Source organism: Pan troglodytes, chromosome X (genome assembly GCF_028858775.2).
Source record: "Pan troglodytes isolate AG18354 chromosome X, NHGRI_mPanTro3-v2.0_pri, whole genome shotgun sequence".
Taxonomy (NCBI): Eukaryota; Metazoa; Chordata; class Mammalia; order Primates; family Hominidae; genus Pan; species Pan troglodytes.
The window spans coordinates 102,341,373-102,413,461 of NC_072421.2; positions in this window are offsets into that span (position 1 = coordinate 102,341,373).

Sequence of the window (72,089 nt, forward strand, 5' to 3'; positions counted from 1 at the left end):
TGAGAAGTGTCTGTTCATATCCTTTGCCCACTTTTTGATGGGGTTGTTTGTTTTTTTCTTGTAAACTTGTTTAAGTTTCTTATAGATTCTGGATATTAGACCTTTGTCCGATAGGTAGATTGCAAAAATTTTCTCCCATTCTGTAGGTTGCTTGTTCACCCTGATGCTAGTTTCTTTTGCTGTGCAGAAGCTCTTTAGTTTAATTAGATCCCATTTGTCAATTTTGGCTTTTGTTGCCATTGCTTTTGATGTTTTAGTTATGATGTCTTTGCCCATACCTATGTCCTGAATGGTATTGCCTAGGTTTTCTTCTAGGGTTTTTATGGTTTTGGGTTTTACATTCAAGTCCTTAACCCATCTTGAGTTAATTTTTGTATAAGGTGTAAGGAAGGGGTCCAGTTTTAGTTTTCTACATATGGCTAACCAGTTTTCCCAGGACCATTTATTAAATAGGCAGTCATTTAACCATTGCTTGTTTTTGTCAGGTTTGTTCAAGACCAGTTGGTTGTAAGTGTATCATGTTATTTCTGAGGTCTCTGTTCTGTTCCATTGGTCTAGATGTCTGTTTTGGTACCACTACTTGCTGTTTTGGTTACTGTAGCCTTGTAGTATAGCTTGAAGTCAGGTAGTGTGATGCCTCTGGCTTTGTTCTTTTTGCTTAGAATTTTCTTGGCTATACAAGCTCTTTTTTTGTTCCATATTAAATTTAAAGTAGTTTTTCTTATTCTGAGAAGAAAGTCAGTGGTAGTTTGATGGGAATAGCATTGAATCTATAAATTACTTTGGGCAGTATGGCCATTTTCACGATATTGATTTTTCCTATCCGTGAGCATGGAATGTTTTTCCATTTGTTTGTGTCCTCCTTTATTTCCTTGAGCAGCAGTTTGTAGTTCTTGATGAGGTCCTTCATTTCCCTTGTAAGCTGTATGCCTATGTATTTCATTCTCTTTGTAACAATTGTGAATGGGAGTTCATTCATGATTTGGCTCTCCGCTTGTTTATTGTTGGTGTGTAGGAATGCTTGTGATTTTTGCATATTGATTTTGTATCCTGAGACTTTGCTGAAGTTGCTTATCAGCTTATGGTGTTTTGGGGCTGAGACGATGGGGTTTTCTAAATATACAATCATGTCATCAGTAAACAGAGACAATTTGATTTCCCCTCTTCCTATTTGCATATCCTTTATTTCTTTCTGTTGCTTGATTGTCCTGGCCAGAACTTCCAATACTATGTTGAATAGGAGTAGTGAGAGAGGGCATCCTTGTCTTCTGCCTCTTTTCTCTTTTCTTTTCTTCTTTCTTTCTTTTTTTTTTGAGGCAGAGTCTCTCTCTGTGGCCCAGGCTGGAGTGCAGTGGCGTGATCTTGACTCACTGCAACCTCTGCCTCCTAGGTTCAAGTGATTCTCCTGCCTCTGCCTCCTGAGTGGCTGGAATTACAGGTGCCCACCACCACACCTGGCTCATTTTTAATTTTTATTAGAGATGGGCTTTCATCATGTTGGCCAGGCTAATCTCGAACTCCTGACCTCAGGTGATCCACCTGCCTCAGCCTCCCAAAGTGCTGGGATTACAAGCATGAGCCACTGTACCTGGCCCTCTTGTGCCTGTTTTGAAAGGGAATGCTACTAGATTTTGTTCATTCAGTATGATATTGGCTATGGATTTATCATAAATAGCTCTTATTATTTTGAGATATGTTCCATCAATACCTAGTTTATTGAGAGTTTTTAGTATGAAGGGATTTGAATTTGAATGGATTTTTATTGAAGGCCTTTTCTGCATCTATTGAGATAATCACGTGTTTTTGTCATTGGTTCTGTTTATATGATGGATTACGTTTATTGATTTGCATATATTGAACCAGCCTTGCATCCCAGGGATGAAGTTGACTTGATTGTGGTGGATAAGCTTTTTGATATGCTGCTGGACTCAGTTTGCCAGTATTTTTTATTGAGGATATTTGCATCAATGTTCATCACGGACATTTGCCTGAAATTTTCTTTTTTTGTTGTGTCTCTGCCAGGTTTTGGTATCAGGATGATGCTGGCCTCATAAAATGAGTTAGGGAGGAGTCCCTCTTTTTCAATTGTTTGGAGTAGTTTTAGAAGAAATGGCACTAGTTCGTCTTTGTACGTCTGGTAGAATTCGACTGTGAACCTATCTGGTCCTGGGCTTTTTTTGTTTCGTAGGCTACTAGTTACTACCTCAATTTCAGAACTTGTTATTGGTCTATTCAGGGATTTGACTTCTTCCTGGTTTAGTTTTGGGAGGGTGTATGTGTCTGGGAATTTATCCGTTTCTTCTGGATTTTCTATAGTATTCTCTGATGGTACTTTGTATTTCTGTGAGATCAGTGGTGATATGCCCTTTATCATTTTTTATTGTGTCTCTTGATTCTTCTCTCTTTTCTTCTTTATTAGTCTAGCTAGCAGTGTATCTATTTTGTTAATTTTTTCTAACAACCAGCTCCTGGATTCATTGATTTTTTGGAATACTTTTTGTGTCTCTGTCCCCTTCACTTCTGCTCTAATGTTAGTTATTTTTTGTTTTCTGCTAGCTTTTGAATTTGTTTGCTCTTGCTTCTCTAGTTCTTTTAATTGTGATGTTATGGTGTTGATTTGTGATCTTTTCAAGTTTCTGATGTGGGTATTTAGTGCTATAAATTTCCCTCTTAAAACTGCTTTAGCTGTGTCCCAGAGATTCTGCTATATTGTCTCTTTGTTCTCATTGGTTTCAAATTACTTCTTGATTTCTGCCTTAATTTTGTTATTTACCTCAGAGTCATTCAGGAGCAGGTTGTTCAATTTCCATGTAGTCGTATGGTTTTGGGTGAGTTTCTTAATCCTGTGTTCTAATTTGATTGCACTGTGGTCTGAGAGACTGTTTGTTATGATTTCAGTTCTTTTGCATTTGCTGAGGAGTGTTTTACTTCCAATAATGTGGTCAATTTTACAATAAGTGCCATGCAACACTGAGAAGAATGTGTATTCTGTCAATTTGGGGTGGGCAGTTGTGTAGATGTCTACTAGGCCCACTTGATCCACACCTGAGTTCAAGTACTGAATATCCTTGTTGATTATCTGTCTCATTGATCTAATATTGACAGTGGGATGTTAAAGTCTCTCACTTTTTTTTTTTTTTTGAGACAGAGTTTCACTCTTGTTGCCCAGGCTGGAGTGCAATGGTGTGATCTTGGCTCACTGCAACCTCCACCTCCTGGGTTCAAGCGATTTTCCTGCCTCAGCCTCCCAAGTAGCTGGGATTACTGGCACATGCTGCCACACCCAGTTATTATTATTATTATTATTATTTTTTGGATTTTTAGTAGAGATAGTGTTTTTCCATGTTGGTCAGGCTGGTCTTGAACTCCTGACCTCAGGTGATCTGCCCACCTCAGCCTCCCAAAGTGCTGGGATTACAGGCATGAGCCACCACGCCCAGCCTAAAGTCTCCCACTGTTATTGTGTGAGAGTCTAAGTCTCTTTGTAGGTCTCTAAGAACTTGTTTTATGAATCTGGGTGCTCCAGTATTGAGTGCATATATATTTAGGATAGTTAGCTCTTTTTGTTGCATTGATGCCTTTACAATTATGGAATGCCCTTCTTTGTCTTTTTTGATCTTTGTTGGTTTAAAGTCTGTTTTATCAGAGACGGAGATTGCAACCCCTGCTTCTTTTTGCTTTCCATTTGCTTGGTAAATATTCCCCCACCCCTTTATTTTGAGCCTATGTGTGTCTTTGCACGTGAGATGTGTCTCCTGAATACAGAACACTGATGGGTCTTGACTCTTTATATAATTTGCCAGTCTGTGCCTTTAATTGGGGCTTTTAGCCCATTTACATTTAAGGTTGATATTGTTATGTGTGAATTTGATCCTGTCATCATGATGCTAGCTGGTTATTTTGCACATTAGCTGATGCAGTTTCTTCGTAGTGTCATCGGTCTTTATATTTTGGTGTGTTTTTGCAGTGGCTGTTATTGGTTTTTTCCTGTCCATATTTAGTGCTTCCTTCAGGAGCTCTTGAAAGGCAGGCCTGGTGGTGACAAAATCCCTCAGCATTTGCTTGTCTGTAAAGGATTTTATTTCTCCTTCCCTTATGAAGCTTAGTTTGGCTGGATGTGAAATTCTGGGTTGAAAATTCTGTTATTTAAGTATGTTGAATATTGTCCCCCACTCTCTTCTGGCTTGTAGGTTTTCTGCTGAGAGACCCACCGTTAGTCTGATGGACTTGCCTTTGTGGGTGACCTGACCTTTCTCTCTGGTTGCCCTTAACATTTTTTCCTTCATTTCAAACTTGGAGAATCTAATGATTATGTGTCTTGGGGTTGATCTTCTCATGGGTATCTTGGTGGTGTTCTCTGTGTTTCCTGAATTTGAATGTTGGCCTGTCTTGCTAGGTTGGGGAAGGTCTCCTGGATAATATCCTGAAGCATGTTTTCCAACTTGCTTCAATTCCCCCCCTTAATTTCAGGTACATCTGTCAATCGCAGGTTTGGTCTTTTCACATAGTCCCATATTTGTTGGAGGCTTTGTTCATTCCTTTTCATTTTTTTTTCTTTAATCTTGTCTACATGCCTTATTTCAGCAAGGTGGTCTTCAATCTCTGATATCTTTTCTTCTGCTTGATTGATTCAGCTATTGATACTTGTGTATGCTTCACGAAGTTCTCGTGCTGTGTTTTACAGCTTCATCAGGTCATTTATGTTCCTCTCTAAACTGGTTATTCTAGCTAGTAGTTCCTATCACTTTTTATGAAGGTTCTTAGCTCCCTTGCATTGGGTTAGAACATGCTCCTTTAGCTCAGAGGAGTTTATTATTACCCACCATCTGAAGCCTACTTCTGTCAATTCGTCAATCTCATTCTCCTTCCAGTTTTGAGCTCTTGCTTGAGAGGTGTTGCAATCATTTGGAGGAGAAGCAGCATTCTCGCTTTTGGAATTTTCAGCATTTTTGCACTGTTTTTCCCTCATCTTCGTGGATTTATCTACATTTGATCTTGAGGCTGATGACCTTTGGATGCGGTATTTGTGGGAGGGTCTTTTCTTTTGATGTCGTTGTTGTTGTCATTGCTTTCTGTTTGTTTTTCTTCTAACAGTCAGGCCCCTCTTCTGTAGGTCTATTGCAGTGCTGGAGGTCCATTCCAGACCCTTTTCACCTGGATATCACCAGTGGAGGCTGTAGAACAGCAAAGATTGCTGCCTGCTCCTTCCCCTGGAAGCTCCCTCCCAGAGGGGCACTGGCCTGATGCCAGCTGGAGCTCTCCTGTATGAGGTGTCTGTCCACCCCTGTTGGGAGGTCTCTCCCAGTCAGGAGGCACAGGGGTCAGGTACACACTCAAGGAGGCAGTCTGTCCCTTAGCGGAGCTGGTGCACTGTGCTGGTAGAATCTCCTTGTCAGGATCAGCTGCTGTCTTCAGTGCTGGCAGGCAGAAACAATTAAATCCACTGAAGCTGCCACAGCAGTCGGCCTTCCCCCCTAGGTGCTCTGTCCCAGGGAGATGAGAGTTTTATCTATAAGCACCTGACTGGGGCTGCTGCATTTCCTGTAGAGATGCCCTGCCCAGTGAGGAGGAATCTAGAGAAGCAGTCTGGCCACAGCTGCTTTGCTGTGCTATGGTGAATTCTGCCCAGTCAAAACCTCCCAGTCTCCTTAGCACTGTCAGGGGAAAACCACTTACTAAAGTCTCAGTAATGGCGGATGCCCTTCACCCTACCAAACTCAATCATCCCAGGTCAACTCCAGACTTCTGCACTGGCTGTGAGAATTTCAAGCCAGTGGTTCTTAGCTTGCTGGGCTCTGTGGGAGTGGGACCCGCTGAGCAACACTGCTTGGCTGAATGGAAAAAGAGGAAGTAGCTATGATTAAATGATTTTTGAAAACTGATATTTTACTGCATTTTTCTCAGAGCCTTTAATATACTGATGTTTCATGTGAATTTCCAGGAAAGAAATATAGTAGGCAGTATTTACAGGGTTATCCAATTTTTTTGCTTCCCTGGACCACACTGGAAGAAGAAGGATTATCTTGGGCCACACATATAAGACACTAATAGGAACAATAGATCATGAGCTAAAACAAACAAACAAAAAAAACAGAAAACAAAAACACAAAAACATCTCATAATGTTTTAAGAGAGTTCATGAATTTGTGATGAGCTTCATTCAAAACCATCTTGGGCTGCATGTGGTCCACGGGTCGCAAGTTGGACAACCTTGATTTCAAACTTTTTCCAAATGAAATGTCTCAGAGAACTAGTGACAAGTATTCCACAGAGCATATTTTGTGAAATGCTACATTAGATGAATCCTGCACCAAGTGTGTGGAGACATGTGTCCTGATTCCTCTTCTGCCACAGAGTAGTTCTGTGACTTTGGAGAAGTTGCCTTTATGGCTTTTGCATTTCCTATTTGTAAAAAAATAGGAAGTTGAATTAGAACAGAGCTAGGGGTAGGGGATCACTTCTCAGAAAAAACTCTGAGACTTTTTCAGCCCTTCCAACAAAGTTTTGACATAATCTTCTAATCTCTTCAAACTTTAAAGCTACTGTTGCTTTGGGAGCACAGAGTGTCCCTTATCTGTGCTGAGATGGAGAGTAGAAGTTGAGAACCACTGGGCTGAAATCCTCTTTGAGCTCACTTCCATCTCATACTTATCATGTGTATTACAGATAGCCAGTCAACCCCAAAGTTTGTTTTGGCTGCCTGAAAAAATGTTAATGTTTTTGTTGATGTGATATTTCCTCATAACAGTTTGTCAAAAATATTCTGCTACTTAGAAGCAGTTATAACCATTCCCTTTCATCTGTTTCAGGAATACTTACGTCATCAGTGGTATCAAACTAAATAACAGAGAGAGAGGATCTCTAAGAAAAAATGTTTATTTGGGAATAGAAATTGCAGTGGGAATACAAGTGCCATAGTAAACTATTCAGGAAGGTAAAAGAAGATAAAGATTTTTAAAGAAAAAATGAGGATTACATAAATATTTTGAGATAATTATCTTGGCTACAAGGATCAATAACAAGGGTGGCACAATGTGTGAAGTTGGGACAGGCAGCTTCTGGGCAGATTGTCTCATGGAAGATTGAAATGGTCTTTGTGTAAGGTTGTGGCTTTCGCAGTCTTTTGTGATAATTCTTGTTATTGGGGATTTATTCCTGAGAACCCTCCCTTCATGGCCTTCCTTGACTCTATTTGTTATGGTTTTTAGCACAAATGACTCCATTTTGATTATGACAATTTTCACATTTTTCCCTTTTGATGAAGATATTTTTCTGAAAGACTTACTCATTGATTATCCTATAGTTAGGTTTTCATTGTCCCTCCATGCCAAGATGGATCTGTCCTGATTTCCTCTAGTCTGGTCTGGTCTCCAGTGTGAAGGAAGTGATTGATGACTAAGAGTCAGTGTCAAAACTCTTTTAGCCATATTTGAGCAACAAGGGAGACTGGGGTGAGTTGCTCCTGAGCTAAATCTACCTAGAGTCCATTATTAAGTTCAAATTTGTCTGTTTTGTAGATATTTGTTATTATCTCAAAGTATTGGGCCGATATCATTTTGTTAGGAGTTATACTTTTGTAGAAATGTAACAACTAGCTAGCTGGTACAAAGTTTAAGAAGGAAACTATGAAGTAAAATTAATAGTAATATAATAATCATAGTTTGTAGGATAGTTTTTTTTTAATTATCCTTTAAGTTCTAGGGTACATGTGCACAATGCACAGGTTTGTTACATATGTATACATGTGCCATGTTGGTGTGCCGCACCCATTAACTCATCATTTACATTAGGCATATCTCCTAATGCTATCCCTCCCCCCTCCCCCCACCCCACGACAGGCCCCGGTGTGTGATGTTCCCCTTCCTGTGTCCAGGTGTTTTCATTGTTCAATTCGCACCTATGAGTGAGAACATGGGGTGTTTGGTTTTTTGTCCTTGTGATAGTTTGCTGAGAATGATGGTTTCCAGCTTCATCCATGTCCCTACAAAGGACATGAACTCATCCTTTTTTATGGCTGCATAGTAATCCATGGTGTATATGTGCCACATTTTCTTAATCCAGTCTATCATTGATGGACATTCAGGTTGGTTCCAAGTCTTTGCTATTGTGAATGGTGCCTCAGTAAACATACGTGTGCATGTGTCTTTATAGCAGCATGATTTATAATCCTTTGGGTATATACCCAGTAATGGGATGGCTGGGTCAAATGGTATTTCTAGTTCTAGATCCTTGAGGATTCACCACACTGACTTCCACAATGGTTGAACTAGTTTACAGTCCCACCAACAGTGTAAAAGTGTTCCTATTTCTCCACATCCTCTCCAGCACCTGTTGTTTCCTGACTTTTTAATAGTTGCCATTCTAACTGGTGTGAGATGGTATCTCGTTGTGGTTTTGATTTGCATTTCTCTGATGGCCAGTGATGATGAGCATTTTTTCATGTGTCTGTTGGCTGCATAAATGTCTTCTTTTGAGAAGTGTCTGTTCATATCCTTTGCCCACTTTTTGATGGGGTTGTTTTTTTCTTGTAAATTTGTTTGAGTTCTTTGTAGATTCTGGATATTAGCCTTTTGTCAGATGAGTATATTGCAAAAATTTTCTCCCATTCTGTAGGTTGCCTGCTCACTCTGATGATAGTTCCTTTTGCTTTGCAGAAGCTCTTTAGTTTAATTAGATCCCATTTGTTAATTTTGGCTTTTGTTGCCATTGCTTTTGGTGTTTTAGACATGAAGTCCTTGCCCATGCCTATGTCCTGAATGGTAATGCCTAGGTTTTCTCTAGGGTTTTTATGGTTTTAGGTCTAACATTTAAGTCTTTAATCCATCTTGAATTAATTTTTGTATAAGGTGTAAGGAAGGGATCCAGTTTCAGCTTTCTACATATGACTAGCCAGTTTTCCCAGCACCATTTGTTAAATAGGGAATCCTTTCCCCATTTCTTGTTTTTGTCAGGTTTGTCAAAGATCAGGTGGTTGTAGATGTGTGGTATTATTTCTGAGGGGTCTGTTCTGTTCCAGTCATCTATATCTCTGTTTTGGTACCAGTATCATGCTGTTTTGGTTACTGTAGCCTTGTAGTATAGTTTGAAGTCAGGTAGCTTGACGCCTCCAGCTTTATTCTTTTGGCTTAGGATTGTCTTGGAAATGCGGGTTCTTTTTTGGTTTCATATGAACTTTAAAGTAGTTTTTTCCAATTCTGTGAAGAAAGTCATTGGTAGCTTGATGGGGATCGCATTGAATCTATAAATTAGCTTGGGCAGTATTGCCATTTTCACGATGTTGATTCTTCCTATCCATGAGCATGGAATGTTCTTCCATTTGTTTGTATCCTCTTTTATTTCATTGAGCAGTGGTTTGTAGTTCTCCTTGAAGAGGTCCTTCACATCCCTTGTAAGTTGGATTCCTAGGTATTTTATTCTCTTTTTAGCAATTGTGAATAGGAGTTCACTCATGATTTGGCTCTCTGTTTGTCTGTTATTGGTGTATAAGAATGCTTGTGATTTTTGCACATTGATTTTGTATCCTGAGACTTTGCTGAAGTTGCTTATCAGCTTAAGGAGATTTTGGGTTGAGGCGATGGGGTTTTCTAAATATACAATCATGTCATCCTGCAAGCAGGGACAATTTGACTTCCTCTTTTCCTAATTGAATAGCCTTTATTTCTTTCTCCTGCCTGATTGCCCTGGCCAGAACTTCCAACGCTATGTCGAATAGGAGTTTTTAAAATAAATTAATCCTTTATAAAACTCTTAAGACCATCACAGACATTTACAATATGTTTAAACTTTTAGTTTTGTCCTATATTTAAAAAATAGTCATCTTATTTTAGGACAAAAATTTAGCATATACGTTTTTTATACAAATTTTTAAAAAGATTTTTATCTGTATATATATATATATATAACTTAAACAATCTCTCTTTGGTTTCTTTAAATCTTGTTTTTATTGTTCTAAACCTATATTTAAAAACAAACTTTAAATAACCTGAATTTAGACAAAATTACTTTCTAAATAAATAACCCATTTTCAATGCACTTTTAATAATTGGTTTTGTTAGAAATACATCTTTTGTGGTTCACTTTGTATATAAAATTATACATATTAATTAGAATTTTTAACTTTTAGTAACCTTAATTTTTGGTGATAATCTAGGAAGAACTTTTGAGCTGTCTATCATATATCAGTATTTTATAGATGAGAACTATTTTATAATTTTTAAAAACATGTTTTCTCCTAATATAATTTTATGTATATTAATAGATGTAAATTATTTAGTTTTTAAAATAAAATTTAAGTATTCAAGAAGAAACTTATGGTTAGTAATTTATGTTTTAGTATTTTATCTTATTTGAAAATGAACCAGATAATTAATGAGTGTTTAATATTTAATTTAGGATAACTTTAGATTTTTCAATTATATGAAAAGTTTATTTATAAATGTTAATCCCATTTATATTTAACTGTTTTATTATTTATTTATTTGAGGCAGGGTCTCAGTCTGTTACCCAGGCTGGAGTGCAGTGGCACAATCACAGGGAATTTAACTGAGTAATTGTTTTGAGGTCAGCCTCCATCTCCTGGGCTCAGGTGATGCTCCCACCTCAGACTCCTGAGTAGCTAGAAGTACAGGTTCCCGCCACCACACCCAGTTAATTTTTGTATTTTTTGTAGAGATGGGATTTCTCTACATGTTGCCCAGGCTGGCCACGTTGCCCAGGCTGGTCTCAAACTCCCAGGCTCAAGTGATCTGCCTGCCTCAGCCTCCCAAAGTGCTGGTATTACAGGTGTGAGCCACCATGCTTGAACTATATTATATATATATATATATATATATGGATTACTTACGGAAACTAAGATATTAGACAAAGCTGGTTGTCATTTTGAGGTATTTTCTTGTTAACCACTTTTTTTCCTTATGAACTTCATTTGTAAATTGTTAATCATTTTTATAGCCTGTGAATATCTGGGTGTTTACCTAAGTAATAGCCTTAAATATATGAGCGTTTTGTCAATAACACAGAAGAGATAGCTGTTTTTACTAAAGTAGCAATATTAAATTAGTCTTATCAATGAGTTTTACAAACAAAGATTATTATGTTTTTAGGTTGGATTTATAGTTTTATTACCTCAAATCATCTAGTAGAGATAAGTATAATCTTGTCTAAAAAGTAAACCCAAAAATAATATGTTGACAATTTTGAATATATTTTAATTTTTATTGTATTAACAAATGTAAAACTGATTATTTATCAAAGATTTACTTAAGTCATGTGAACTAAAAAGCATTTGGGTTAATTACTATATTTTAACAATTTTTATGAGTGCTCATTTACCTAAGCCAATCTAAACAGAATTTTTAAAAGGGAATTCTGGTTAACTATGCCAGGTTTTTCCAACTAGATACAATACATGTACCTACATGTAAATATACCTAGACATGTGTGTATATATACACAAAAGATCCTATAGGTTTTATTTTAAAATTTTAATTATGAAACAGTAAAACATGATAATACAAACTTACCAGTTTATAAAATGATAGTTGCTTTTAAATTATGTTTTTGACAAAATGGGACTAGTTTACATGGGTAAATTTTATTTGTCCCAGTAGGTAATCTAATGAAGGCTATAGACCTAAATTTTGGATAAAGAATTTTTAATGTGGTAGTTCGATTTTTTTTTTAAAAAAACCTCTTTTTATTTTTATTTGTTTTAAGTGAGTTTAAGTATTTAAATGTTGACATTTTAACTAGGACTGGCTGAATTGTATAAGGAAAACAAAATTTCCAAATGACCTTGAATTTTAGTAACAAATTTATTTTTTGTTAGTCTGGTTTGACTAGTTAACGTGGGAAGGGAACATTTTAGAAAATGTTATTATTTCTTTTCAGCTCTTTTTCATCCCTTTTTGGCACAGAAAGCAATTTTTATGTCAGACAGAGATATATTATTGTTTTGAACTGAAGATTTTGATCTATTTGATCTGAGTCTTTCATAAACATTTATCTAGGTTTTAAGGCTATTAATCCTTTAATTAACTATTTCATTGCCCTTTGTAATTATTAGTTAGGCAAACCTAAGTTCACATTTTAAAAGTTGTCTAGGTTGTTTGTTGCCATGGAGCTGTTGTAATTTGTAGTATCATTAATTTGAAAGTCCTTTGAGACTCTTTTTAAAAAATCTTGGCTGAAATCTCATAAGAAATGAGTATATTTTAATACTAGCAGAAAAGTCAGCAGATTTAAAGTGGGTAGAAAAAATAGAGAGACAAAGAACTTAGAAGGCTCTACATGTTAACTCTATAGTTGGTTGTAGTTTTTTTTAATAAGCTTAGAGAGTTTGAATAATTGCCATTTAAGTTCTGAGTTTTTTATATGGTTTGCCTACCAGTTGAAAAATGTGTATGAGAATAGACTATAAATTTTGAATGTATAGTTGTCTAGAATTCCAGAGGGCTTGGCATGCTTTAGAATTTTGAGAATCCTGTTCTTTTTTTTCTTCAGACCAGAGAAAATCTTATCAGTACTGTCAGGGAATGTCAGGAGTTTGGACTGGTATTTTCGATGGCGTCGACTACCCTACTAGCTTTTAATTGGCCGTCTTGCACTCACCATTTAGAATGGTTATTTTTGCTCTTGGAAGATGTTTAGAAACAAATAAGGTAAAAAAGAGCCAAATCATTTACAGACACATGTAACCAAACCAAAATGACACCAAAATGAAACCAAAATCAGAATATTCACAGAAATTTTTAGCCAGGTTTATACATCAAACAAAATATTAAAACAGGCACAAAGAAACAAAATTGAATTTACCAGAAAATAAATGTCTCACAGACAGAATATAAACTAGAGTTCTTAAACCAGAAGGATCCTTGTCTTTATATCAGAAAGTGCTTGTCAAAAAAGACTTATGGTCCCAGAAGGGATGTAAAATTCTTTATTTAAAGTGGTCTTTTAACTAAATCAGATCTGGAATAAAGTTAAAAAGGACTCACCAAAGGGAGGGAGTCTGAGAATCTGAGAGAAGATTCGCCAGGGCAGAAAAGGAACTCACGAAAATAGAGAGTACAAAGGACTCAGTCATTGCTGCATTCAATTCCAGAGGCCAAGATTTGTCTGAGGTGAGTTCATTTTGAACTCATTTCTAACACTGTCTTGGTCTGTTGTGTTGCTGTAACAGAATACCTGAGACTGGGTAATTTACAAGAAAACAGGCTTATTTAGTTCACAGTTCTGCAGGCTGGCTTCTGTTGAGAGCTTTCATGTTGTATCACAACATGACAGAGAAGGTCAAACAGGATTCTGATGCATGCAAAGAAGGAACCAAACAGGAGGAACCTCACTTTATGACAACCTGCTCTCATGGGAATTAATCCAGTCTTTTGAGAATGAAAATTCTCTTAATACTCCAAGAATGGCACCAAGGTATTAATGAGGAATTTGCCCCCATGACCCAAACACCTCCCACTAGGCCCCACTTTCCAACACTGCCACATTGGGGATCAAATTTCAACCTGAGTTTTGGTGGAGAAAAATGGAACACATCCAAACCATAGCAACACCATTAAATAACAGAAAGGGAGACTCTCTAAAAAGAAAACCAAATAATGAACTGGGAGACTCTTCAAAATAAAATGATTTCATATTTAGGAATAGGCATTGTAATGAGAATAAGTGGGCCATAGTAAACAATATGCATATTCAGGAAGGTGTAAAGGAAGGCAAAGGTTTTAAAAGACAGAATGAGGAGGATTACATAATTGTCTTTGAGATAATTATCTTTGGCTACAAGGATCAATAACAAAGGTGGCACCAGTCTGAAGTTGGACAGGCAGTTTCTGGGCAGATGTCCTCACAGAAGTATTTTTTGTGTATGTAAGGTCTTTGTCCGAGGTTTTGGTTTTTGCAGTCTTTTGTAATAGTTCTCATTATCAGATGTTTTTGCATGAGAATCCTCCCTTTATAGCCTCCTCCAGTTCTATTTGTCATGGTTTTTAACACAAGAAACTCCATTTTGATTCTAACAACTTTCACAATAGTGTTTCCTACAAGCTATGCCTGAGATTAGGATGCTTGTGTAAATGGTTTATTAAGGGAGTGACCTGAAGAAAAACTTGTAATGAAGCAAAGGAAGCAGGAGAAGGCAAGATAAGAAGCTAAGTAAGGACATGGCATCGGGAGAAGCATAGCCTGATCCCGTGGGGGCCATTAAAACACGAATTACATCACTGATTGTCTTGCTCAGTGGTAAGGAGGATGGACTTTTGTGCTACTGCATCTGCCATTTATTGATGAATTGCTTCTGGGATGAGGGACATAACCTTCCTGACTTATGAAGGTGAGGCAGCTCCTATCAGCTTCTGAGAAGGGTGCAGCTGTGAATCATTAGAAGCCAACCCTCAGAAAACCTGAATGATGGGTGCATTGGCCCAGAAAAAGGGTTATGAGCAGGGTACAAACATCATCTGCTACAACCAACTTACTTGTGGGAAATCAAAATCCCCTTTGGTTTAAAGTCTGCATGTAAGCATTTAACAGATACATTCCTAAAGACAGTAGTTAAATGTAATTTAAGTCAAATATTAAAGTGCCTACTGTTAGCCAAGCTGCACAATGCTAGGTACTGTGGAGAATATTAAGGGAATTGATCATTATATTCACTCTTGAAAAGCTTAACGTTTGGTTGGTGTGAAGAATAATATGTACATAATATTGTGAAATATCAACGATAAGGATGTAATCATATGTTATAGAAATGGTACCCAATGGAATCAGTGGCAGCATGCTTAGGTGATCAGAGATGGACAACTTTGGGCTAGGATACAAGGATACAAAGCCCTAGGCAATCTTTAATATTAGTAAGGATGGTGAGTCTTTATGGTGGGCAAGTGTAAAGAAAAGCATCATGGAGGAAAGTGGGACTTGAGTTTAGCCGATAAGGAATGATGAAGGGGAATGTGGGAGGTTTACGGTGGGGCAGGAGGTTACAGGATGAAAAACCTGAGTAAACTTTGGAGCATTACACAATACATGTGTTGTGAGGGAGCAATGAAGAGCATGACTTAGTTTGTCCAGAGGATTTGTGTTGCAGGGTAGTGGAAAGAGTATAGCAGTATAGGATGGTACTGGAGTGTGTGAAAAAAGTATAGAACCAGGCAGAAGAATATGAATTCATGTCTTAGACAGTGACAAGCTCCTGAATGTTTTTGAGCATGAGAATGATCTGATGAAATGATGCTTTAGGAAGGGTTGTCTGGGCAAAACACAGAAGTTGTTGGAGCTGTCTTTATGCACAACTTTTAAAATGGATTAATTGACTTTAAGATGTCAGAAACTTGTTTATTTAAATCTTTCATGTTAGTGACTTGTATTTGGAATGCAGTTACTTAACTCAGGTCTTGTGCTTGACTACATTCAGCTTTTCAGAAACAGCTGTGTTAGGTCATCCAGCAACCCTGATTTTTTTTTTTAAAGGTATCATTAAGTGGTGAGAAAGAAAAGACTCATTCAAAACTTTCAATTTACCTTTCAAACCAAAGCCAAGGGATAATTATTCATAATCATTTCTAAGTCTGAAATGTGACATTGTTCCATGAGTCATCATCTAGGTTTTAACCACACATGCACAAAAAAGCACAACATAATACCACACAGGCTATTTGAGAAAGCATTCAAAGAAATGTTCTGCCTTTTTGTGTTGACTTCCTGTGTATAAATCTGGAATCATAAAAGTCCAAGGACACTCTTCAGTAGGAGTACATTCAGTAAACAGCATGTGTGGAGCAACCACTGTATGCAGAACTGGAGTAGAAGCTGGTTACAAGAGAAAGAATTTTTTTTTTTTTTGCCTTTGGAGATGCTATAGTAGAAATAGAACACAATGTTTGAAAAATAGAATGTTTGAAAAATGTATGAGAACATATGTAAAGCAATATCTAAAAGGGGACACATGAGATATAAACTGAGAATTACTGCCAAAGGGCTAGGAGAAGTCACAAAATAGGACTCAGACACGAGGGAGTCACAAAACTAATTTTCTGACCTGGGCCAATTTTTCCTTAAATTGGCGTGGTTTACCAGAAGAAGAGAACATTGTGTTTCCCTTCCTGGCAAGTACTTTCGGTTGCCGAAGGCTATATTATCAGATGGTGAAAATGTTCATTCCATTGATGTGGTTCCTCAGGGGAAAGTCATCACATCTTTCTACAAGAGCCAAAATCTTTTGTGAATGAGCTGTGTTTTATGGCAAGCTTTTATAAATGATTCTAGAATTACAGAGTTTCTCATGCCAGAATATCTATTTGCTCTGGGCTAGCTAGCTAAAGGACTGACCTCTGCCCTGGACTATATAGTAAATACCTATCTTCTTAACTCACAAATGAAGGTTCTTAGACTAAAGTTTGGACATGGGTCCAGAGAATATGACAGGAACCAGGATTCCAGGGCGATAGATGAGGCAGCAAAGTTTGGAACTACTGAGTCAGACTCAGCTGGAGTTGGCTACTACTAATTCAAATGAGCTAGGGATCAAGAACATGGAATCTAAAAGGAAGGAATGGGGTAAGGGAATGGCAATCTGGACCAGAATGGGCCAGAAACCAAGGCCAATATACAGTGGGAAAATGGTTATTCAAACTGGGGGAAGCTAGGTCAGTATAGCAAAGGTGAAGCCAAGGCTAAGGATAATAGTCCAGATTCTTTCTAGCAAAGTGTCTCACAGAAATAGAGAGCCTGAATCCTTGAGTATACAATTAACAGCACAGGTTTTGAAATCAGTCTAAATACAAATCTCAACTCTGCCACCTACCACTATGGTACCTTGAGTAAAAGTTCCTTAACTGTGCTAAGGATCTGGATCTGTTTTTTTTGTTTTTGTTTTTGTTTTTGTTTTTTTACTGTATCTCTCTCTGTTGCCCAGGCTAGAGTGCAATGACACTGCAGCCTCGACCTACTGGACCCAAGCGATCCTCCTGCCTCAGCCTTCCAAATAGCTGGAACTGCAGGCATGCACCACCACACCTGGCTAATTTTTTATTTTTATTTTTAGCACAGAGGACGTCTCACCATGTTGCCCATGCTGATCTCAAACTCCTGGGCTCAAGTGATCCTCCTGCTTTGGCCTCCCAAAGTGCTGGGATTATAGGCATCAGTAACTGCTGCTGGCCTAAGACCTAGTTATTGATAATGAGGACAGTATAGCATCTTACCACATAAATTTGTGGTTTGAGTTAAATGAGGTAACACATGTTAAATATCTGATCAAGTGCCTTCCATGTAGTAAGAACTCAGCATGGTAATGTAATTAGTGTTAGTATCGCTGCTGCTTCTATTCCTCCACCACATCATCATTCACACGATTTTGGAATAGCAAAACAACAGTATGTGGTATTCCAAGAAGACTGAAGCAAATAATTTGAGAAATCTTTTTTCTTATGGAAAAGTTCTCTAAGGATTGTGAAATATTTGAAACAGAAAATTTCAGTTATGTTGTATTCAAATATTTATTATCTTAAAGCCCAAAGCCTTCTAAATGCTAAAACTCTACTGTGTATCAGATATGTCAGCAAGACAATATTCACATTAACAACAGGAAAATGAATCGGGACAAAATCTGCAGAAGTGCACATGAAAAATGGATGACAGAAATTAGTTTCTAACCAAAAGGGAATGGCTTGATATGAAATTGGTAAGAAATTGTTTTCCCCATGACCTTGAAAGGTCATGAATAATTAAAATGCCATTAAAGGTCTACATTTGTTGTGAATTCATGCATGTTTAGAGCATATGTATACTTAATCCTGGAACAATTTCTTATACCTCTTTAACTACTCCCACTCCTGCCATACTTAGTACCAGTGTCTTATACATAATGCTAATGGACACTCATACACTGATTGATTCAGCTTATGGAGATGGGTAGCTTTTATTGGCCTTTGCAAAACTTACCTTCAAAAACTAAATTAATATATGCATTTTGTAGCTTATCAAGAATAAAACATTTTAATAGCTTTGATTCATAGATAAAATTTATAGAGGAAATGATTTCTGTAATATGCATAAAGACATAATCTGTGATTTAATTTATTCTAATCAGAAAGTGAGATTTCAGAATAAATCTGCTTTTAACTATTCTGGTTATTTCTAAACAATTCTGCCAATTTGTTACCTTTGCCCTCAAACTTTACTTTCTCTGTTTGAATGAAGTTAGCTGCCTTTTATGGTTTACAAAGCAACTGAAGACATTCCCACAATGCCATATTACTTATTAGAATTTTTATGTGTGACAAGCCACTCTTTCTTCACTTTAGCACTTCTCAAAACTTACAGAATAATATTGGTTATCTTATGGGTCACAGAACAAATACCTATTGGACTCTGGAGGCCAGAACCCCTACTTTCAACTTGACTGCTAAGTATCTTAATGGTAAGACAGGCAGGTTGAGGCTTATAGGTTTAGGGCATAAGATGTTAAAGCTGCAGGTGGCAGAGTGTTGAGAAATGACATTATTCTCTTTGTGTGTACATTTATTTGTCCTTTCTTGATGCTCCAAGGGCTGGAGGGTGAAGCATTGTAAAGATGTACCAGATCCCAGAAGGTTAGCAGTTAAACATTTTTCAGTTTGCAAATGCAACAAACCATCTCCCATAGTGTATTTACTATTTCAAAAATTGACCCTCTAAAAAGAACATGCACTCCCTGGAATTCATGGAAAGACTGGGACCACTTTAATGAGATTCCCATAAAGTGAAAACTGTTTATTAAATGTTGCTAGGATGTTTTCTTGCTGGAAAGTAGTATTGTGTGTTCATATTATAAACATTAAATTTAAGGGCCAAGATGGATTGCCTATGGAAGACTCATGTAGTCTATCACCAGTCCTCAGGTCACATTTTAAGAACTGAGAATAGGTGGAGAATGGCTCACTTGTACAACACTATTGCCTGTGTAGCACCTCTGAAAGTCCTCCTACTACTCAGATTAATCAGCGCTGCCATATGGAATGTCATTGCCTTCCTTTCCCTCCAACCTGATTTTGTCCCTATAGTACCTGCTGCCAATAGAATCATAGATTCATACATACTAAAAAAAATCTTCACTTTTTAAAGCTAATTGTTAGAATCCTGCAGTTTTAGGGGAAAATCAGGTACACTATATTTAGAATACCCTCACCTTGATATTGCAGGAAGCAAAATTCTCAATTTTTTTTCAGTCTGCCAGTACTCAGTCTTCCCTCACTTGGGTTCTAAGACTGAAAGAGGAGAATCTAGATTTTAATACAGTTAATAATAATGATAACAAGGCCATGTGTTGGTATGATGATGAAAATATAAATCAAAATGGTCTTTGATTTAAGTGATAAATACTACAGTGTCCAAGATTTGAGATTCCTCTGTTCCTTGAAGATAGAAACTATTCATTCTTGGTACCCTAATATTTAGCAGAGAGTTTTAAACATGATGACTGCTCAGAGGAAGTTTAAGAATGATTTTAACTTATAGGAATTAAACATTTTATCTACAGTAAAGAGTTTATAGGATTTTCAGAAATCAGAGAAGGGCTTGACCTCAAATGTAAACCTGCTATTGGTATGAACTTCACTAATTTCCTAATTCAGACCCAAATGTTAATTTTCTTAGAGAATCATAAACCACACCAAAGTTAAAAACAAACAAACTTGTAAACAAATTCTAAACAAAATCCAACTTCTTTCATTAAAACTAGTAATTAAAAGAGAATAAAATTGATATGCATTTACTCAAAGTTTTAGGAGCATTTACCTCTTCAAAAGAATTCATGGATCAACTGAAACTTAAACTTTTAAAGATTTTAAACCACTATCTGTGTCACTTGCTTATCTGTTTGGTCTTGGTTTAGTATGAAACATGTCTCTGGTCTGAAATAAAAGATGATTGCATTTCAAAAAAGACCAATTTATAACAAAAAACTCAAATCAGGATAATATGAATGAAGTGGTATTACACATAAAGACAAGAGCAGATGTCAAGTTTTTCCCCAAAGGATCTGAAAATATCATCAAGAGTCAATGACCTTTCATTTAGCCTTTGAATAAGAAGAGTCATTCTTTAGCTAGACAGCTGGCTGGAAATAAATAAAAATGGGATTGCAAGTAAGATCAGATATTAATCTCTTTCCCATATTGCTGAGACTCTGAAACAGTAATATGGTACTAAATTTATACAGATAATGGCTTGATTGACCTACCCTATTCAGCTCTTCTTCCATTGAGGTTTTGTTCAAATGGCTTTTAAATTTATTTCTGATGAGGCTACTAGGGTGTATGCTATATTGCTAATATGTTTTTTCACCACCTTGAATACTACATCAACCCTAAAGAGTTCATTGTTCTAGCTGTTCTACTCAAATATCCATGGGTCTCTCTACTCATGGCCATTTATCTACCTATGAATTTTCTGGGTACAGGAAGACCAAGAGTAAAAGGAGACGATGAAGATTTTTAGTTTGCTGAAAGGGACATAAAACAACCTGAAAATGACACAGAAACACCTTTAATAGAGTGCTAAATTGTGTGCTAAAGCAAGGTCAGAGTGGAACAGCAAGGTACAGTGGGAAGAGCAAAGGCTTTGTAATCTTACCGACCTTAGTTCACACCCATGCCCATCACATAATGTCTCTGAGTCTCACAGTCTCCTCATCTGCAGAAAGCACTTATATAATGAGACTTACCTGACAGGATTTTTGTGTATCCAGTGTGAAACATACTAAAGTACTTAGTACAATCCCTGGATCCCAATTAATGGTAGGTGCTATGATTATCACAGACAGATATTAGAGAATTGGCCATGAAGCTGTAATTTAGGGAAAACATAAATTATTTGATCTGGGTGAGAAAGTAATTTTTTCTAACTGGTATAAATGTAGCCACCTTTTCTATAATGAACATAATGGACTTCAGAAAACCATATCCTATTACTTGCCTGTTTGGCACAACATATGTAATATAGTTTAATGACTGTAACTTCAGGCATGAACCTAAAACTACTTGGAGGTAATATTGCTTTGCGTTGCAGTTTCAGTGAAGTGGACAGGCAGAATAGAGTTCAATTTTACAGTCTGACCTCTTAGTCATTACTTAAAGCCACCACAGAGCCATTTTTAATCTTTGCATTTTCCTCTTTGCAAGTAGTTTCTAAGACAGACGGCGTGTCATACTCTAACTAAATTTCAGATTTTAAAAAGGCATTTAGCTCTGTAACTTCAGATGATAAAAATCCATTTAATGGAGAATGTTCTTTTGCTGTCTGCTTGATCGATAAATTAAACAGATTAATTAAGTCAGGCTGTCAGGACCAAGGACTGTCACTAATGTTAGCCTATGGAGCTGACCCATTTATCAGAGACTGAGGCTGAATAAAGGCAGTCTTTGTCCTGTAATTTTGTAATGAATACAAAGAAATAGCTTATGGAGAGAAAATTCTGTCACCTGACTGTATCTCAAGGCAGAGTAGATGTGGTGGAAAGAAACCCTATCATTGTTATTTTCACTTACTTAATTGATTTGCTTTTTCCCTATGTTTCTCTGTATCTACGTTTGTCCTTTGCATGTCATAGGAGACTCCTTCTCAATTTGAAACATAATCAATAATGATTTCCTTTGCTTATCTGAATTGGAGCTATGTGTGACACAGTACACACCAAAGATGTATAAAACATCATCCTTACCTTCGTAGAACATGCACAGAAATAATACAGGTTAAAGTATCCCTTATCTGAAGTGCTTGAGGTCAGAAGTGTAGATTTTTTTTTATTTTGGAATATTTGTATATACATAACCAGTTGAGCATCCCTAATTCAAAAATCTAACTCCAAAATACTCCAATGAGTATTTCCTTTTAGAGTCATGTCAGCACTGAAAAAAATTTTTGGAATTTGGAGCATTTTAGATTTAGAATTTTAGGATTAGGGATGCTCAACTTGTATATGACTACGAAATAAAGAATCTTAGTAGGGAACCAGACCAGCAAAGTGGAAAAAAGTTAGGTTAAATTGGAATCCAGGATTGTAATAATGTGATACCATTACCAACTGCATCAAGCACTTAAGACTTCCAGGTAGTCTTTCCAGAGGTCCTGATTCTTGGACCCTAGCTATCTTACTCCTTTTCTTTACCCCTCCTTTGACTTTGTCCTTGGTGCATATGATCTGGCAAATATGAACTTGACTTCTGCCTAGTATTTTCCACCATTACTCCCAGAGCCTTCCTATTAACTGTATTACCTGAATTTCTAAATTTAGAAAAACTTGCTAACCACTACCCCTTGATAGAATGCCAATGCAGATCAGATCAGTGGTCTGTATGCCCAGCATTCTGACTGGAAAAGGTTCCAAAAATGCTTTATAAAAATTGTTTTAGTTGTCCTTCTTAGCATCAGTCTCATAAGGCTAAGGGGTGACCCTTTAAAAAGTCTACTTTTCTTTAACAATCCAATTATTTATCTGCTTACTAACAAATGTTTATTAAATGCCCACTATGTGCCAGGCACATGCGAGCACTGGGGACATTAAATATGTAAATAAAATACATTCAGTGCTCTCAAAGAACTCCCTTTATAGTGGAAGACAGACATACTGAAAAATAAAATATAGACTATCCTCAACTTATGAGGGTTCAAATTAGTATTTTTCAACTTTATGATAGTGTGAAAGCAATACACGCCTCTACTTATACTCCTCTACTTACTATGGAGTCAAGCCATAACCCCATTGTAAATTGAGGAGTATCTGTGTATATGGTGTGGTAGATTCTATAAAACATATGTATAGTCATCCTTTGATATCCATGAGGGATTGATTGATTTGGTACCCTCGAGAGTACCAAAATTCACAGATGCTCAGGTCCCTTATGTAAAATTGCATAGTATTTGCATATAACCCATGTATATCTCCCTGTGTACTTTAAGTCATCTTTAGATTACTTTTAATACCTAATAAAATATAAATGCTATGTAAATGGCTGTTATACTGTGTTTATTCACATTTTAAAATTGTTGTATTGTTATTTTTTCTAAATATTTTTTATCTGAGGTTGATTGAATCTGTGGATGCAGAATCCACAAATACAGAGGGTCAACTGTAAAAGGTAAAGGGTAGTCAGAGAAAGGTTTTAAAAAGAGAAGTTTGAGCTGGGTCTAAAGGATAAATAGGAGTTTGTTAGGCAGACAAACGGAAGGGGGAGGCATTCTAGGCATAGAGCAGCCTACATAAACACCCAGTAGCATGAAATGACAAGGTACAATTTGAAAGTAGTTTGATGAGGCTGAAAAGGAGTCTAAGAAGGAGAAGTCTTAGGAGAAGTAAAAGATGTCCCTGAAAAGGCTGACATAGGCTTGAACATGGGGATCCTTTTATTTCACATTAAAGATCTGAACTTCATTTTGAAGTATATTGCTGAGCTGCAGTTTATGAGCTTCTTGCCTTAAATAAGTCATTGGTTACTGTTATGTGCTGAATTGTGTCCCATCCCCATCTTCCTCCCTCCCCTGCCCCCCATTCATATGTTGAAGTCCTCATACCCAGTAACTCAGAATGTGACTGTATTTCTAGATCAAGCCTTCAAAGAAATGATTAAGGTAAAATGTGGTCATTAGTGTGGGCCCTAATCTAGTTGGCCTGGTGTCCTTATAAGAAGAGAAGATTAGGACACAAACGCAGAAGGAAGACCATGTGAAAACATAGGAAAAAGACTTCTACCAACAAACCAAAAAAAGAAGCCCCTAGAAGAAACCAATCCTGTGGACACACTGATCTCAGATTTCTATCCTCCAGAGCTATGAGAAAATAATTTTCTGTTGATTAAGCCACTCAGTTATCAGTACTTCATTATGGTGACCCTAACAAATTAGTACGATTACTAATAATATAGTTCCAAACTTTATAAATGTTACCTTTTAAAATAAATAAATAAAAACATTCAAGTTTATTCCTAAAATAATAACAGGGTGTTCATTTACTTAGAGTTTAATATGCTTCTTTGAGTATAAGAGAAATCGGTGATGCCACCTTAATATTTTGGTTAATGAAGAAACAAGTTCAGATGTATGTTAGGAAGATTATTCTAGGAGCATTGTGGAGGGAGTATCGGAGGACACAGTGACTAGAAACAGGAAGACCAGTTAGGAAAGTGTTGGGGGTCTTTATGGGGCCTAATAAATATCATAGTGCCCCTCTTCTCTGCCTGAGTTCTAAACCAATTGAGAAATAAAACACAATGTTGGCAGTTCGAGATGGAAATAACACCTTTAATTCTATGAAGGCTAGACAGTTGGAGGATGTAGCTGAGCATGAGGACCAAATACACTTATTAATTTTCTGTACCCCAGACTGGAACTTGGAACAGCCCAGTCAAGAAAAATTTGAATCTGAGTATACTTGCTCAGACCACTGCCATCCACTGGGCTGGGTAGAGAGGGAGAAAGACACTAAAGCCCAGATCCAGCCAGTTGATAAATGTGGATCATTTAATCACTCATACATTTATGTAAGAGCTTTTTTCTCTTGTGGCAGGTTGGAGAGGGATATAGTCATTCAGATTTATTATAGTACCCCAAGGTATAACAAATTCCATTATGTTATATCTGCTATGTAACATAAGACCTTTCATATGAAAAGCTAAATTAAAAAGTTGCTACTACCAATGCCCTTTCCCTTTTTCTCCACCTCAGAAGCTTCCAATGACAGATTATAGAACTAAATTTTGGGAATAAGTTAAGAACCAGGGTAAATTCCTTGCAGACAACGGTGGCCAAGTGTTCTGTGAAATTGTTTCACTGTCTCAAACAGCTTTGCTGTAGTCAAAAGCTCATGGAACAGTTGTTAATTCCTAAAGTATTCTTCTAAGCTGTAAAGAATGGTTGACTTTTGCCACCTGGCCCAGCTAATCAGAAGCTGATTTCAAGGACTAAGACATAGCTTCTATCACCGCATTTATGATGAAAATGGTGTAAGACTAAATACTATTTCATGAGCTCCTTTGGTCCTTCAATAGTTTAACTCCTCAGTTGAAGAGAAGCACAGTTCATATTTTGAGTTGAATGATGATGTCACTTCAATTCCAACTCTGAAATGTGAAATGATTATTTTCTTCAGCCATTTTCTCATCCTGGGAGGCAGAGCTTGTCTAAATATTGAAAGCCATTGTTCAAGAATAGTATAAGACTTCCTTTAGCTTTAGGGTCCCTAAAGGCTCCCACACTTGGGGGAAGCTTGTTGTGGAACTGACACTGAGAACTCTTGTCATAATACAGAGGGCATGTGAGCCAAATAACCAACTTTCTTGAATTCTGGATGTTGCCTTGCAAATTGGCATTCACTTAACCTATAGGCTGTGTTATAAAGAGCCCTTGGATTCCCACATTGCATCTTTTCCTTTCAATTTTATAGATTGATCAACAAACTTCAGAGGCCAAGCAAAAAGTAAAAGAGCCCCTCAGGCTAAAGATAGTCCATATTTGGGAACAATTATTAGGTATCACATTCATTGTTTCTGAGCTCTGAAAACTTCAAGGAAACTCACTATGTTTCTGGAACATATCCTAAGATAGCAAGGCAGGAGGAAAGTGGCAGAGAAACTGTTTAAGTTGGGAAAAGATACAAAGTCAAAACATTCCAAGTGGCATATTTGAGCACTTACTCAGAGTACTTCTGGACTGTTTACTCAGTTGGATTCGGAACATGTCGTGATGGTTAATATTGAGTGTCAACTTGATTGGATTGAAAACTGCAAAGTATTGTTCCTGGGTGTGTCTGTGAGGGTGTTGCCAAAGGAGATTAACATTTGAGTTGGTGGACTGGGAGAGGCAGATCCTCCCCCAATCTGGGTGGGCACCATCTAAATCAGTTGCCAGCGTGGCTAGAATAAAGCAGGCAGAAGAAAGTGGAATGCAAAGACTTGCTGAGTTTTCTGGCATGCATCTTTCTCCCATCCTTCCCCAGGAAGACCTCTGGCCTTTTACCAGGATAGATGTGCAGTGGGGAAAGGAGAATGATCAGACCTTTTGTGGACTACTGGACACTGGCTCTGAGCTGACATTGATTCCAGAGGACCCAGAATGTCACTGTGGTCCTCCAGTTAAAGTAAGGGCTTATGGAGTTCAGGTAATTAATTTAGCTCAGGTCCGACTTACAGTGGGCCCAATGGATCCCTAGACTCATCCTGTGTTCATCTCCCCAGTGCCAGAATGCATAATTGGCATAGACATACTTAGCAGCTTAAGACATACTTACCCCCACATTGGCTCCCTGACTGGTAGGGTGACAGTTATTATGGTGGGAAAGGCCAAATAGAAGCCATTAGAGCTGCCTCTACCTAGAAAAATAGGAAATCAAAAACAATATCGCATCCCTGGAGGGACTGCAGAGGTTAGTGCCACCAACAAGGACTTGAAAGATGCAAGTCTTGATACCTTTATCATATGACATAAGATTTATTTACTTCAGATCAGCATTTAAGTGTTATTAACTTTATGTGATAGCTTTTAGGTTAAAGATTAGTGTGCTTCTGGTTGTGTGAAGGATAGCTATATTATGTTAGGCATAATTATGACCTTATTATTGTTGTTATTTGAAGATTATGTATGATTTCGGGAGATGTGTATGGGTTCAAGTTGACAAGGGGTGAACTTGGGATGGTTAATATTGAGTGTCAACTTAATTGGATTAAAGGATGCAAAGTATTGTTCCTGGGTGTGTCTGTGAGGGTGTTGCTAAAGGAGATTAACATTTGAGTCAGTGGACTGGAAGAAGCAGACACACCCTCAGTCTGGGTGGGCACCATCCAATCAGCTGCCAGCATGGCTGGAATAAAGCAGGCAGAAGAAAATGGAATGAGAAGACTTGCTGAGTGTTCTGCACTTCATCTTTCTTTTGTGCTGGATGCTTCCTACCCTCAAACATCAAACTCCAAGTTCTTCAGCTTTTGGACTCCTGGACTTAACACCAGTGATTTGTCAGGTGCTCTCAGGCCTTCGGCCACAGACTGAAGGCTGCACTGTCAGCTTCCCTACTCTTGAGGTTTTGGGACTCAGACTGGCTTCCTTGCTCCTCTTGCAGATGGCCTATTGTGGGATTTCACCTTGTGATCCTGTCAGTCAATTCTCCTAATAAACTCCCCTTCATATATACATATATCCTATTAGTTCTGTCCCTTTAGAGAACCCTGAGTAATATACATGTACTGGCAGTTGCTTTCCTTCTATAGTGACCACACAATCTGTCTGTTATTTATAATGGTACCTTTCCAGTGGCTATTGAATGGATTAATTAATGAAGGGATGAGTATTCAAATGCTAGTTATGCAAATATAAAGTCACTTCTGACCTATGGTTCAGACAATGAATAAAACAGTGAAATCCATGGGAACACTGTTTTGCAAGTTTTGGGTCACAACTCATAGTGTGTTGTAGAGTCAATTCAGTAGGTTACAACCAGCATTTAAAAGAGATAGGATTGAAGGAAATAGAAAGTATTGGAGTACGTTGCTCATATGAAGGATAATTTTTTCTTTGTTAAATTTTTAAAATTCTATACATGTAAGTATATGCTAGATCAAGAGTAAAGTACTTTTTTTATATGAGCCACAGTCAAAATAGTTTGAGATTGGCAAACTCTGGCCCACAAGTCAAATTTGGCATACCACCTCTTTTTGTAAATAAAGTTTTATTGAAACATATTTATGCTCATTTATTCAAGTATTCCTAGGGCTTCTTTTGAAATACAGTGGCAAAGGAGAGTAGTTGCCACAGGACCTTACAGTCTGCAAAGCCTAAAATATTTTCTCTCTGACTTTTCATGGGAAAAGTTTGTGGATGCCGGTATTAGAAAATACTGGAGAGCTTTAGGCATAGAGAGACTAGTTTTGGTGATTTAGAAACAAATGAAAGTGAATATAATCGATTTCTATGTAGTTGGGAGTTCATCTTATTTCTTTTGGCTCATAGCAAGCATTGTTAGGGTTTTAACACTTCAAAATGCATTTGAATTGAGCTAATGACAGATAATTTAAAAATTGGGGCCAAAAATGAATGTGTGTTTCTTGAACACAGTCATGTTCTTAAGTAGTGGGTTGAGGCTATCTATCCTAGTATATAGCAAAGATTCCTCACTTTTTGTAAACTTTGTAAACACTACCCAAGAAGATTCTAGAAGCCAACATGACTGGCTTAAAACCTTTATATATGCTTTCAAAATTGTATAGCCGTGCATCCTGGCTAACATGGTGAAACCCCGTCTCTACTAAAAATACAAAAAAAATTAGCCGGGCGCAGTGGTGGGTGCCTGTAGTCCCAGCTACTCGGGAGGCTGAGGCAGGAGAATGGCATGAACCCGGGAGGCGGAGCTTGCAGTGAGCCGAGATAGCACCACTGCAGTCTGGCCTGGGCAAAAGAGCAAGTCTCTGTCTCAAAAAAAAAAAAAAAAAAAAAAATTGTATAGCCATGCAACAACAACAACAACAACAAAGACAGGATTGGGGAACTAAAAACGGTATCACAAGGCGGTAGATACGATGCAAGCTATGTACAAGAAATTAAGCAGAATGAGTAGCATCTAATTGCCTCTTCTCTTTCCCTACTAAATATTGGCTGCTTAAGTTACTTACCAGCAAGAAGGATTGCTTCTTATACTCATTTGCATTAGTTTAAACCATGCTTATTGAGCCATACATACAAGAACTGCGACGGATGCTGATGACTGTAACAATCCACATGGCTACAGAGGGTATGTGGATGTGACAGTGAGGGGTTAAGTCTGGAGATATTGGTAATGCCCAAATACTGTGTGAGAGGGGCCCTCTGAACCAAGCTAAAGAGAAACTGGCCTTTATCCTGAAGGAAATGGGGAGCCATGGGAGGTTTTTAACCAGGGAGGTAGATAATCAACTATGTGTTTCAGATACACTCTTTGCAGTATGACTGATGGATTGGAGGGAGTAGAAACTGGAGGAAGGAAAACCAGGTAGAAGATTATTTTAGCAATCCAATTGAGAAATAATGAGGGCCTGCAGTGAGTGCAGTGACCTGTGGACTGTTTCATGGGTATAGATGTGAAATGTGTTTAGGAATAAGAAGCACAAAATTTGTGGAGAGGAATGTTAACAGATTAATCTGGAAGTTAAGTAGGGACCTCTTAATGGAAGGCCTTTTACACCATATCAAGGGATTCAGTCTTTATTGTAAAGGCACTAGGTAGGGGGTACTGATGGAAAATCACTTTGCTGCAGTGTAAAAAATGGATTGAAAATAGACAAGCTCAGAGGTAGAGAGATCTATTAGGAGACTATTTCCAGAAGACTTGCTTGGAAAGTAGTTTTAAGTGAGACTATGAGCATATTAAGTTCCTCCTATTGCCTCTCAGACACAAGTAGAACAATGCAGTCACAAAAGTATACAATTTAGCTATATTGCAAGATTGAGAAGATATTCTTGATATGCTAGTAGCAAGATATTGGACTGCTCTCTCATGCAAAGCTCTGAAGTTCTATATGTAGACATGTGTTTGTGAGATATTAACTCTTCTGATGGGATAGGTTATTCTTTAGGGCCATTCTCCCTCTTTAGGGTATTAAATTACCTGTATCTGCTCTGAAAAATACCGACGAAAACAACGGACCCATTCCTTCGTTTTCATTTTTGTTTGAAATCCAGTGCCAAGGATATTTGCAACAACAGTAGATGACTGCAGAAAAGAACTTGATAACTTGTCCCCAATGGGGCGTCTGACATCATGACATCATCTCACATATGTAATTGTTATTTATTTGATCCCCAAAGAAACATAAGTGCTGCTTCTGTGGCAGTAGAAATTTGCATAAATCCAAGATCTCCTGTGAAGCTGTACCCTTCCAATTAATCTTTGCAACGGGAAGGGATTATAGTCTTCTGTGAATTACACTGCTAATTAATTTCTACACAAATCAATTTTATTTTGCCAAATACACAAGTCAACCTTGCACAGCTCTGAATACTACATATATCCATCGTCTTAAAAAGACTCCAGTCAAATCATCATTCCATTCTTTCTCAGGAAGGAAAGCAAACGCACTGGATTGAGACATTTTCCTCCCCTTTCGTGTTAACTTTGATGTTTGAAGGTGCCTTGAATAATCGTTTCTTTTTTTCTGAGCATATGTTAATGTCAAATATTCATTTGTTTTAATATCAATGATTCTGCCTTGTAAAACACTGTTGCCTGGGATGAAAATGTCAACTTTTCTTGGGCCTCGGTATAACTTTCTGGCCAATTCTTGAAGTTCTTTTAATACAAGTTTTTTGTTTTTGTAAGGGGAAAAGTATCTTGTGTATCCTTAGTGTTATTCACTCAAGGCTCTGAGAAACTGCTGTAAATACATTTTACTTTTATTTTTTATTTTTTATTATTTTAATGGACAAATTATACTTGTATACATTTATAGTATACAATGTGATGTTTGATATATGTATACAATGTAGAATGATTAAGTCAAGCTAGTGATAACATATCCATCACCTTACTTATCATTTTTTGTAGTGAAATATTTGACTTACTCCCATAGCTATTTTGACATATAAAATGTATTATTGTTAACTATAGTCATCTTGCTGTCTCAATATATATTTTAATAAAAACTTCTTCCTTTTAAAATAATTTTTTCCCCAAAATTCATATGCCATTTCATGGTTCCCTGTATAATTCTTTTTTTGCTTTGTCTCTTCCTAGAGTGGGAAAGACTATTTCTTTTTTTTCATTATTATACTTTAAGTTTTAGGGCACATGTGCACAACGTGCAGGTTTGTTACATATGTATGCATATGCCATGTTGGTGTGCTGTACCCATGAACTCATCATTTAACATTAGGTATATCTCCTATTTCTAACAGAACTATATCCATGAACAGTTTTATCCAGAAGGAGCTATAGCCAAGCTGTATTACAAAAGCTATAAGAATGTCAGTCACATGCAGATATTCAAACATAGAAAAGGGGAGAGGCTGTGTTTGTGAGGCCCAGTTCCCACTCTTCTGATTTCATTTCTTCTTTAGGATCTTTTCACCACCACCATCACGCTGGTGCACATTTCTGGTAATTGTTGGAAAAACATCTGGGTGGATGTAGTGTGACTACTATTTTTTATTTATCTCTGTTTAGATGGAATTATTCCAAAAGATCTCTTATATGTATCCCCTGGAGACCCCATGCTAACACATGCCTCTGGGATGTTGTGGTTTTTCCACTATCACTACAATAAAAATATTACCATTGCAACCATTTTACAATAGCTTATCTGAAGAACATTACAAATTAAATGAGCTTAGAGACAGAAGTCAGTGCTATGTATAAGAATAGTAGCTATTTATTTAGTGCTTACAGTGTGCCAGGTTCTGGGCTAAGCAAAATATATGTATTATCTCATTTTATCCTCACAACAACTCTATGAGGAGATTACTAAGAAAGCTTGCTGTGTTGAAAAACATAATAAGCTTGTGATTACTCTTGCTTTTGAAGAAAAGTGGTAGTAGGGTCACTCTATTGCTTTGAAACATATTCCTATATTTAACTATGAATAGCAGTAATGACTAACATGTATTGAGTGCTTACTATGTGCCAGGCACTATACTAAGCACTTTATCTGGATTGCTCCAAAGTAGATACTAGGAATTTATGGATGAGGCAACCAAGAATCAGAGATGTTAAGTAACTGGCTCAAATCCGTAGCATAAATCGGGCAAGTGGGATCTAATCCAGGTTTTGGGTGACTCTGAAGTTTGTGTTCTCAACCCATACCTCCTATTACTAGTTGTCCTATTTGTCTCCCCACCATACCCTGCATTCTTTGTAACTTTCTCTTATACTATTACGGAAAATTGTCAGGGTGGCATTATATTTTCTATCTCCGTGATTTTTCTCAGGATACCTTGTCTTACTGGCTCTTCTGGAACTGTTCTATTCTGTCCTCCTAAAAGAAAATTGTCTTCAGGAAAACATAAGTTTCTTTTATTTTGTTTTTTGTTATTTCTAAATTGTTAGTTGTGAGTAAGGGAGCTATTTGTATATCTTATGGAATGCTTTCTGTCTGTCACTTATCTCTTATAGGTAAGTGACACCAGGGTCCTGAGTTCTCTGTGAAAATGTTCTAACTGTAAAAATTACCCCAATTATGTAACCAGCTTCTTTGTAAACTTTCCCCTGAGACTCTGAAAACATTTTCAGATCTCCCCAAAAGACAAACATATAAAGAAAAAGTCAAATTAAATAACTACTTATATAAGTTCTTAAATGTCTATAATGGAAATAAATATGATTTTTTAAAGTTCCAGAGTATGAAAAGATCCCCTGAAAAAGTATGTTTCTATTCATATAAATCTCACCAAATTGGACTAATTGGTCAAAAAGTTAGTTTGTTTAAAAATATTTTATATTCGAGTTGTCTACTAAAGGAAATTTTCTTTTATAATAAAGTTTCCTTTACAACTGTTTTAAAATGTAGAAAGAAACCTGCAGAAAGCCTTTCCATTGTTCCAAATGACATATTTTTCTATTGTCACATGATAATACAAATCTGGGACACCACAGTAGAAATATAGAACAAGGTGCTGCTATTGAATCTCCCTGGTCCTTAATTTATTCATTTATCCAATAAAGGAAGTATCTTGTTGATGTTTAAGGTCCTTTCCAATTCTGACATTGTTTTTTTCCTTACCATGGGTTCTGAATTACCTTTCCATTGTTCTAAAATTCTAAGAAATGATAGTTATCCTGTATTTTTTTTCTGAATTCTTTTCATACCTTGTAGTAATGTAATGTACCTAATTCTAAAATCCCCTGGGTAAGAGGGACAGGAATATCTTGGAAGGATTCAAATATGACACACAAAGGGGATTAGAATGCAAACTGAGACATCTTCAATATTAACAAAATATTGATGTGGATGATTCCTTCTCTCCTAATTAATCCCCATTATACATCAAAACTTCCTGAACACTTATGACAATCAGCATCTTGAAGGAACACTTTCATACACTTTGATTAAATTATTTTAAAAGTGGAGGTTAGATTTATAATCTCAATTAAGTTATAAGTTCCTTAAGTGCAGAGATCATGGTTTTGTCTTACTATCCACAGTGCCTAGCATCCTAAAGGACTCATGGTAGTCATTCAGATTTATTGTTAAGTTGTATCTGTTGTTGAGAAGCCTTGTATAGTGTTGTGTATAAATTCTGGCCAAGATGATGGACAAAGCAGAAGGGAAATATTATACCACAACAGATGCATAAAATGCTAAAGAAAATAAATTTTAACATGCATAGCCAAGCCTGAAAGTATGAAAGGGGTATCTCCAGATGTTGGAAATGAAGAAGAAAACAATAGCTAAAGTGGCGGATAATAATTGAAGCTTTACAAAATGTGAAGGACCTGGACTCTAAACACACCTTATCTTAGGTGATGAGGATCTAATGCCTCGTATGTTGGGAGCATGAGCAGTTTCAACCTTTCTGGGACCTGAAAGTCATACAATTTAGAAAGCTCTCCTTAAAAATTATCTTACTTTTCAATTTCATTAAAACCCATGAACATGTGCACACATATGTAGGGCCATTCCTTGGGCCATGAAGGGAGCCCATGGACATGAGGCCCTGAAACCTAAGCTTCATTAGCTACATGGTAAATCTGCCTCTGACTTTTGTCAAGGTCACAAGCTTGGTAAAAACCAAGGAGCTTGACTTAGGTTACCTATGTGGAAGCCAGAACCGGAAAAGCAATGCATCATGTTTGAATAGCTACCAGAAAACCTCTGCTAGCTGGCTTAGGGTCTTGTAGGTAATTCACTGCTGGACCCAGGCTTTAGGTCACCTGAGAGTGACTAGAACCTTTGAGTTGTAGAAACTACGGCCAATTAATAGATATAAAATCTAGTTTGAATATGGTGACTCGTCTAATATTCAGGCAAAGGCATCTGTGAAACCACTCCAGAGGAGGCCATCACAACCCATGACCTATTTATATCTTCTACAGAAAATATTCTCATATATCCATGGAAGATGAACCCGTAAATAAAAAGTATAAAATACATGAGAAACCTTAACACCAAGAAATATACTTCACAGAACCTAGAGATGAGAGAATTCACATCCAAGCAACCAGAGATAGCAGAGCAATATAAAGGTGACTTCAAATTAAGAAATTTATAATTGCGTATGTGTATATAGACACACACACATAGAAGTGCATATATGATTTTTAATAAAGTCTCATTCCTTTGTATTAGTCAGTTTGGGCTGCTTTAACAAAGTACCATAGATAGGGCAGTTTATAAATAACAGAAATCCAAGATCAGTGTACTGGCATAGTTGGGTTCTGGTGAGGGCTCTCTTCTGGGTTGCAGAAAAGTGCAAGAGAGCTCTGTGAGGTAACTATTATTAATACAATGGCATTTATCTCATTTCTGAGGACTCCACATTCGTCACTGAGTTACCTCCAAAAAAGCCCTACCACAAAATACTGTCACATTGGGATTAGAATTTCAACATAAGAATTTTTGAGGGACACAAACATTCAGTCCATTGTAATCTTCAAGTGTATATATCATTTTGCTTCATATAAGTTATATTAGCTTTGGTTAAGTTATGTTGCAGTAATAAACAACCCCATGATCTCACCGGCTTACCAATAGAAGGTTGATTTCTCACTTTTGTTAGGAGTTTTCTGGAGGTTGACTGCAGCTCTGCTCCATGTTTTCTTCACTAACAGGGAAGCCTCTATCTGGGACCTTGACACTTTCAATTCAGAGGAGGAAGAGCAAGGCGGTAAATCACTCGATGGCTCTTAAAAGTTCTAGGAAGCAGCACATATCACTTCCACTCATGTTGCATTGGTCAAGGCAAGTCACATATCCAGACATGATGAAAAAGAGGTAGAAGTATATAATCCTCCTGTAGGAAGGGACAGTGAATATTTTGAACAAAGGATACAAAATTTGATTTGACAAATAAGAAATATTTGATATTAGCAAATGAGTCCTTCTGATATGTATATAGAGGCTTGAAATCATTATTTTATGTGTTAATAGTTTTTCCTTGTAATTCTACAGGCTCTTAGCAATTCTTCATTGATATGATAAGGATTAATTCGTTAACCTTGCTATGAATGCCAGAACAGGTTAGTTCCAATGGCAACACTCATCTTCTACCCACAAATCACGTCCACTTCTTGGACTGATCATTGATGCTGCCAGGATACAGGAAAGTGAATAGCCGTGTTAATCTTGACACTCATATGATAAGGATTATCATCATTATCATATCACTTTCAAATTAGCTGGATCCAAATATACAGACATGAATGTTTTTCCCCCAACTCTGCTTCTAAATCAAAGTTCTTTCCCAATCTTTATCTTGTCTATTTACAGACCTCTAAAGTATGATTTGATTATTTTTAACTGTCTGTATTCCTCTCTCTCTCTCTCTCTCTCTGAAACTTAGGATATGCATAGATAGGATCATGGGCAGGGTAGATGGGGTGGAACATGTTTTTCTTTCCTCACCAGGGAAATTTGATATTCACTAACCTTGCTATGAATGGCAGAAGAGGTTAGTTCCAATGGCAATGCTCATCCTCTACCCACAAATCAGGTCTACTTCTTGGACTGATTATTGATGCTGCCAGGATACAGGAAAGTGAATAAAAAGAAAAGCCACGTTAATTTCAAGCTCCATTTAGAAACACACTAGAAAAATCAATGGCTGGTAAATAGAAATCGGCAAAATTGGCAGGAAGAATTTTTACATTCAAGCATAGAAGGGGCTGGAATATAAATCTGCACACTGACCAGATAATAACCAGATAAAATGATGATGATACTAGAAAGGCACTTGACAAGGCTTTTTCCTAATGTTTTAGTGCACTGAGGAATGTTCACCTCTTAGATTCACTGAACCAAGATTCTGTCATTTAAAATTTGGGGATTAAAGTTTGTCATTAGTTTTCTCAAGCCTTACTGATTTCACAGAACTGAAGTAGGCAGATACTGGCTTCTGGAAGGAGTGATTAACCAGCAACTTTAGTGCTAAAGGAATTTAGGAAATCTGGATTTTAGTGGGGTATACTTATGGGAGGCCCTCTTCTTCAGGTTTAAAGATCATTTTCTATGGTGAATTTAATCTCACTCAGTGTTACATCTGAAAAATGGGATATTATTCTGAGATCTTCCTCACTTATTATAAAAGAAGAGGTTTTCTAACTTTGTGATGCTGAAAGAGAGAATTACTTCTCTCATCCCCATGTTTACCAATTCTCAGCACCAACCTGAAGTACATTTTTCTCCATGAAGCCTGCCCTGGCAATTCCAGCCTTCACTTCTTTTTGTTTCTTCTTGTGAACTTCTAGGGAAATGTATGGCTTGGAGACACTACAATCCTATGGTCTTCAGTATTGTTCCTTAAATTGACTCATACTTATTGGTTTATTGAGTATCTATTCTGTCGGGTATTGTACTTAACACTGAGGATACCAAAAATAGATATGGCCCCTACCTCAAGATGCTTACAGTCTAGTGGAAGAAGAGAGAGAAGTAACTGGATAATTAAAATACAATATGAAAAAGAAACCATGTGAAAAGCACCAAGACGTAAGCACAGGGTGCTGTGGGAGTGCTCAGTTGTGTATGTTGTTGTTCTATCCAACCAGAGATTAAGTTTCTCTAGGACAAGATCCACATCTTCCACTTTTCTCCCATTCCCCGTAGTGCCTGACTTATACTATCCTTGGTCTGGAACTCTTTTTCCCCCACAGATATATGCATTCCTTGCTCACTGTATTCTTTTAAGTCTTTGCTCAAAGATCAACTTCTCAGAGACAGTTGAGCTATGTTATTCAAAATTGTTTCTCTCTCCCATCCACCTTACACACATACAGTCACATTCTAGAAGCACATATTTTCTTCTTTCCTTGCTTTATTTTTCTACTTAGCACATGTCACCATCTGACATACCATATCATCTACCTATTTAATTTTGTTTATTATCTATCTTGCCTGCTAGAATATAAGCTCTATGAGAACAGGGATTATATCTGTCTTGTTACTATTTTTTTTTCCCTAGAGAGGCCTGTAACAGTACATAACAGTTACTTACAGTAACTTTAAAGATATTGGCTTAAGTTATGGATGGGTGGTAACAGTGCAAGTTGGCTCGCAATTAGTAATTCTTTAGTGGGTTGAATGATTTCTCTTTTAATCATTTAATAGAGAAACTACCACTACTGCCTCTACTACTACATCTACTTTTAATTTGGCTTGATAATGAAGGGCCTGTTCTGCAATTCTTAGACCCTGAGAAGTTGCTCTTCTGGATACATGTCAGATCCCCCATAACTATGTAGCAACAGTCACACTTGCTGCCTTAAGCCTCTTTCACCCTCTGAAGGCATTTAGCACATGGACCATGCTTTGAGAATTACAGACACAGTTCATGAAATCTCTCTTCTTAAATTTATATTTAACAGTTACCATATGTTCATGACCATGATGATTTTGCCCCATACATTTGTTTTTATTTGGGGTCTTGCATGGTAGGAAGACTTTAAGAAGTCAAAGATTATTTTTTCGTCTTTTCCCACTTAACAAAATCAAAATGTTTCTTAATGCTGACGTAGTTACTAAAACCTATCTATACAAAATATTTTGCTACTTCTAAGGTAAAGATTGAAAAAATAGTGTCAATTTCTGTTTAGAAGATTTCTATTATTGTTCCTAGTGGAGGTACAAAAACTGGTTCACACACACAACCAAATCACTGTTATATAGCTTTCTTTTTTTTTTTTCAAGGGACATGCTGAATTTTTTTATTTTTTTCTCTGTAACAATTTCTTTATTATTATTATTATACTTTAAGTTTTAGGGTACATGTGCACAATGTGCAGGTTAGTTACATATGTATACATGTGCCATGCTGGTGCGCTGCACCCACTAACTCATCATCTAGCATTAGGTATATCTCCCAATGCTATCCCTCCCCGCTCCGCCCACCCCACAACAGTCCCCAGAGTGTGATGTTCCCCTTCCTGTGTCCATGTGTTCTCATTGTTCAATTCCCACCTATGAGTGAGAACATCCAGTGTTTGGTATTTTGTCCTTGCGATAGTTTGCTGAGAATGATGGTTTCCAGTTTCATCCATGTCCCTACAAAGGACATGAACTCATCCTTTTTTATGGCTGCATAGTATTCCATGGTGTATATGTGCCACATTTTCTTAATCCAGTCTATCATTGTTGGACATTTGGGTTGGTTCCAAGTCTTTGCTATTGTGAATAATGCCGCAATAAACATACGTGTGCATGTGTCTTTATAGCAGCATGATTTACAGTCCTTTGGGTATATACCCAGTAATGAGATGGCTGGGTCAAATGGTATTTCTAGTTCTAGATCCCTGAGGAATCGCCACACTGACTTCCACAATGGTTGAGCTAGTTTACAGTCCCACCAACAGTGTAAAAGTGTTCCTATTTCTCCACATCCTCTACCATTCCTTCTGAAACTATTCCAATCAATAGAAAAAGAGAGAATCCTCCCTAACTCATTTTATGAGGCCAGCATCATCCTGATACCAAAGCCGGGCAGAGACACAATCAAAAAACAGAATTTTATATCGTTTTTTTGCTTTTTATAGCATCTAACTTCAGGTAAATTTTTTGTTAAGATTTTTGCATGTCACTTTTTGGAAAACATTTAAAATCAGCATTAGTGTAGAACTTACACATGTAACTATTCAAGAGAATGCAAGATGAATTTAGGAATAATTTCTGAGTCAGATTTACAATGCAAACATCAAACGTGAGCAATAGAGCTATTAACCTTGAATCAATTGAGCTGTCTGTACATACAGGGCATTTTTTTTTTCTTGAGACATACCCAGGGGTAAAGGAGATAACGTAAACTCAGTCTGTGAATAAACAATATTGTTTACTGGAAGAGATGGCAAACAAGCTCATAGAGAAGTAATGGACATGCAGAAGATCTGGAAAAACTGTAGTAAGGCTTCAAATAAATTTGGGAAAGATTTAGTAAAAATCTAAGCCTCCACACAGTAGCACATTATTGGCTAGTGTTGGAGATGGCTTATAGGAATCTTTGTGGACTAAGATTCTTCTGGCTTTTATTCCACAGATATCTCTCTGCCAAGTGGCTTTATACTTCCCTTACTGATACTTCACATATCTTTGTGTACATTGTTAGACTGCATGGACTAAGTGTGGTACCTTGCGTCTGTACCATGATACCAGTTAGCATGGACCCCGGCACATTGGATCATTCAGAAATGTAGTTTCACCACACTCTGTGCCAGGTCATAATGATCTTCCCTTTGATCTGGCTTTCCACTAATATTATACCATCCCTGATGTGACAATTCAATGGTTATCTGAATTTCTTATATATGAGTAAAATAATAATAACAATGATGATTTGTCAAGCACTTTATATCCAGCAGGCACTGTGCTCTGTGCTTTATATATTACTATCTGTTTTAATCCTCACAACAACCCAATAAGGTATGTATTCTTATTCTACACATTTCAAAGATACAGAAACTGAGGCACAGGAAAGTTAAATAGATTGCTCAACCTCACTTATGCATTTGTCTACTCTATTAGCTTTGCTGTGATTTCCACAAAGGTAGATATCAGAAGGTGTGAATTCTCTTTTGAAGTTGGTTCTAAACACAGTGTTATGTATATTTAGATGGCTAATCATAGTTAAACTTATAAGTGTGTCAAGTAATTTTAGGGCCTCCTGGGAAGTCTCTTTGTTCTCCCAGATATCTTTCCTACTGAATTGCTGATGCCTAAAATCTTGCAATTCAGAAATACCTTATGTTGGCTTGAAGCTTCTTGTTCCCTGTTTAAAGGGCAGATATTTCTGGAAGGATAATTCTAAAAAATATTACTGGGCATTCATGTAAGTATATTTTATTAGCTTCCTTTTTTTTGAATGAACAAATTTTGATGGGAGCAAGTTTAGAAAACGTGAGGGCCCCAGGGTACCTGAAATTGGCAAGAAAAATATAGTATCAAGGGAAATATGGAAGAGGAAGACATTAAAGGTACAAAAAGTTCAACTTCATCTTGATTTCCAACCGAGCCAACCTCAGTTAATAAACAGTTTTCAATGACTCTTTTGGTAGGAATTATTACAAAGTTATATAAAATATTTTATCATAGGGAAAGAATCAGATTCTTTGTAAATCAGGCTCTGGTTTGATTTTAGACTTTTATATTTTTATTAATTTGTGCATATTTAATGTAAATGACTAAATAATTACGTAGCGATCCATTGCTAGTTGAAATTTAGAATGGGGCATTGCCCTAAGGCAATATCTCCAGATCAGTGAAAATTCTCCTTAGTCCTAACCTTTCTTTTTATGTTTTTAATTGCAAAACTAAACAGCAAGCAAACAAACAAAAAACCCAAACACGTTAATTTGTAAAAGAGACCAAGCAAAACTAGTAAAAAAAAAAAAAAAAAAAAAAAAAAAAAAAAAAAAAAAAAAAAAAAGAGTGCAGAAAACATAGCCTTGCTCTATGAAATTGACAGCACTTTGGTGTCTGCATTTTCTTGCAATATTAATGAGAAAGTCAAGCATCATGTTTGTGCCAAATGGCAACTTGTTTGACACATAACAGTTTCATTTTCAAGTGTAATATGTTGATTCTTTATTGGATTATTTCAGGTTTTCTTTTTGAGTAAACTTTATATTTCCTTTGCTGTAGTATATACAACATTAAATTCTTGCCCTAAACCAATTCCTTCCAGATATGTCAAGCTCTCCAAGTCTGGTGCAAATTATCACAGTAGTTTCTGCTGGAATATTATGTTGTATTTTGTAAATGTAGCAAATTGACTTCATCCTCTACATAGGTATGAGGTTAGCTATCATGAGTTGTTTCAGGACAGGATCTCATATTTTCTGGTTCACAGTCATATGATTTGTTTGGGTCCTTTTCAGTGAGATGGGAGGAAAGTGGAGACTTACAGTGAGAAGTACTCTAAATTACAAGAGATTATCCAGACAGACTAAGTCTGGACTGAGGATTGATTTTCAGGTAGCCAAGTAGGATGGCCAACTTGACAATTAATTAGGGTAATGTGAAAAGTGGGGGAATGTGTAGAGTGAGTTGATTGCTTGGTAATCAAATGATAGTACTTCTCATTTTCTCCTGCTGAGTACGCTAAATCTGTTTTGCAATTTTTTTTTTTGTCTGCTACTCTTTACTTCTCCTTTAAGTAATTGCAGTAAGTCACAATTACGCCAGTCATCTCCTCTGACAATTATCAAGTTTCACCTCAAAGAATGCCTGGAACAAATTATGAAGGAGAAATCTTAGAATTGGGGACATATGGCCTTAGCAGAGTAAGCTAGTAAAATTCTCCCATGGCAAACTACTGAGTAAAGCTTCTATAAGACAGCCCTGCCAGAGATTGGCACCCTTCCTAACCCCCAAGATGTTAGTAGAGGATAGTACTTCTTCAGAGAAAAAGCGTATAGTAGTCCCATAAGCATATAGCCTCTGCAGTGGTCTACCATACCATAGACCTTCCAGGAATCAGATAACATTTATTTTTCCACTAACTTTTCACAAGAACATAGAATACATTTTCTTGTAGAAGATTTAGACAAGTAAGGCTGTTTCTTACATCCATTATTTTCCAGGAGGATGGCCTGTCCCCCAGATCCTTACTTGTTTATTTCCATCATCCAAGTTCATCACTTAGAACCCTCTCCTAAGCAAGGACACAGCTTCATGATTCATTTTGCATATAATAAACTAATTAACAAGTACATCACATAAATCAAAATTTGCTACAGTTCAAATAGGTCTATGTGATTCTTATCACGCAAACTGTTCGAAGTAATGCATTTTGATAGAATTGTAATATCTTACAAATTAAAATTTCTGTCACAAAACTATACCTTTCTGTTTTCCAAAATCAAAGGTGCAATAGAATAAGCAATCCTTCAACACGCCATCAACTTTTGAGTCCCATGATTGATTTTTGTAGGCTATTAATGATTTATGTTTCACAGCATTAGGTGACATAGACTGATTTTGAGTCCTAAATGTTTCAATAACAACCTCATTTTGCGGAGTGGTTATTAATGTGGTAGTATAGTTTAACAGCACTACACCCTTTTAAAAGCAGTTTAATTTTTTTTTAAGCAAAACTAAGATTTTACACAAGGTCATTCTAGGCTCTCAAACTTTATTTTACATAAAGTAAAATTTTTATAAAAATGTAAGATTATCATCTCATTTTAAGATGGCATTTTATTAATTAAGAGTGAAAATGTTAATTTTGTAGATATTTTTCATGCACCTAGAGAATATTTTAAACATATAAAAAATGAGATATACCTTTCTTTACAATTACGTTCTTTGCTAGTGAACATGGGAGTCTTCATTTCTCTTCTTACAAATATTGCTGAATTTAATTCAGTAAAAGTGGTCATTTTTCATATTTATCTGTAAATTGCACTGAATTTTGTTGTAGTCACATTAGGAAGTAATGATTTATATGCTTTCTAATTATTTATCTGCTTATATAAGCATAGTCTCATTTTAGAAATGTTATTGAATTAATGTTGTAATACCTGGAACAAAGAAAAATAATTTCCATAGACTAAGCTCTGCTTTTCAGAAATCTGATCTTGTTTTGCATGCTGTACTCTGTAATATAGGTAAATGCAGGTGCCAATCAGGCAATTTATTATAAAATTTAAATAGACTCTGGGAAAAGTGCATAGAAAATACTTATCTACTGAAAAGTGGCTGTTTTCCTGAATATAAACTCTAAGAGGCTGAAACCAAATAGTTAAAGTATCTGTCCTATTGCAGAACTAGGGACACAATACAACCTGAGGAGTTACTGGTTGCTCTCTTTTATTCCCATGTGAGGATATTGGAATGAGAAGGTGGATGGCAGATGTATGTTCTGGAAAGCTTGTAATATAGACAAGAGAAGGTGGTGAGAATTTTTTGAGAACTTTTCCCTAAGTCTTCTGTTAAACTGAAGCTTAGAGTAACTCACAAATAAGTGAACTAAAAAAAGGAGATACAATAAATGTTTAGTTTTTAAAAATGCTACTTTTATGAAAAATCCAAGCTTACCACTAAAGAAAAAATATTCTACCATGTTCAAAGTCATATTTGGTCAACAGGCATATATGCTTCTCTTTATGGAATACTTGTTTCCTGAAACAACATGAAAATCTCATTTTATAATAGACTGGAAATTATTGTTTACAACATGTAAATATGCTTACAGAAATGTGCAGATATGATATACAAATGCTGAAAAAACACGGAAGAATAACAAAAAGTTGGGGCCTGGCTTCAGGTATATTTTTAAAGCCTTTTAAGAAGAATTCAAATGATGGAAGGGGCATAAGTTGGTGTGGGGACTATGAGCAAAAGAAATTCATGAGGTGATATTTTTCTTTCTAAATAAGTACCCATTTTCAATGATTAATGTAGAAAATTAGTTGCCTTGTTGGAAGCTGTTATTTATTGCTGAATAACATACCATCCCAAAGCCTATGCCTTTTAACAATAACTTTCAACATCCATGGTAATGAGAGGTGAAGCAGGCTGGGCTTCTGGGTCGGGTGGGGACTTGGAGAACTTTTCTGTCTAGCTAAAGGATTGTAAACACACCAATCAGTGCTCTGTCTAGCTAAAGGTTTGTAAATGCACCAATCAGCACTCTGTAAAATGGACCAATCAGCACTCTGTAAAAGTGGACCAATCAGCACTCTGTAAAATGGACCAATCAGCAGGACATGGATGGGGCCAAATAAGGGAATAAAAGCTGGCCACCCAAGCCAGCAGTGGCAACCTGCTTGGGTCCCCTTCCATGCTGTAGAAGCTTTGTTCTTTCGCTCTTCTCAGTAAATCTTGCTGCTGCTCACTCTTTGGGTCCGCACTACCTTTATGAGCTGTAACACTCACTGAGAAGGTCTGTGGCTTCACTCCTGAAGTCAGCAAGACCACAAACCCACTGGGAGGAACAAACAACTCCAGACGCCCCACCTTTAAAAGCTGTAACACACACTGCAAAGGTCTGCGGCTTCACTCCTGGTCAAGCGAGATCAAGAACCCACTGGAAGGAAGAAACTCCAGACACATCTGAAGATCTGAAGGAACAAACTCCGGACACACCATCTTTAAGAACTGTAACACTCACCGTGAGGGTCCGCGGCTTCATTCTTGAAGTCAGCGAGACCAAGAACCCACCAGAAGGAACCAATTCCAGACACATTTTGGTGACCACAAAGGGACTATCACCTATCGCCAAGCGGTGAGTACCATTGGACCCCTTTTGCTTGCTATTCTGTCCTATTTTTTCCTTAGAATTCGGGAGCTAAATACTGGGCACCTGTCAGCCAGTTAAAAGCGACTAGTGCGGCCACCAGACTAAAGACACGGGTGTCAGGCTTTCTGGGAAAGAGCTCTCTAACAACCCCCGACTCTTTGGAGTTGGGAGCGTTGGTTTGCCTGGAACAAGCTTCTGCTTTTCCTGTACTTCTGGGCTGAGTCAAGGTCAACAGAGAGGAAAGCCATTCAGCTCCAGGGTCCCGACAACAAGTTGGTTGACCCTGTGGCCATGAGCGGAACTCTCAAAGTCACGTTGCCCAAGCGAGACTCGCCCATCTATTCTATCTATCTTGACCCTTGCCTCTTGGGTCCTAATGCCTGCCAGACAAACTTCCTCTTGCCTCTCTTCTTTGAGGCTAGTCCCACTTCTAAAAACCACTCCCTATCTCTGGTGCTTTTCTAGTTTCTCCTATAAGAATGATTTCTAGTGTAAACTCCAGGACTCTGTTACCTTCTTTAGGCACCCAGGCTCACCAATCAGAAAGACATAATTTTTACCCAAAGCCCCATCATAGGGGGGACTGCCTGGAATTTTAGGATCCCTCCTCAGACTAGCAGGCCTAACAGAAGCTATTCCTGAAGCTAGGATATGGGGAACCTCAGAAATTGTATCCTTCCTATTCATATAAGTGAGGACAAAAAACATCACTCTTCCAACTCTGGACATCCCTCCCCTCCCTGAGGGTATGGCCCTCCACTTCATTTTTGGGGCATAACATCTTTATAGGACAGGGGTAAAGTCCCAATACTAATAGGAGAATGCTTAGGACTCTAACAGATTTTCGAGAATGCATCCATAAGGGCCACTAAATCCGATTTTTCTCAGTCCTCTTTGTGGTCTAGGAGGACAGGCAAGGGTGCAGGTTTTTGAGAATGCATTGGTAAGGGCCACTAAATCCGATTTTTCTCGGTCCTCTTTGTGGTCTAGGAGGACAGGCAAGGGTGCAAGTTTTCGAGAATGCATCAGTAAGGGCCACTAAATCAGACCTTCCTCGGCCCTCCTTGTGGTCTAGGAGGAAAACTAGTGTTTCTGCTGCTGCGTCGATGAGTGCAACTATTCCAGTCAGCAGGGTCCAGGGACTGTTGCGGGTTCTTGGGCAAGAGGTGTTTCTGCTGCTGCGTCAGTGAGTGCAACTATTCTGATCAGCAGGGTCCAGGGACTGTTGCAGGTTCTTGGGCAGGGGAAGAAACAAACAAAGCAAAACCATGGGCAATTTTGTCTTTCAGATGGAAAACACTCAGGCATCAACAGACTCACCTTTGAAATGCATCCTAAGCCATTGGGACCAATTTGACCCACAAACCCTGAAAAAGAGGTGGCTCATTTTTTTCTGCACTATGGCCTGGCCCCAATATTCTCTCTCTGATGGGGAAAAATGGCCACCTAAGGGAAGTATAAATTACAATACTATCCTGCAGCTTGACCTTTTCTGTAAGAGCTAAGGCAAATGGAGTGAAATACCTTATATCCAAGCTTTCTTTTCATTGAAGAAGAATACACAACTATGCAAAGCTTGCAATTTACATCCCACAGGAGGACATCTCAGCTTACCCCCATATCCTAGCCTCCCTATAGCTCCCCTTCCTATTAATGATAAGCCTCCTCTAATCTCCCCTGCCCAGAAGGAAATAAGCAAAGAAATCTCCAAAGGACCACAAAAACCCCCAGGCTATCGGTTATGTCCCCTTCAAGCTGTAGGGGGAATGGAATTTGGCCCAACCCAAGTACATGTCCCCTTCTCCCTCTCTGATTTAAAGCAGATCAAGGAGACCTGGGGAAGTTTTCAGATGATCCTGATAGGTACATAGATGTCCTACAGGGTCTAGGGCAAACCTTCAACCTCACTTGGAGAGATGTCATGCTATTGTAAGATCAAACCCTGGCCTTTAATGAAAAGAATGTAGCTTCAGCTGCAGCCTGAGAGTTTGGAGATACCTGGTATCTTAGTCAAGTAAATGATAGAAAGACAGCCGAAGAAAGGGACAAATTCACTACTGGTCAGCAAGCCATCCCCAGTATGGATCCCCACTGGGACCTTGACTCAGATCATGGGGACTGGAGTCGTAAACATCTATTGACCTGTGTTCTAGAAGGACTAAGAAGAATTAGGAAAAAGCCCATGAATTATTCAATGATGTCCACCATAACTCAGGGAAAGGAAGAAAATCCTTCTGCCTTCCTTGAGTGGCTATGGGAGGCCTTAAGAAAATATACTCCCCTGTCACCCAACTCACTAGAGGGTCAACTGATTCTAAAAGAAAAGTTTATTACTCAATCAGCCGCAGATATCAGGAGAAAGCTCCAAAAGCAAGCCCTGGGCCCTGAACAAAATCTGGAGGCATTATTAAACCTGGCAACCTCGGTGTTCTATAATAGGGACCAAGAGGAACAGGCCCAAAAGGAAAAAGCTAGATCAGAGAAAGGCCATAGACTTAGTCATGGCCCTCAGACAAACAAACCTTGGTGGCTCAGAGAGGACAGAAAATGGAGCAGGCCAATCACCTGGTAGGGCTTGTTATCAATGTGGTTTATAAGGACACTTTAAAAAAGATTGTCCAATGAGAAACAAGCCACCTTCTCATCCGTGTCTGCTATGCTGAGGCAATCACTGGAAGGTGCACTGCCCCAGAGTGCAATGGTTCTCTGGGCTGGAAGCCCCCAACCAGATGATCCAACAACAGGACTGAGGGTGCCCGGGCAAGCGCCAGCTCATGTCATCACCCTCACTGAGGCCTGGGTATGTTTAACCATTGAGGGCCAGGAAATTGACTTCCTCCTGGACACTGGCACATCCTTCTCAGTGTTAATCTCCTGTCCCAGATGACTGTCCTCAAGGTCTGTCACCATCTGAATAATCCTGGGACAGCCTGTAACCAGGTATTTCTCCAACCTCCTCAGTTGTAACTAGGAGACTTTGCTCTTTTCACATGCCTTTTTTGTTATGCCTGAAAGTCCCACACCCTTATTAGGGAGGGATATATTAGCCAAAGCTGGAGCTATTATCTACGTGAATATGGGGAACAAGTTACCCATTTGTTGTCCCCTACTTGAGGAGGGAATCAAACCTGAAGTCTGGGCATTGGAAGGACAATTTGGAAGGGCAAAAAATGCCTGCCCAGTCCAAATCAGGCTAAAAGACCCCACCACTTTTCCTTATCAAAAGAAATATCCCTTAAGGCCTGAAGCTCATAAAGGACTACAGGATATTGTTAAACATTTAAAAACCTTAGGCTTAGTAAGGAAATGCAGCAGTCCCTGCAACACCCCAATTCTAGGAGTACAAAAACTAAATGGTCAGTGGAGACTAGTGCAAGATCTTAGACTCATCAGTGAGGCAGTAATTCCTGTATATCCAGTTGTACCCAACCCCTATACTCTGCTCTCTCAAATACCAGAGGAAGCAGAATGGTACACTGTTCTGGACCTCAAGGATGCCTTCTTCTGTATTCCCCTGCACTCTGACTCCCAGTTTCTCTTTGCCTTTGAGGATCCCACAGACCACACATCCCAACTTATGTGGACGGTCTTGCCCCAAGGGTTTAGGGATAGCCCTCATCCGTTTGGTCAGGCACTGGCCCAGGATCTAGGCCACTTCTCAAGTCCAGGCACTCTGGCCCTTCAGTATGTGGATGAATTACTTTTGGCTACCAGTTTGGAAACCTCATGCAAGCAGGCTACTCTAGATCTGCTGAACTTTCTAGCTAATCAAGGGTACAAGGTGTCTAGGTTGAAGGCCCAGCTTTTCCTACAGCAGGTCAAATGTCTAGGCCTAATCTTAGCCAGAGGGACCAGGGCCCTCATCAAGGAATGAATACAGCCTATAATGGCTTATCCTTGCCCTAAGACATTAAAACAGTTGTGGGGGTTCCTTGGAATCACCAGCTTTTGTCAACTATGGATCCCCAGATACAGTGAGATGACTAGACCACTCTACACTCTAATCAAGGAGACCCAGAGGGCAAATACTCATCTAGTAGAATGGGAACCAGGGACAGAAACAGCCTTCAAAACCTTAAAGCAGGCCTTAGTACAAGCTCCAGCTTTAAGCCTTCCCACACGGCAAAACTTCTCTTTATACGTCACAGAGAGAGCAGAGATAGCTCTTGGAGTCCTTACTTAGACTCGTGGGACAACCCCACAACCAGTGGCATACCTAAGTAGGGAAATTCATGTAGTAGCAAAAAGCTGGCCTCACTGTTTAAGAGTAGTTGCAGCAGTGGCCATCTTAGTGTCAGAGGCTATCAAAATAATACAAGGAAAGGATCTCACTGTCTGGACTACTCATGATGTAAATGGCATACTAGGTGCCAAAGGAAGTTTATGGCTATCAGACACCACCTACTTAGATACCAGGCACTACTCCTTGAGGGACCAGTGCTTCAAATACATACTTGTGTGGCCCTCAACCCTGCCACTTTTCTCCCAGAGGATGGGGAACCAATCGAGCATAACTGCCACAAATTATAGTCCAGACTTATGCTGCCCAAAATGATTTCTTCGAAGTCCCCTTAGCTAATCCTGACCTTAACCTATATACCGATGGAAGTTCATTTGTGGAGAATGCGATATTAAGGGCAGGTTATGCCATAGTTAATGATGTAACCATACTTGAAAGTAAGCCTCTTCCCCCAGGGACCAGCGCCCAGTTAGCAGAACTAGTGGCACTTACCCGAGCCTTAGAACTGCGAAAGGGAAAAAGAATAAATGTGTATACAAATAGCAAGTATGCTTATCTAATCCTACATGCCCATGCTGCAATATGGAAATAAAGGGAGTTCCTAACCTCTGGGAGAAAGCCCATTAAATACCACAAGGAAATTATGGAGTTATTGCACTCAGTGCAAAAACCCAAGGAGGTGGCAGTCTTACACCGCCAAAGCCATCAAAAAGGGGAAGCAGAAGGGAGAACAGCAGCATAAGTGGTTGGCAGAGGCAAGGAAAGACCAGAAGAAAGAAAAGAGAGAAAGAGACAGAAAGTCAGAGAGAGAGAGAGGAAGAGACAGAGACAAAGAAGGAGAGAGAGAGGAGAAGAGACAGAGACAAAGAGGGAGTCAGAGAGAGAGAGAGAGAGAAAGTCAGAGAAAGGAAGAGACAGACAAAAAGGGAGTCAGAAAGAGAGAGATGAAGAAGAAGTCAAAGAGAAAGAAAGACCTTCTTTCTATCTTCCTTCTTTCTGACAGCAATTTACTCCTACCTTTAACTCAGTCTGGATAAAATGATCTCATCTTCCAGAGCACCCGTTTTACCTTCCTATTTACTCTTTGCCTATCTATCCTTCCTGCTTCCTTGGATACCTCATACAATCACCCCTCACCTTCCACTAGCTCCTAATTACCTCTACAATACTCTCAACCTAACCCACTCTCTGTTAAACCAGTCCAATCCTTCCCTGGCAAATGACTGTTGGCTTTGTATCTCTCTATCAACTTCTGCTTACGTTGCCACTCCCAATCCTGCAAAAAACTGGGTCTTTACCAACTTAACCTACTACCCTAGTTATGAAGGAAAAGACCCTTTCCAACTTCTAAATATGCAATCATTAGCCAAATTCCCCATCTCTGATAGGACCAAGAATACCCTAACAGGACATGCAATCCAACTTTTACATTCTTACATTTCCCACCTCACCTATTACACAAGCAATGAAAAGCCCATACACGGCACTGTAACTATGAATACCATCTTAACTTTCTAAGTTCCTTTATGCATCCAGTGCAACCTGTTATCAGGCCTGCCTCTGGGGCACCTACTACCCCATCAGCGTAATTACACCCCACAACTTCAAGCCCCAACTGATCATAGTAACTTCCGAGTCACCCAAACAGCTCCATTCAGATGGCTTGTCCGCTTCTCAGGGCCCCCCAAAGTCATCATCTCCTCCCTACTTAACAAACAGTCCAGGTTTTGTAATGGCAAACATACTCCCTGCATGACCATTCACCCCTGGACTCCCTGCAGCAGTGCCCCCACCACTAGTGAATGCCTGCTCATCCCCTCTTTCAATCACTCTCTCAAAAGGTTCCTAGTCGATACAAAACGGTGTTTTCTCCAATGGGAAAATAGAACACAGGGAGCCACTCAGTTTGATCCCAACACCCTTCCACCCGCTCACCAGAGCTACCTTGGCAAGTAGTCTAGGAGTATGGGAAAATGAAAACAACAAACTCACACACCTTTTTAACATACACAAACAGTTCTGTCTACCCAGCCAAGGTATATTCTTACGTGGAACATCGACCTATATCTGCCTTCCTACTAACTGGACAGGCACCTGCACCTTAGTCTTTCTAAGTCCCAACATTAACATTGCCCCAGGAAATCAGACATTATCAGTACCCCTCAAAGTTAAGTCTGTCAGCACGGAGCCATACAACTAATACCCCTATTAATAGGGTTAGGAATGGCTACTGCTACAGGAACCGGAATGGCCAGTTTATCTACGTCATTATCCTACTACCACACACTCTCAAAGGATTTCTCAGACAGTTTGCAATAAATAATGAAATCTATCTTTATTTTACAATCCCAAATAGACTTTTTTTTTATTGTACTTTAAGTTCTAGGGTACATGTGCACAAAGTGCAGGTTTGTTACATAGGTATACATGTGTCATGTTGGTGTGCTGCACCTATTAACTCGTCATTTACATTAGGTGTATCTCCTAATGCTATCCCTCCCCTCTACCCCCAACCCAAGACAGGCCCTGGTGTGTGATGTTCCCCTTCCTGTGTCCAAGTGTTCTCAATGTTCAATTCCCACCTATGAGTGAGAACATGCGGTGTTTGGTTTTTTGTCCTTGCGATAGTTTGCTGAGAATGATGGTTTCCAGCTTCATCCATGTCCCTACAAAGGATATGAACTCATCTTTTTTATGGCTGCATAGTATACTGTGGTGTATATGTCCCACATTTTCTTAATCCAGTCTATCATTGTTGGACACTTGGGTTGGTCCAAGTTTTTGCTATTGTGAATAGTGCCGCAATAAACATACGTGTGCATGTGTCTTTATAGCAGCATGATTTATAGTCCTTTGGGTATATACCCAGTAATGGGATGGCTGGGTCAAATGGTATTTCTAGTTCTAGATCTTTGAGGAATTGCCACACTGTCTTCCACAATGACAGAACTAGTTTACAGTCCCACTAACAGTGTAAAAGTGTTCCTATTTCTCCACATCCTTTCCAGCACCTGTTGTTTCCTGGCTTTTTAATAGTTGCCATTCTAACTGGTGTGAGATGGTATCTCATTGTGGTTTTGATTTGCATTTCTCTGATGGCCAGTGATGATGAGCATGTTTTCATGGGTCTGTTGGCTGCATAAATGTCTTCTTTTGAGAAGTGTCTGTTCATATGCTTTGTCTGCTTTTTGATGGGATTGTTTTTTTCTTGTAAATTTCTTTGAGTTCTTTGTAAATTCTGGATATTAGTCCTTTGTCAGATGAGTAGATTGCAAAAATTTTATTCCATTCTATAGGTTGCCTGTTCACTCTGATGGTAGTTTCTTTTGCTGTGCAGAAGCTCTTTGGTTTAATTAGATCCCATTTGTCAATTTTGTCTTTTGTTGCCATTGCTTTTGGTGTTTTAGACATGAAGTCCTTGCCCATGCCTATGTCCTGAATGGTATTGCCTAAGTTTTCTTCTAGGGTTTTTATGGTTTTAGGTCTAACATTTAATTCTTTACTCCCTCTTGAATTAATTTTTGTATAAGGTGTAAGGAAGGGATCCAGTTTCAGCTTTCTACATATGGCTAACCAGTTTTCCCAGCACCATTTGTTAAATAGGGAATCGTTTCCCCATTTCTTGTTTTTGTCAGGTTTGTCAAAGATCAGATGGTTGTAGATGTGTGGTATTATTTCTGAGGGCTCTGTTCTGTTCCACTTGTCTATATCTCTGTTTTGGTACCAGTACCATGCTGTTTTGGTTACTTCTACAGACTTGCAGTATAGTTTGAAGTCAGGCAGCATGATGCCTCCAGCTTTGTTCTTTTGGCTTAGGATTGTCTTGGAAATGCGGGTTCTTTTTTGGTTCCATATGAACTTTAAAGTAGTTTTTTCCAATTTTGTGAAGAAAGTCATTGGTAGTTTGATGGGGATAGCATTGAATCTATAAATTACCTTGGGCAGTATTGCCATTTTCATGATATTGAGTCTTCCTATCCATGAGCATGGAATGTTCTTCCATTTGTGTCCTCTTTTATTTCACTGAGCAGTGGTTTGTAGCTCTCCTTGAAGAGGTCCTTCACATCCCTTGTAAATTGGATTCCTAGGTATTTTATTCTCTTTGAAGCAATTGTAAATGGGAGTTAACTCATGATTTGGCTCCTGTTTGTCCATTATTGGTGTATAAGAATGCTTGTGATTTTTGCACATTGATTTTGTATCCTGAGACTTTGCTGAAGTTGCTTATCAGCTTAAGGAGATTTTGGGCTGAAATGATGGAGTTTTCTAAATATACAATCATGTCATCTGCAAACAGGAACAACTTGACTTCCTCTTTTCCTAATTGAATAGCCTTTATTTCTTTCTCCTGCCTGATTGTCCTGGCCAGAACTTCCAACACTATGTTGAATAGGAGTGGTGAGAGAGGGCATCCCTGTCTTGTGCCCGTTTTCAAAGGGAATGCTTCCAGTTTTTGCCCATTCAGTATGATATTGGCTATGGGTTTGTCATAAATAGCTCTTATTATTTTGAGATATGTCCCATCAATACCTAATTTATTGATAGTCTTTAGCATGAAGGGCTGTTGAATTTTGTGACAGGCCTTTTCTGCATCTATTGAGATAATCATGTGGTTTTCGTCTTTGGTTCTGTTTATATGGTGGACTACATTTATTGATTTGCATATGTTGAACCAGCCTTGCATCCAAGGGATGAAGCCCACTTGATCATGGTGGATAAGCTTTTTGATGTGCTGCTGGATTCGGTTTGCCAGTATTTTATTGAGGATTTTTGCATCAATGTTCATCAAGGATATTGGTCTAAAATTCTCTTTTTTTGTTGTGTCTCTGTCAGGCTTTGGTATCAGTATGATACTGGCCTCATAAAATGAGTTAGGGAAGATTCCCTCTTTTTCTATTGATTGGAATCATTTCAGAAGGAAGGGTACCAGCTCCTCCTTGTACCTCTAGTAGAATTCGGCTGTGAATCTGTCTGCTCCTGGACTTTTTTTGGTTGGTAGGCTATTATTACCTCAATTTCAGAGCCTGTTATTGGTCTATTCAGGGATTCAACTTCTTCCTGGTTTAGTCTTTGGAGGGTGTATGTGCACAGGAATTTATCCATTTCTTCTAGATTTTCTAGTTTATTTGTGTTAGAGGTGTTTATAGTATTCTCTGATGGTAGTTTGTATTTCTGTGGAATGGGTTGTGATATCCCCTTTATCATTTTTTATTGCATCTATCTGATTCTTCTCCCTTTTCTTCTTTATTAGTCTTGCTCTAGCAGTCTATCAGTTTTGTTGATCTTTTCAAAAAACCAGCTCCTGGATTCATTGATTTTCTGAAGGGTTTTTTGTATCTCTATCTCCTTCAGTTCTGCTCTTATCTTAGTTATTTCTTGCCTTCTGCTAGCTTTTGAATGTGTTTGCTCTTGCTTCTCTAGTTCTCTTAATTGTGATGTCAGGTTGTCAATTTTAGATCTTTTCTGCTTTCTCTTTTGGGCATTCAGTGCTATAAATTTCCCTCTACATACTGCTTTAAATGTGTCCCAGAGATTCTGGTATGTTGTGTCTTTTTTCTCATTGGTTTCAAATAACTTTATTTCTGCCTTCATTTCGTTACGTACCCAGTAGTCATTCAGGAGCAGGTTGTTCAGTTTCCATGTAGTTGAGTGGTTTTGAGTGAGTTTCTTAATCCTGAGTTCTAGTTTGATTGCACTGTGGTCTGAGAGACAGTTTGTTATAATTTCTGTTCTTTTACATTTTGCTGAGGAGTGCTTTACTTCCAACTATTTGGTCAATTTTAGAATAAGTGTGGTGTGGTGCTGAGAATAATGTGTATTCTGTTGATTTGGGGTGGAGAGTTCTGTAGATGTCTATTAGGTCCACTTGGTGCAGAGCTGGGTTCAATTCCTGGATATCCTCATTAACTTTCTGTCTCATTGATCTAATATTGACAGTGGGGTGTTAAAGTCTCCCATTATTATTGTGTGGGAGTCTAAGTCTCTTTGTAGGTCACTCAGGACTTGCTTTATGAATCTGGGTGCTCCTGTGTTAGGTGCATATATATATAGGATAGTTAGCTCTTCTTGTTGAATTGATCCCTTTACCATTATGTAATGGCCTTCTTTGTCTCTTTTGATCTTTGTTGGTTTAAAGTCTGTTTTATCCGAGACTAGGATTGCAACCCCTGCCTTTTTTTGTTTTCCATTTGCTTGGTAGATCTTCCTCCATCCCTTTATGTTGAGTCTATGTGTGTTTCTGCACAAGAGATGGGTCTCTGAATGCAGCACACTGATGGGTCTTGACTCTTTATCCAATTTGCCAGTCTGTGTCTTTTAATGGGAGCATTTAGCCCATTTACGTTTAAGGTTAATATTGTTATGTGTGAATTTGATCCTGTCATTATGATGTTAGCTGGTTATTTTGCTCATTAATTGATGCAGTTTCTTCCTAGCCTGGATGGTCTTTAAAATTTGGCATGTTTTTGCAGTGGCTGGTACCAGTTGTTCCTTTCCATGTTTAGTGCCTCCTTCAGGAGCTCTTTTAGGGCAGGCCTAGTGGTTATAAAATCTCTCAGCATTTGCTTGTCTGTAAAGTATTTTATTTCTCCTTCACTTATGAAGCTTGGTTTGGCTGGATATGAAATTCTGGGTTGGAAATTCTTTTCTTTAAGTATGTTGAGTATTGGCCACCACTCTCTTCTGGCTTATAGTTTCTGCTGAGACATCCACTATTAGTTTGATGGGCTTCCCTTTGTGGGTAACCTGACCTTTCTCTCTGGCTGCCCTTAACATTTTTTCCTTCATTTCAACTTTGGTGAATCTGACAATTTTGTGTCTTGGAGTTGCTCTTCTCGAGGAGCATCTTTGTGGCATTCTCTGTATTTCCTGAATTTGAATGTTGGCCTGCCTTGCTAGGTTGGGGAACTTCTCCTGGATAATATCCTGCAGAGTATTTTTCAACTTGGTTCCATTCTCCTTGTCACTTTCTGGTACACCAATCAGATGTAGATTTGGTCTTTTCACGTAGTCCCATATTTCTTGGAGGCTTTGTTTTGTTTCTTTTTACTCTTTTTTCTCTAAACTTCTCTTCTCACTTCATTTCATTCATTTGATCTTCCATCACTGATATCTTTTCTTCCAGTTGATCGAATCGGCTACTGAATCTTGTGCTTTCATCATGTAGTTCTTGTGCCATGTTTTTCAGCTCCATCAGGTCATTTAAGGACTTCTCTACATTGGTTATTCTAGTTAGCCATTCATCTAATCTTTTTTTCCAGGTTTTTAGCTTCTTTGCAATGGTTTCAAACTTCCTCCTTTAGCTTTGAGAAGTTTGATCATCTGAAGCCTTCTTGTCTCAACTCATCAAAGTCATTCTCCATCCAGCTTTGTTCCATTGCTGGCAAGGAGCTGCGTTCCTTTGGAGCGGGAGAGGCACTCTGATTTTTAGAATTTTCAGCTTTTCTGCTCCGTTTTTTCCCCATCTTTGTGGTTTAATCTACCTTTGGTCTTTGATGATGGTGATGTTCAGATGGGGATTCGGTGTGGATGTCCTTTCTGTTTGTTAGTTTTCTTTCTAACAGTCAGGACCCTCAGCTGCAGGTCTGTTGGAGTTTGCTGGAGGTCCACTCCAGACTGTGTTTTCCTGGGTATCAGCAGCGGAGGCTGCAGAACAGCAAATATTGCTGAACAGCAAATGTTGCTGCCTGATCGTTCCTCTGGAAGTTTCATCTCAGAGGGGTACCTGGCCATGTGAGGTATCAGTCTGCCCCTACTGGGGGGTGCCTCCCAGTTAGACTACTCGGGGGTCAGGGACCCACTTGAGGAGGCAGTCTGTCCGTTCTCAGTTCTCAAACTCTGTGCTGGGAGAACCACTACTCACTTTAAAACTGTCAGACAGGGATATTTAAGTCTGCGGAGGTTTCTGCTGCCTTTTGTTCGGCTATGCCCTGCCCCCAGAAGGGGAGTCTACAGAGGCAGGCAGGACTCCTTTAGCTGTGGTGGGCTCCACCCAGTTCAAGCTTCCTGGCCACTTTGTTTACCTACTCAAGCCTCAGCAATGGCGGGCGCCACTCTCCCAGCCTCACTGCTGCCTTGCAAATCAATCTCAGACTGCTGTGCTAGCAATGAGTGAGGCTTCGTGGGCATGGGACCCTCTGAGCCAGGCATGGGATATAATGTCCTTGTGTGCCATTTGCTAAGACTGTTGGAACAGCGCAGTATTAGGGTGGGAGTGGCCCAATTTTCCACGTGCTGTCTGTCACCACTTCCCTTGGCTAGGAAAGAGAATTCCCTGACCCCTTGTTCTTCCCGGGTGAGGCAGTGCCTCACCCTGCTTCAGCTCACACTCAGGTGGCTGCACCCACTGTCCTGCCCCCACTGTCCGACAAGCCCCAGTGAGATGAACCTGGTACCTCAGTTGGAAATGCAGAAATCACCTGTCTTCTGCATCACTCACACTGGGAGCTGTAGACTGGAGCTGTTCCTATTTGGCCATCTTGGAACCACCTCCCAAATAGACTCTTTGGCAGTAGTGACTCTCCAAAACCACCAAGGCCTAGACCTCCTCATTGCTGAGAAAGGAGGATTCTGCACCTTCTTAGGGGAGGAGTGTTGTTTTTATACTGACCAGTCAGGGATAGTACAAGATGCCACCCGATGTTTACAGGAAAAGGCTTCTGAAATCACACAACACCTTTCAAACTCTTATACCAACCTCTGGAGTTGGGCAACATGGCTTCTCCCCTTTCTCGGTCCCATGGCAGCCATCTTGCTATTACTCGCCTTCAGGCTGTGTATTTTTAACCTCCTTGTCAAATTTGTTTACTCTAGAATTGAGGCCATCAAGCTACAGATGGTCTTACAAATGGGACCCCAAATGGGCTCAAGTAACAACTTCTGCCAAGGACCCCTGGACCAACCTGCTGGCCCTTTCACTGGCCTTAAGAGTTCCCCTCTGGAGGTCACTACAACTGCAGGGCCCCTTCTTTGACCCTATCCAGCAGGAAGTAGCTAGAGCAGTCATCACCCAATTCCCAACAGCAGTTGGGGTGTCCTGTTTAGAGGGGAGATTGAGAGTTGAAGGCAGCTGGGCTTCTGGGTTGGGTGGGGACTTGGAGAGCTTTTCTGTCTAGCTAAAGGATTTTAAACACACCAATCAGTGCTCTATCTAGCTAAAGGTTTGTAAATGCACCAAGCAGCACTCTGTAAAATGGACCAATCAGCAGGATGTGGGTGGGGCCAGATAAGGGAATAAAAGCTGGCCACCTGAGCCAGCAGCAGCAACCCACTTGGGTCACCTTCCATGCTGTGGAAGCTTTGTTCTTTTGCTCTTCACAATAAATCTTGCTGCTCCTCACTCTTTGGGTCCACACTACCTTTATGAGCTGTAACACGCACTGCGAAGGTCTGCAGCTTCACTCCCAAAGTCAGTGAGACCACAAACCCACTGGGAGGAATAAACAACTCCGGATGCCCCACCCTTAAGAGCTGTAACACACCCTGCGAAAGTCTGCGGCTTCACTCCTGAAATCAAGAGAGACCATGAACCCACCAGAAGGAAGAAACTGGACACATCTGAACATCTGAAGGAATGAACTCTGGGCACACCATCTTTAAGAACTGTAACACTCACCATGAGAGTCCGCAGCTTCGTTCTCGAAGTCAGCGAGACCAAGAACCCACTGGAAGGAACGAATTCTGGACACAGTAATACAGATGACTAGGCTCAGCTGGTCACTTATCAGGATCACAGGCAGTTATTATCAGATGGCTGTGGCTAGAATCATCTGAAGGCTCAAGAGAGCTGGATGTCAAGATAGATTCTCCACACATGTTCCTGGAGCCTAAAATAGGAGGAATGGCTGGGGGATAGCTGGGCATTTCTCTTTTAATGTGGCCTTTCTACATGGTGACATGGTCTTTGTTGTATCATGATGGTCTAAGGGTAGACTTTGAAGTTACATGATAATTATTTCCTTTAGAGCCATTGTTCCCAGAGACAGAAAGTGAAAGCTGTGATTTTTAAAAATTTCTGGGCTCATAATCTGATAAAGAGTCACTTCATATTCTACTGGTCAAAATGCTCACAGAGTCTGCCAAAATTCAAGGAGAGAGGACATGAACCCCACCTCTCTGTGGGAAAATTATCAAAGAATTTGTGACCATCATTAATCTACTATAAAAGTTATGCAGGATAGATTAGCAGGATGCTTCTTATGTTTTTGTTGTTGAAATAACAGGGACAAGGAATAAAAACCTGTGCAGAAATCAGAAGATCTACTTTTGCATATACAAAGTGAAGAGTTGCTTGTAAAGCAACATCAGGCATTATAGTGCCTGTGACCTTGATATTAGAATCACCTTGCCCTCCAGAAGTGCCATGGACATCACTTTTATAAGTCAGATTCTATTTATATGCTCTAGAGTTGCTGGCTACTTAAAAGAGAACCTTTTGTAAAGTGAAGAAAAGTTTAAAGGCATTGAACACACAGGAGGTGCAATGATAAATGTTACTTTACCCTCTCTCATTCCATTAGTGTTTTCTTAAAGGAATATTGGGTCCTACTCAAGACTTAACTGGGATGGCTGATCTTAAGTGTTGAATATAAGCCCCCGTTCTTGGTCTTGGAATGTGAACATTATTGGGTATCATTGACAGAGAGATTGGCAAAGGAAATCCTGCAAGAGATAGGAGACCTAAATTTTCAATAAGTGTTCTACTTGGTTTCCATGGAAACTGGGTTAGGTAGTGAATCTCACTTGATGTGCACTTCTGTGCCTTCTTGAACAGATCTTTAGGAGTCGGTAAAACAATAGTGGGATAGCATTAATAAAATCTGGAAAGACAAGTACAGGTCTGGTGGAACAAAAGGAATTGTTTGGGGACACTGGTGTTGATTTTATGCTACTGGAAGTACTTTGAGCTGCATACAACTCATGTAGCATGCTCAATGAGAGACAACTAAGTATAGGTATATTAGTATTCACAGTTGCAAGTGACACCAAGCTAAATTGAATTTAAAATAATATAAAATATCTAAGTTTTCTAATCCTTATTTCAAATAAGAATCAGAAAAACAAAAGGCTGGGGTTAACCTTTTTCTGCATTGCCTTTTATGAACCTTGATGGAAGCTTTGGGCCTTTGTCCTAAATTAATTTGAAAATTTGATTTAAAATATTGTGCTTCTTCATCCCTTACCCCTTTGCAAATTGTCAAGGGAAAAAAAAGATCATTTCAGATGTTCATGCTTGTGTGATTGGAAGTAGTATGAATAGGCAAGGGCTTAATGTATCTATATCTAGTTACTAAAATGATAATAAAGAAATGGCATAATATAATAGAAAAAATGACCCCAGACATCACCTTTCATCTATAGAGCTGGTGACAAAACCAAACGATTTTAATCCCACTCTGGACTTCCTCGCCATTATTTTTGTTAAAGACTTATGATCTGTTATTGCCTTGGCACTATGGCATCAGTAGGGGAGGAAACAAACAGAGGGAATTAGTCTGAGATACAACTTTAAGTGATCATTCTCAACTTAATGTTAAACAAACAAACAAACATATCTTTCGTAACTCAGTTTCCAACCAAAGGTTTTATTTGGGAAAATCTCCCAAATGTAACTGCTAGAATACTTGATGGATAATCAGATAAAGTAAATGTCAAGGAATTAGAAGAATAGACAGCAAACCTCTCTGTGTTCTTTCTTTTTTAAAAAAAATAGTTAACCCTGGCTTGAAAAAGCTAATTCATAGCTTCTCCTTTGATAAATGCAAATGAAAAATTGGCTGCATGGCCAAAAACATAAATTTGTGAGAACAATTACAATACTGGAAGTGCAAATGTGCTTGATGAACTAATAGCTCTAAGTGGCAGCCTTTCATGAAAGAAAGCTGAATAGATGTCTACTGCAAGAACTGCCTATTGTTTTTTCCTCACTATGTACCCATTGCTAGATTTATCTAGTTCCATCAGAGTTGAAATGAGGTGTCATACTAATAGATATACCCCAAATCAAAAATTAACTGTAAGAGAGGTGCCCACTAGATTATAATACCTACATAATTTAGTATTATGCATGAAAACACCCAATTTTACTCTTTTGAAGTCATTTTGAAAGTATTTACTTTCTCTCCTATTTGAAAATAATATCTGACTCAAAACACTGTCTTACTCATGATTATAAGAGATCTGGCTACCTCCAAAGGAGAATCCTTCTTTTGAATCGAAAGGGTGACTATAACATCATGATTTGCCCACAGCATTCCTGGTTTATGTCTCTTGTCCTAGCATAAATATTAATAATGTCTTCATTCACTTTCAAAAGTGTCCCAGTTTGAATGATCAATTACTTGGCCACACTATTTATACACTAATCCCAAAGCATTAAAGCACTGATTAAGTACCTAGGTGTTCATGCTGCCTTGTGATACATTAATTATACTAAGAAATAGCAGAGAAAGAACCTCTGCCCTCTGGGAACTTCATGTCTGAGAGTACAATACTACTCTGAACACACATATAAGAAATAGATCAAGTGCATTAAAAACAGTAATTCAAAGACAAAAGTGTGTATGTCATGCTCTGCAGAAACACATTTATTTGTGGGCTGGAGTGGGTAGAGAGCTCTGTTTGAGAGAATGTAGCAGTTTCACATATTGGAAGAATGTGGTAAAGAAAGGCTTATTTATCTGAAATGGACTTCTGAAAAGGACTGCTTGCATTTTTTTCTATATCATTTTGTGGGTTTCCTCCCACGAGTAAAAAGGGATGTTAGTTTGATGTCCGGTAAACCGTCTTTGTCCACCTACTGCACCAATGGAAACATTTGGATAAATGGTTGTTGATTATATCCTTCTTGTAGCCCAGCTTGGTCCTGAGTTGTGGGACCAAGCTTGGCTACAAGAAGAATGTAATCAACAACCATTTATCCAAATTGCTTTTTAGCACGTTCTCACAATGCATCAATGTGTGAGGTTTAAAGACATAAAATCAGGAAATATAAACTTTATCCCAAGGGCCTATATTGGCAACATGCTATTGCTTTGAACACATTTTTTAAAAAGATCTTTATCTAGTCTGACACTTCCTGACGTTGACTGAAGAGTGAATCTAGAAGTAGCCATATATTTTTTAGGCCAGTAAGACTCCTAAACTACTAGTGAATTGTAGAGTGATTTGGAAAGCAGCATTGGGCTGAGATCAAGTACTGTTCTGAGGTTCTATACACAATTTACCTACCCTTGGCCCTAGGGCTACTGGGAAAAGGATGGAAGAAATGGCTCCAGTTTCCTAATCAAAGAGGAAAGGGAACTGCAGGTTAATAGTGGCCTATGAGGCTTTGAATTTCCACACATAGAAACAGGGATTATTGAAATTACATTTTAGAAGCATGGGAAGGTCCTCTTTGTCACCCAACAGAAGTCCTGTAGGGATGGTCTCCCCACCCCCACTTCCCTTCCAGGACCCCAGGGCTGTCACTCATATACAGGGTAGTCAAAACCTCAGTCTTATTAAGCCTCTGATCTTCAAGTCATAAGATCAGGACATATTTGAAGTTGGTTGAAGGTGTTTTATCTTTCTGTTTCTCTTGCTCATTAGTAGATCAAGTTATTGACCTGTCATACAATATTCCAAAAATATGACTTGGATATAGTATACTGAGAACTGCCAGATATTAAGGTGTTTGGTTTGTATTAGTTTTTGTAGTCATTTTGAAAGTATTTACTTTATCTTCTTTTGGAAAATAATGTCTGACTCAAAATACTGTTTGTTTAGTTTTTTTTAGAGTAGTTTTTAAAGGATGTTTTTAAGGGTAAATGAAGGTCTTGGCCTTCATGCAGTCATTAGGCATGACTGCAGTTTCTCTAAAATACAATGACTGGTCATTCCTATGAAATTTTATTCAAGTTCTGTCTTCTGCTTAGAATTTCTTTCTTCTCCTTGTCTGCCTGGAGGACATCTACTCATCTTTTTAGACTTAACTCAAAAGTCATTTCCTCTTTGAAGATAATATTGACTTTCTCCTACTCTTTCTCATCTCCATCTTCTTGGTAGATATGATCTTTCTTTCCTTTACTTGTATATCTGTCTTCTCCACTAGATTATAAGCTTCTTGAAGGAAGTGACCTAGCAGGGGCTGGCACATAGTAGGAAACCAATACCTAGGTGGGTGTGTTAACAAATAAAAAAAGAGAAAAGTCCCTATATACTAAATCATATATCAATGAGGAAAAGGAACCTCTCAGCCCAGGCCACTGGGCCCCTTAGGGATGTCGGCATCCCACAAAATTTTAAGTTTGCTCCAAAAGATGGCTGTCCTGCCTAACATCAGCCTGCACTGATATCTCCTTAACTTAACTCTTAGCAAACCAGACATGTAGCCAGAACTCTTATTCCCTGCCAATTTTGTATAATGACACTGTAGAAATGAAAACTTAAAATAGCCATTTTTCCCCATGAATGCTTTTAATAGCCATCCACAAAACTTTTCTTGGATTCTTTGTTTTAATCTCTGAGCTGAACATTTTCTTTTGTTTCTTTTATTTTTCCCAACAAGTCCTCCATTGATGATAATCATAGGAAATACAGTTAAGAAAATGATACTCTTCCGTTAGCACTGTAGTCAAAGAATCATTTTGCTTCTATTTCTGCTGTCAGTTCCTTTTTTGTTGAGTTGTTTTTGTATGATAAAAGATTAATAATAAGAATATACTTTTTACTGCAAATATTTTTTTTCCCTCCAGTGGGAGTATAGGTATAAATACCAAGCAACTTGAATTAAATAGATTAAGTTGTAGTATTGCTATTCCAATTGCTTGTCATTACACAGGAGGTTATGGTTACAGCTGACTATACAGCACTACCTGAGCCATACATTTTACATTTGCAATCGGCCTATTATAGATGAACTGTGAAAATTGGAGAGAGCTTTTTATGATAATTGGAAGATGTTTTCCTTGAAGTATGTAAAGCCCTTGAGAGAACTTGAATTACTTGCTTGTAATTTTGTTATAAGCTTTAATCCTATTTATTTAACTTGAAGTTTATTGCTCCTGAATATATTTTCCTATGTCTTTCTATTGAGTGACATACATGCTATATTTTCAATATTTTTATTTGAATATCATTACAAATTTTATTTTGCTTTTTGTTTTCAAACTCAAAAAGTTGTTTTCCCTTGGGCATGATTCATAGATAAATGAAGTTACTTCTGGGTTTTAAATTAGGAATATCAATGGAAATACAAAGACAGCCTCTCTTTGATTGTACTTGGTTCTTTCTGTGTTCTGAGTAAACCTGACCTAACATTTCAGATACCAACTGGGAATCTGTAGGTGATGTGTGCAACATTTTATGCCACACATAACTGTGTGCTCTTTTCTTTTTCTTTCTTCCCCTTAACAATCTTTCTCTGGTTTGACTGGTCTCTTCCCTGTTTCTGAATACCTCATGCTCATTCCTACTTTTTGATCCCCATAAACCATTTCTGTGCCTAGAATGCCCTCTCTCCTCTTCAGAACCATCCAAGTCTTCTCATCTCTCCCCCTGACAAGATACTCCAACTTGCGTTTTACTGTGTTCAAGAATATTTAATATAACTACTACAGCCTAAATTAATCTATCATCTACGTGCTCGTAGCACTTATTTGCTAGACCATTATGTTGGTACCCAACCATATGTAATGACACCTTGCTTCTCTAGAGATGAGAAGTGTGAGAAAGCCCACCTGAAACGATGATCACAGAGCTGCTGCATTATGGGTACAGATTTTACTAACAGCCATAATACACAATTTAATTTTAATTATTAGCGAACTTCATTATCTGTTTTATAAATCCTCAAGTGATAAGACACAGCCAATTCCCATTTTCCTCATCTGCTAGGTGATATCTCATCACATCTAAGATCCCATTGATTGTAAGACACATCACTCTTTTATGTACCACAAAGAAAAGACACTGCCCGTAAAACTGTTTCACAAGAGTTTGCTATCACTTTGAATTTGTATTTTGTACATATCAAAAGAGCTCTTTGTCATTTAAACATATTGTTTTGTTTATCACATCAATCTTTAATTTACCTGGCATACGGGATCAGATACATTAATGCATGTTTAAATAGTTTTTTTTTATCTCTGGAATTTCTTCTTTAAAACATTCTAGACCAGAGGTTCTTAACATACAGTACACACATTCTTGAAGGCGGAGAGTCTCTGAATAGATATAGTGGTGAACTATTACTGCAACAATGCTACATTAAAAACCACCCCCCAAACTCACTGGCTTAAAACAACAATTATTTATTTTCATCTGTACATTTGTAGGTCAGCTGGAGGTTAGCTGACCTAGGCTGGGCTCTAAGCTGGAGGTTGAGCTCAGGTCTACCATGCATGTCTCTCATCTTTCTTGGAATAAAAGGCTACGTGGAGCATTGTTTTTTCTCATGGTGATGGCAACATTGCAAGAAGAATGAGCAGAAACATACAATGCCTCTTAAAGACTAGAGTTAGAAATTGCATTATATCACTTATATTGGAAAAAGCAAATTAGGTGGCCAAAGCCAGCATCAGTCGAGCAAGGAAATATTCTCTGCCTCTGGTGGGAGGAGCTACAAAGACCTATGGCAAAGGTCATGAATTTAGGGAGAGACGAAGGAATGGGAACAATGGTACAGCCTACTACAATTAGTTTCAGGGAGACCAAAAAGCCTCTAAAATTCTTTGCTAAAATGTTGTATCATAAAGGGATATTTTTCTAGAGAACATGTTCTTACTATTCACCAGATTCTCAAGGAGTGAATGGGATTCCAACCATTTCCAAGTGAGAACCACTTACTTTAGGTCCTTCTATTATTCCTTTGTTTGTTCATTCAATATTAATATACCTCAGTTAATGACCCAGGATTGATTTATGTGAACATTTTAAAATTTTCAGGTGATTGAGGAGTTGGTTGCTTTCTTTTGCTTCTTTTTTTTTTTTTTTTTTTTTTTTTAAGACGGACTCTCGCTCTCTTGCTCAGGCTGGAGTGCAGTGGTGTGATCTCCGCTCACTGCAAGCTCCGCCTCCCGGGTTCACACCATTCTCCTGCCTCAGCCTCGCGAGTAGCTGGGACTACAGGCGCCTGCCACCACGCCTGGCTAATTTTTTTGTATTTTTAGTAGAGACGGGGTTTCACCGTGTTAGCCAGGATGGTCTGGATCTCCTGACCTCATGATCCGCCCGCCTCGGCCTCCCAGAGTGCTGGGATTACAGGGGTGAGCCACTGCACCCTACCGAGTTGGTTGCTTTCTACCAGGTCATGTATTTTAAGAGCCTGGCAGGCTCTAAAATTTGATTTGGCAGGGCTCTATCAGCACCAGGTAACCTTTCTGTGCTTGAAGCTTAGCTGGTACCCACTCCCATAGTGATGTGTTAGTGAATCCCATATGGAAGAAACATAGAGGGGGGACACTGAAACAAGAAAGACCTGGTTTCAAATTCCTGCCCTGCCGTTTACTACCTGTGTCATCTCAGGCAAGTAAATAAACCTCTATGCACCTCAGTTTCCTTTTCTGTAAAATGAGAGTGACAGTTCTTATGCTACAAGGTCATCGTCATTGTGAGGATTAAATGAGACAATGTGTGTATAGTATTTGTCACATGTTAGGTGCTCAACAAATGCTAGTCCCTCTCATTCCCATTATTGTTTACATTATGCTGACAATTTTATCCTCATTCTGTAATATAAATAGTATGTCCCTATCCTGTGAAATATTAATGAAGAAATTTCTGAATGCTATTCCTTTTTATTTTTTGTTTTTAAAAACAGTTATTAGCTGTTTGTTTCTATCAGCAGATTCTAGACCCAGAATAAAATCATATTTACACTTGGGTGTTTCTATGAGCTCTCTTTAGCCTTTCTCTCCTGGTATGAACGTTATGGAAGTAAAGTAGCTTCTTTTTCCCTCAAAGGGGACTGCCAAGGCCAAAAGGAAATTGAACTTTGTCTTCCTAGTCACCTCTGATCTTTGACATAACAGAGACTGAGGAGGTGAAAGCTAATTCTTACCAAGTACTTTTTGACACAGTAGATTAAGCAATAATGGAAAAAGTTCTGAGATGTTATTTTTCACAAAATTACCACTGTTAACCTCCAAATTACGTCAACCGAAACAATTTTTTGTTCTTTGAACTCTGACACAGATTGAACGAGCCCTCATCAAGAGTAAGAAAAAAAATTTCTCTAGGTTAGTAGGAATTGGCCTATTTTGAATTCTATTCGAGCCAGTAAACATGCTGTTAACTTTGAAAATTCTGTGTAGATTTAAAAAGAAATACTCTAATAGCTAGGTATTTTATTACCTTTTAAAATTATTTCAGCCTCAAGCCTAACAGATTATTTATTTAGTAATGAGTGACATTTCCGTTGCAGAATAGCAGGTGGATAATTAATGAATAATGTGTTCTATTTTCCTGTCTATATGTATATATTCTAGAAATATAACTAGTGTTATAGGTAACAGTTCCCAGCTTGACCAATGTAAATAAATATAAGGCCCAGTTTTAAAAACATAAACATTTTAAATCTGCAATGCTTTTATATTTCATTCATCAAATTCTAGTGAGAAAGGCATTAGGCATGTAAAAAATAAAAGAAAAAAATTATAAATTGTGGTGTTCTGGGGGAGATAAGCTGATGATAAAGGATATATACTATCCAAAAAGGCTGAAAAGACTACTCTTTAAAAGAGTATCTTCAATGCATTTTAAAATTGATGTACATTAATTTAGCTAAATTAACAATGGGAAATTAAATACTGTTCAGCGAGCTTATTGTCCTATTAGAACTGTAGCTTTTTTGGCTGCAGAGGGGGCATTAAATGTTGATGATATTCAATACAATAGCCAAAACCTTTTTATTCCATTATGGATTTGCTACTAATGTGAATCTTTAAAAGGGAGAAAGCAAGCTATTTTGGGGGTTCTAATTTAGACAAGGCTAACGAATTGTGAAAAAAATACATTTTCATCAAATGTCATCAGCTGAATAAGCAAATGCATGAAGTTATCATTTTATATATGTTGGTCAGATATTATTCTCTCTCTTCTTCCCAACAATTCTGGTTTCACAGATGAGAAATTATTTTAAAAGAAAAAAACTTTCTTTTTTCTTTATTTTTTTTTTCATTTTGGAAAAAAATTCTTCCCCAATTCATGACAGTTTTTTATTTTTTTTATTTTTTTTATTATACTTTAAGTTTTAGGGTACATGTGCACATTGTGCAGGTTAGTTACATATGTATACATGTGCCATGCTGGTGTGCTGCACCCACTAACTCGTCAAAGAAAAAAACTTTCTAAGGAGAATCTTCATTAGGCTTTCAATAGAGATTCACCCTGGACACATCTAGAAATGTAAACACCATAGTAAAAAAAAAAAAAAAATGTAAAGAATAAACTCTCTTGGGAGCTGTTTGAGCTGGCTTATAACAAAGGGAAAAGAATGGGTGTCCATTGTAGTTTCTGGACCCTTTGAGGTCAGTTGTAGTATTGCTATTTTATTTATTTATTTTTATTTTTTTGGAGACAGAGTCTGACTCTGTTGCCCAGGCTGGAGTGCGGTGGCATGATCTTGTCTCACTGCAACCTCTGCCTCCCAGGTTCAAGTGATTCTCCTGCCTCAGCCTCCCGAGTAGCTGGGACTACAGGCACGCATCACCATGCCTGGCTAATTTATTGTATTTTTAGTAGAAGCGGGATTTTGCCGTGTTGCCCAGGCTGGTCATGAACTCCTGAGCTCAGGCAATCCGCCAGCCTCAGCCTCCCAAAGTGCTAGGATTACAGATGTGAGCTACCACACCCAGCCTAATATTGTTATTTTATAGATAACGATGATAAATTACAGAAGGGATAAGTAGTGTTCTGTTCCAGGTCATACAACTAGCAAATGTCAAAGCAGGATTAAAACTCAGATCATTCTGGTTCTAAACTTTCACCTGTAGTTTGGATTGTTGAGTCCAAGGAGAGGAAGATTTCTGGGTCAGAAGATTCTGCAAAACTGCCTGCATATGCTTGCCTTCTATTCACAAATATCCTTCTCTCCTTATTTGTATACTGTAGTATGACCAACTAATGGCCATTTCTGATGGTCACTGGGTAAGTTGTTCCTCTCTTGATAGCTCTGCTCTAACTTGGAAAGTACTTATCTTCTTTTATATATTTATATATATATTTATATGTATATTTATATATGTCTATATATATTTATATATATATTTATATATATATTTATATATATTTATGTATATTTATATATATTTATATATATATTTATATATATTTATATACATATTTATATACATATTTATATATTTATATACATATTTATATACATATTTATATACATAATTATATATATTTATATATATTTACATATATTTATATATATTTATATATATTTATATATATATTTATATATTTATATATATTTATATATATTTATATATATTTATATATTTATATATATTTATATATTTTTATAGATATATTTATATATATTTATATATTTTTATAGATATTTATATATTTATATATTTATATATATCTATATATATTTATATATATCTATATATATTTATATATATCTATATATATTTATATATATCTATATTTATATATATTTATATATAGATTTATATATATTTATATATAGATTTATATATAGATTTATATATATTTATATATATTTATATATATATTTGTATATTTATATATATTTATATATTTATATATATTTTTATATATTTATATTTATATATTTATATATCTTTATATTTATATATTTATATATATATTTATAAATATTTATATTTATATATTTATATATATTTGTATTTATATATGTTTATATATATTTATATATACTTATATATATTTATATATATATACATACACACACACACACACACATATATACATATGTAGTTTTCTTTTTAAATTATTCTTTTTTTTTCATTATTATACTTTAAGTTTTAGGCTACATGTGCACATTGTGCAGGTTATTTACATATGTATACATGTGCCATGCTGGTGCGCTGCACCCACTAACTTGTCATCTAGCATTAGGTATATCTCCCAATGCTATCCCTCCCCCCTCCCCCCACCCCACAACAGTCCCCAGAGTGTGATATTCCCCTTCCTGTGTCCATGTGATCTCATTGTTCAATTCCCATCTATGAGTGAGAATATACGGTGTTTGGTTTTTTGTTCTTGCAATAGTTTAGTGAGAATGATGTTTTCCAATTTCATCCATGTCCCTACAAAGGACATGAACTCATCCTTTTTTATGGCTGCATAGTATTCCATGGTGTATATGTGCCACATTTTCTTAATCCAGTCTATCATTGTTGGACATTTGGGTTGGTTCCAAGTCTTTGCTATTGTGAATAATGCCGCAATAAACATACCTGTGCATGTGTCTTTATAGCAGCATGATTTATAGTCCTTTGGGTATATACCCAGTAATGGGATGGCTGGGTCAAATGGTATTTCTAGTTCTAGATCCCTGAGGAATCGCCACACTGACTTCCACAATGGTTGAACTAGTTTACACTCCCACCAACAGTGTAAAAGTGTTCCTATTTCTCCACATCCTCTCCAGCACCTGTTGTTTCCTGACTTTTTAATGATTGCCATTCTAACTGGTGTGAGATGGTATCTCATTGTCGTTTTGATTTGCATTTCTCTGATGGCCAGTGATGATGAGCATTTTTTCATGTGTCTTTTGGCTGCATAAATGTCTTCTTTTGAGAAGTGTCTGTTCATGTCCTTCGCCCACTTTTTGATGGGGTTGTTTGTTTTTTTCTTGTAAATTTGTTGGAGTTCATTGTAGATTCTGGATATTAGCCCTTTGTCAGATGAGTAGGTTGTGAAAATTTTCTCCCATTTTGTAGGTTGCCTGTTCACTCTGATGGTAGTTTCTTTTACTGTGCAGAAGCTCTTTAGTTTAATTAGATCCCATTTGTCAATTTTGGCTTTTGTTGTCATTGCTTTTGGTGTTTTAGACGTGAAGTCCTTGCCCATGCCTATGTCCTGAATGGTAATGCCTAGGTTTTCTTCTAGGGTTTTTATGGTTTTAGGTCTAACATTTAAGTCTTTAATCCATCTTGAGTTGATTTTTGTATAAGATGTAAAGAAGGGATCCAGTTTCAGCTTTCTACATATGGCTAGCCAATTTTCCCAACACCATTTATTAAATAGGGAATCCTTTCCCCATTTCTTGTTTTTCTCAGGTTTGTCAAAGATCAGTTAGTTGTAGATATGCGGTGTTATTTCTGAGGGCTCTGTTCTGTTCCATTGATCTATATCTCTGTTTTGGTACCAGTACCATGCTGTTTTGGTTACTGTAGCCTTGTAGTGTAGTTTGAAGTGAGGTAGTGTGATGCCTCTAGCTTTGTTCTTTTGGCTTAGGATTGACTTGGCGATGCGGGCTCTTTTTTGGTTCCATATGAACTTTGACATAGTTTTTTCCAATTCTGTGAAGAAAGTCATTGGTAGCTTAATGGGGATGGCATTGAATCTGTAAATTACCTTGGGCAGTATGGCCATTTTCATGATATTGATTCTTCCTACCCGTGAGCATGGAATGTTCTTCCATTTGTTTGTATCCTCTTTTATTTCCTTGAGCAGTGGTTTGTAGTTCTCCTTGAAGAGGTCCTTCACATCCCTTGTAAGTTGGATTCCTAGGTATTTTATTCTCTTTGAAGCAATTGTGAATGGGAGTTCACTCATGATTTAGCTCTCTATTTGTCTGTTATTGGTGTATAAGAATGCTTGTGATTTTTGTACATTGATTTTGTATCCTGAGACTTTGCTGAAGTTGCTTATCTGCTTAAGGAGATTTTGGGCTGAGACAATGGGGTTTTCTAGATATACAATCATGTTATCTGCAAACAGGGACAATTTGACTTCTTCTTTTCCTAATTGAATACCCTTTATTTCCTTCTCCTGCCTGGTTGCCCTGGCCAGAACTTCCAACACTATGTTGAATAGGAGTGGTGAGAGAGGGCATCCCTGTCTTGTGCCCGTTTTCAAAGGGAATGCTTCCAGTTTTTGCCCATTCAGTATGATATTGGCTGTGGGTTTGTCATAGATAGCTGTTATTATTTTGAAATACGTCCCATCAATACCTAATTTCTTGGGAGTTTTTAGCATGAAGAGTTGTTGAATTTTGTGACAGGCCTTTTCTGCATCTATTGAGATAATCATGTGGTTTTTGTCTTTGACTCTGTTTATATGCTGGATTACATTTACTGATTTGCATGTATTGCACCAGCCTTGCATCTCAGGGATGAAGCCCACTTGATCATGGTGGATAAGCTTTTTGATGTGCTGCTGGATTCGTTTTGCCAGTATTTTATTGAAGATTTTTGCATCAATGTTCATCAAGGATATTGGTCTAAAATTGTCTTTTTTGGTTGTGTCTCTGCCTGGCTTTGGTATCAGAATG